Source organism: Oratosquilla oratoria, chromosome 12 (genome assembly GCF_046742065.1).
Source record: "Oratosquilla oratoria isolate Oo_2021 chromosome 12, ASM4674206v1, whole genome shotgun sequence".
Taxonomy (NCBI): Eukaryota; Metazoa; Arthropoda; class Malacostraca; order Stomatopoda; family Squillidae; genus Oratosquilla; species Oratosquilla oratoria.
The window spans coordinates 16,140,054-16,208,386 of record NC_134788.1 but is presented as its reverse complement, the minus strand read 5'-3'; the positions used below and the strand labels follow the sequence as shown (position 1 = coordinate 16,208,386).

The 68,333-nt window shown below is 38.8% G+C and overlaps 1 protein-coding gene across 1 annotated transcript; it reads left to right on the top strand.

The window, feature by feature from the left end:
• Positions 1 to 17,328: 17,328 nt before the first annotated feature.
• LOC143032034 (uncharacterized) lies at positions 17,329 to 43,230 on the top strand. The gene is made up of 3 exons (XM_076196503.1): positions 17,329 to 17,400; positions 41,237 to 42,261; positions 43,021 to 43,230. Exons 2-3 carry the CDS (start codon positions 41,341 to 41,343, stop codon positions 43,228 to 43,230), a joined length of 1,131 nt encoding a protein of 376 aa, XP_076052618.1. The 5' UTR covers positions 17,329 to 17,400; positions 41,237 to 41,340.
• The last annotated feature ends 25,103 nt before the right edge of the window (positions 43,231 to 68,333 follow it).

Below are 68,333 nucleotides of genomic sequence, written 5' to 3'. Positions count from 1 at the left end.
GCGCAGAGGGGAAATGAATATCCAGAGAATGGTACAGGACAGTCACAAAAGTTGGGGGACAGCATAATGGAAGGACAGTCGTAGTATAATAAAGTATCATCATTTCTCTACAAATAGAGATTTCCTCTACCAAACACAAAATGATGTGTGGATCTGGTCCTTAGGGGCGCCCCATGTAGACCCTAAAGTATAAGCCGCATGCTACTTACCAGCTTTTAACCCCACAATAACGTACAGTCACCACTTCATTCGCGAGCCGTACAAAATTATCAATTTAAAAGTCGACCTATTTTGTTTTGTTTGTTTGACAAACAGATTATTTTAAAAGTAGAATTTATGCGTTACTAATTTGATCAAATTATAATAATAGCATTTTATACACTTATGAATAAATCTTAGGACATAGATTTATTGAATTTCAAGTCGAGCCTTGTCATGGCGGGCTTCACCAAATCATCAAATGCTTACGCGTCAGACGACTCACCCCAAGTATTGGTAGCTTCTATGATTTCCAGCAAGAACGCAGTGGGGGTTTAAATGTCAACAGAATATTTTGTAAAAAATGGATGATTTATAGCGGAATTTAGTAGTGTCATCTATTATTTCCACTGTGATATCTGGCCAACAGAAATTCATTGAAGACTTGAAGTCTCGGTGAGCAATGCACGGTTGCATAAACACGAAAATATGTGAAGAAGATAAAGGTAAGACAAAGCCAATACAGTTTTATAATTTTATAGTTTGGTCTTTAGACAAATTGTTCAAGGATTTTTTGTAATGTGTGATTACAGTATTGCAAATATTCTTATATAACTATGTATACCGATGTACAATGCGCAATAAGACGACTCAAACCCATTTTGTCATCTTCAAAACTATTTGGGGTTTTTCCTGTGTAAGTTTTCTGTTTATTTGCAAATTTCATAAGTGTTTATTTTTAGACTTTTAAGAGTTCTATGGTAACATTCGAAAAAAGGAAATATTTGTGTAGATTGTGGCGTGGGCTGCCAAGGGACCAGAGTACTGTATACACAAAGGATTACAAAGGATTACAAAGGCAAAGCATGCCGACAGGAGACCTTTTGATCCATATCTAGGTCGGATGCAAAAAAAAAAAAAAATCATATTAATAATAAATTAAAACTATAATAATGTAAATAACAATTAAAATACATAAATAAATGCATTGGTATAGTTGAATAACAAACAAACAGGTAAATAGTAAATGATAATAAATTGACATATAACTAATAATAAATGAAAATCAGACAGACAAATTATAACAAAACAAAAACAAATAATATAACATAAATTATAAAATTACAGCATCTTACTTAGGTATTTATCAGGTACTACCACGTCCCAGCTATGCATACACCACCTTACGGCGGTACCACGCCAGGGCATGCTACTTGATTTTGCCATTTAATTTCAGTAGAAACGACTTCGGTTACAATATTCTAGACTTCCGTAAGAACATCTCAAAAATGTACATTCGTACAGGTTTAACTTCTCATAGTTTGTCATTCAGCTTCTCAAAAATTTGAAAAACACAAGATCGTAACCGAAGTCATTTGTACCCAAACAAAGTAGTAAAACCAACTTGCCTCATTACCACCTCCTAAATAAAATAAAATAAAGGTCTTTCCATTTTACGGCATAAAGATTTTTTCACCAAATTTTCGCCAGTGATACAGATTTTAGTGCTGAATACGAATATAACATTTATTTTGTGGAGAAATGAAAGGAAGTTGAAAAAAAATGAAAATTAATGCACTCTAGTTTACGCGGCGCAATGCACAAATGACAATATTCATTGGCGATTCATTGGAACTGGGATATGTCAAATAATATTTTTTTAAACAAATCCTCATTTCTATTTCGTTTCCACCACATAATTATATACACAGATACGAGTCTAGCATCTGACGGCGAGTACCGCCATGATTTTCATTTCTGTATTTGAAAGCGTGCCATGTACTCTCAATTTCTTTAGTGTGCGCTCAGCTGGTTGGGTCAGGTTAGGTTAGGTTAGATTTGGTTATGTTAGGTTTGGTTTGGTTAGGTTTAGTTAGGTTAGATTAGGTTATATTTGGTTAGGTTTGGTTTGATTAGATTTGATTAGGTTAGATTAGATTTGACTAGGTTAGGTTAGGTTAGATTTGGTTAGGGTAAGTTAGATTTGGTTAGGTTAGGTTAGGTTTGGTTAGGTTTGGTTTGGCTAGGTTAGGTTAAGTATTTAGATACAACCACTGCAAGTTATATTCGACATCGTCCTCTCCACGGTCTCTTCACATACTACCGCGTAACGCCGAACTTCGCAAGGGAGCCCAGCGCGTGATTGCGCTTCGCAAAATAGTGCGCATTAAATGTCCATTTTTTCATCTTCCTTTCATTTCTCCACAAAATAAGTGTTATATTCGTATTCAGCACTAAAATATCTATTACTGGCGAAAATTTTGTGAAAAAAAAATTGCATGCCGTAAAATGAAAAAGATCCTAAAATAAATCAAAATAAACATGAATAAAATAAATTAAAGTGAATTTAGCTGTGCCGTTGTCACAAACATTGCGTTCTGAATTTCGACCAAATGCCTGAACTTCTCAAACAAATGACGTCATAACGTCACACTCTTGTATTAACTTGAATAAAAGAGTTATCACTGGACTTCCTCGCCAGCCCCGACGGTTGAGAGTTACTGAGTAAAAACGGCTTTGGTTACAATATTTTATTTTTCAAATTTCCAAATATCAAATTATCTTTACGTCATTTATAGCTAAGCTGAATGGTGAATTATACGAATGTTATTCATACTGTTTAAATATCCTTAGTAAAGTCTGAAAACGAAGTCATATTCTAGTTTTTCCTAATGTGTAAGTTTTGTATTTATTCGCAAATTTCATAAGTGTTTATTTTTAGACTTTTAAGAGTTCTATGGTAACATTCGAAAAAAGGAAATACTTGTGTAGATTGTGGCGCGGGCCAGTAGCATGTAACCGTCACCACGCTAGTATGTTTGGTGTCATACACAAACTGTTAACAAACTCAAGATGATATATTTTCTCTTTATGAAAGAAAAGACTGAAAAACAAAATGAGAGAGAATATGCAAGACTAACATAACACCGCACAAGATAAGAGATACAAATAAGATCACTGTAACTGGGAATTAGATAAAGAGTGCGGGATTCGAACCCACAACTAAGCGAATGCAAGACCAACACGATTTTGATGACACCAACGTAAATTAAATTAGAATAAAATTCAATTGACGGAAGAAGATAGTCGGGAACTTGTGAGCATATTTCTTACTGTAGGCTATTACGTACAATAGGGTAAATGATGCGCGCGCGCGCACACACACACACACACACACACACACACACACACACTTCACCGAACGGACGGCGTAGAGGACGTTCTGAAGAAAAAGTGAAATTTTCGTGGATCCCAAAGCAAAGGAAGTACCTTTTGTATTTACAGGGTGGGGGGAAATTGCTCGTGGTGTAGTGGGAAAGTGAGGAAAAAAGGAGAAGGGGAGGGATTACTGAGGGAAATGGAAGGGAATGAGGAAGGAGAGGACTTGGCCCAGGCAGGCAGACGCCATGTAAACAAAAGAGGGCCCGACCAATTTAGTGACGACGAAATGTCTAACAAAAATGTAAAGATTAGAAACATAGATAAGAACAGTTCAATGGAAGGTGAGGATAATAATTTCCAAGGATTTAAAGAGGGGGAGGCGGATACCAACCTCCCCCGACTAGCAAAACTGGAGGAAAGGCTTGAACAAATGACTGAACATTGGGAGATTAGGTTCGGTAAAATGTCAAAACTTGCAGAAAAGGTTGAAAGCTTGGAAGAACTAGAGAAGGCGAACAAAAACTTAACTGATGAAATAGAAGAACTAAAAAGACAGTTAAGAGAAGTAAAAGAGGCGAATAAAGAATTAAAAAGGAACAATAAAGACAATAAAAAACAATAGCAAAAGAGGCACAGGGGTGGAGAAAGATACAGGAAAATAGTAAAGTTGCATTTACTGATATAATTAAACAGCAAATGAAAGAACAAACTGAAGACTCAGTTATCAAAGTGATGAGACAGAAGGAGAATATTGTAATAGACTTAGAAGACAAAAAGAAATGTATAATTATATTAGGAATGGAAGAGAAACATAACCCAGATAGAACCTCAAGAATCAAAAATGAAAATGAAAAAGTAAGCAGTTTACTACAATTAGTTCAGGAAGATGAGCCAGAAATAATTAAACAAATCTAAGAGAAGTTCAGACTCGAAAAGTATAGTACAGATAAGACCAGACCAATTAAGATAAAATTGAGGTCACAAACGACGGCAGAGAATATCTTATCAAAAACAGGGAAACTAGCAACAAGTGAACAATACAAAAAGGTATGGATAAAAAGGGAAATGAATAAAGAGGAAAGAGAGGAAGAAAAAAAGAAAAGACTTGGAGCTAAGGAAAAAACGAGACCAGAACAGAGTCAGAAAAAGAGAAATTCTATTGGAGAGTAGTGAATATGAAACTAAGGAAATGCGACATATTAGAGAAAAACAAAAGGAAAACAGAGAACACAATGGAAGCGGCAGAAAACTAAGTGTGTCTTACACAAATATAGATGGATTGATAACAGGATTGAATGAGCTGAATGATTATTTGAAGGAAAAAGAACCAGACATAATGGGAATTGTAGAAACAAAATTAATAGGTCCACTACCACCCAACAGTGTAGGACATCATGCATATAATTATTGGATTAGAAACAGAGAGACAAAGCAAGGGGGTGGAGTTATGTTCCTGACTAAGAAGGATATGAACGTGAGGTGTGTCACATATGGAAAGAATACAGTAGAGATGATTATAATCGAAGTGGAAGACAGAGATAAGAAGAACAGAAAGTTTGTGATAAATTATGTGCCTCCGAAAACAGCCTCGTGGGAAGAGAGTGAACATAAAAGTATGTTAGAAGACACAAAGATAACATTAAATAAGATAATGAAAGATGGAGGAAGAATAGTTATGATGGGCGACTTTAATTGCAAAGAAGTCTGCTGGGAAGAGATGACAGTAAAGGGTGGAGACGGCTCATGGGGAAACGCTCTACTTGAGATGATTACTGACAATACAATGACACAGTGGATACAGGATGCAGGAACTTGTTCTAACAAACTATCAATGGCTATGCTGAACAGTGTAGGACTCAGAACACTTCCTTGGGGAACCCCTTCCTCTTGAAGATATGCAGAAGAGAAAGAAGAGCCCACTCTGACTTTTAGATAACGGTCAGACAAGAAATCCTTTAAACAATTGAACATATTACCCCCGATACCCCACTCTGCAACTTGCTTCAGAATGCCTCCCCGCCAGGTAGTATCGTAGGCATTTTTCAAGTAAAAAAACACAGCGATGCTCGAGTTCTGAATTGCTAAGGCATTCTCAATCTCACGAGTGATAAAAAGTAAGGGGTCCAGGGTGCACTTATTTCTTCTAAATCCTAACCGTCGGTTAGATAGGAGATTTTTAGATTCCAAAAACCAAACTAAACGCATGTTAACCATTCTTTCATAGATCTTACAAATGCAGCTAGTGAGAGCAATAGGTCTGTAACTTTGTGGGTCATGAGAGTCTTTTCCTGCCTTTAAGATTCCTATGATAATTGAAGTCTTCCAAGATTTAGGAGAAGATCCAGAAGACCAAAATTTGTTCAGCACATTTAAAAGGAATTTCTTCGACGATATGGATAAGTGAGCAACCATGGAGTAAAGAATGCCATCCTCTCCAGGAGAGGTTGGGGAGGATAAAGATAAAGCATGATCCATTTCATCCAAGGTGAAAAGAAGATTATATGCCTCCGAGTTCGTATTGGTAGGAGGAATAATCGTGGCCTTGGCTCTAATTCTTCTGAAATCGTGTGAATAATGTAGTGGACTTGAAATATCAGCATATTGTCTTCCAAAAGCCTCTGCTACTTCTTTTGTATCTGATATAAAAGAGTCACTTATCTTCAGAATGGGTAAAGGAGATGGAGTAAACTTTCCTTGTAATTTTCGAATCCTATTCCATACTAAAGTATGGGAAGAGTCGTATTTCAATTCGCTAATATATTTAATGAAGGGTTCCCTCCTTGCTTTCTTGAAGATTTTCTTCTGCTTTGTTCGAGCTCTTCTGTACGTTATCTTATTGACTAAACAAGGACATCTCCGATATCTCTTATAGCAAGTTCTGGTAATCTTTCTGTTTAAAGCACATTCATCTTTCCATCAGGGGGGGACTACTGGGCGTTGAGGTTTACCAGCTGTCCTAGGAATGGAAGAGAAGGCACCAGAAAGTATGATGTCTACCAGATGATTATATGCATCAGAGTTACTACAAAAATCACTAGTCTTACAATTAATCTCTGTGGATCTCCTAAATAATTCACAATTAGCCTCTCCTGTCTTCCATCTAGGTAAGCAAGAGGAGGGAGTGTTCTTTAAATATTTGATATGGATAGGCCAGTGGTCACTACCATGTAGATCTTCATCTACTGACCAACTGTAGTCTAATCTTAAGGATGATGAACAAATAGTTAGGTCTATAGCAGAACTTGAGTTGTGAAAGACATCAAACCTAGTTTTGGAACAGTCCTTCATCAAAATGACATCGTTATTATCAATAAATTCTTCAATTATATTGCCCCAGGGGTCACACCTTGATTCACCCCATAAAGGATGCTTGGCGTTAAAGTCACCCATTATAATAAAAGGCTCAGGGAGCTGGTCCACCAAAGATTGTAAGTCATTTAACTCAAACTGACGGGGGTGGTTATATATGTCTGCGAGTCGATCTTCCAGTTCAGGTTCCAAATACAAAGAACATAAAGTCATCCATTTAGTGGTAAAGATTTGTACTGCACAAGCCTGCAACACTGAATGTATGCGGACACTTCTGTGGTTTACAGATTTCTTAACAATGATACCAGTACCTCCATGGGCACGGCCCCCAATCATAGGAGGAGATCTGTAAAATTTATAATTAAGTCCAACATTAGGGGATAAATTGCCAAGCATAGTTTCTTGGAGACAAATAGCAGACACATCATGTTCTTAGAGAATCCGAACCTGCCGTCGATGAGAATTAAAACCTTGAATATTCTATTGTATTATGGACATTATACTTTTTTTTTTTTTTTTTTTTTTTTTTTTTTTATCTACTGGTCTGGAAAGAGAAGTCTGGGAGAGAGAGGGTCTACAAGATGGGTTCTTTTCTAATTTCTTTGCTTTCGCGGGTGGCATTCTCCTCTCTGCCAATGGTCCGACAGACGATGTAGAGTCTGAGTTATTAGTTCCTTTCTTAGATTGCATATCACGATTTGGGGAAGAAGATGGAGATGAGGGTGGACTGTGGAGTCTTTTACTACGCACAGCTTCAGACTCCATAGCTTTGCTTCTGTGCGCCTCAACTGAGTGAGGCACATCAGTCCGTGATCCCTTTATTGGGGAGCCCCCCAAGTTTGGAAGGTTGACTGATTGAGAGGAGGCTTTATTAAAGGAACCCTGTGGGGTTTCAGCAATGGGAACTTTAGGTGCCCCTCTAGATGGGGCAGGAGACATTCCCTCAACTGGGGATGGGAGAACCTTTGCAGAAGAGGGTTGAGGAGTACTACAATTTCCAAGTTGTGGAGAAGAACGATTAGGTCTAGTAGTGACTCTTTCACGCTGAGGCTTGGGTTCAGCATTTCCTTGATCCTCATTGCTTCTGTGCACCTCTACTGAGTGAGGCACACTAGTCAGCAATCCCTCTACTGGGGAGTCCCCCAAGTCTGGAAGAGAGATTGCCTGAGAGGAGGCTTCATTAGAAGAAGCCTGTGAGGTTTCTACAATAGAAACCTTAGGTGCCCCTCCAGATGGGGCAGGGGACACCCCTTCAACAAGGGGTGAGGAAACCTCCACACAGGAGGGTTCAGAAGTATTAGAGATTCCTAGTTGAGAAGAAGAAAGACCATTAGGTTTCATAGTAACACTTTTACACTGAGGCTTGTGTTCAGTGTTAACAGAAGAACTCATATTGGCAATTTTATTTCTATTGCCTTCTACAGTTGGCTGATCCTCTTTACTATTTGTTTTAACAACATCACTGTATCTTTTGGAATTACTTAATAGTCTTTTAGCATGTCCTACACTTATATGTTCTGCATTAGCTTTTAGTAATATTTCCTGTTCCTTCTTATAAATTACACAGTTCTTATCTCTGGCATCATGCTCTTTACAATTCATACAAACTGTTTGGCGGAAACAACTCTCTCAGGGACCCTGAGAGAGCCAGCTGCAACTTCTGCAAGAGGGAGTTCGGAGCTCATCTGACCGCCTTAACAAAGCACAAGAAGGCGAAAATGCACATCAACAATGCGAAGAAATTTCAGGATCCTCTACCTGAGGAAGAACCTTCACCTTCTCTTGGATATTCTTCGGTGGGTTTATGGATTATTCCACATTTTATTATTTGTTAATTGTTGAATTTATGTATAATAAAGATTATACACACACACACACACACACACACACACATATATATATATATATATATATATATATATATATATATATTATATATATATATATATATATATATATATTATATATTGTTACGGGACGGGCTGGTTATGTGAAGAGACGTTACGTATAACGGATAAGTGCTTAAGAACCAGCTCACTTCTAGAAACCACTGTAGGACTGAATTACCCAGTCAGCGCCTGGATAATTCGTAAGACTAGAAGTAAAGTAACAAAGAAGATTCCAGGAAAGGAATATTAAACTAGTGGTAAAACTAGTAAACGAAATTATTAATAACATGAAAATATTTACAGGCAATAATAAACACAAAAGAGAATGGGCAGTTGGGTCAATGGGACCGTTACACGAATACAAGAATATGGAAAGTATCGTTCAAATACGAAGCACAAGATACGTATACAATATGGTACTAATTAACTACAAAGAGGTCAGGAACATATGTATCAAAATAAGTAATAAGTACAAATACAAATATGATGCAATGCGAACGTATATAAGACAATTAATGGAGGCAAATAGGGGTGATCACTTCACACTAATCGTCTCATGAGTCCAACCTGAGAGAGAGTCTTATCAAGAGAGCAAATTGCGAGAAATGACAAGGTGTGAGTGATTTCCACAGCTTATATACCATTGGACCGGAAGCGGGATATTTCCGGTGAAATGTGTGGGCGAGCGCAAAGGAGAGGGGGAGGGTAAGTTATCACATGTCAACATGGGTAGTTTTAAGACCCTCGACTCGCTTGAACAATCTACTTATTTAGTAACTGTCAAATCTGTGCGCTCCGAACTATTCAGGATTACTTCGTTTGTCTGTTTGTTCTTTAAGAGTGCGCACATTTTTCCGCACGTAGGCAAGATTACATATAGTGGACGGGCATTACTAATTACCTTGTTACAATACATACATAGACAAGAAATATGAACATAGTTATGTAATACAAAGGAACACAATTCTATAACATGATTACATACATGACGTAATATCTAATATTACGTTACACCTCCACCGTTTGGGAAAGATTTTCATTTTCTGTTGAAAAGCTATGTTCTAGAAAGGACGTCAGCTAAAACATTATGGACGCCTTTAATGTGATGAATTGTTAGATTAAAGGGTTGCAGAAATAAACTCCAACGTGTAAGTCTCGGATTCTTGTTTTTCATAGTCTGTAGGAACTTTAAGGGGTTGTGGTCCGAATATACTTGAATGGGAGTTGAGGACGAACTCAGGTAGACTTCCAAGTGGATAAGGGCCTGGACCAAAGCGAGCGTCTCCTTCTCAATTGTTGAGTAGTTCTTCTGTGCAGGGGACAGCTTCTTGCTGTAGTAGGCGATAGCGTGAAGAACTTCATTGTGTTCTTGCAAGAGGGCGGCACCGATACCGGTGTCGCTGGCATCGACTTGCAGAAGAAAGGGTCGTTGGAAATCGGGTGCCCTTAGAACGGGTGCGTTAGTGAGAAGGGACTTCAGATTTTGGCTGTCTCACAGGCAGGAGTCCACACGAAGTCGTGGTCTTTTCTCAACAGGTCAGTCAATGGTTCTGCTACATCTGAAAAATTAGGACAAAAACGGCGATAATAGCCACTCATTCCAAGGAAACGGCGTACCTCTCTACAATTAGTGGGTGTTAGTACATCATTGATGGCTTTTATCTTGGCGTCTATTGGAAACACTTGGGAATTTCCAACTTTTAATCCCAAATAGGGGACCTGTGTATGTCCGAAATTACACTTGGACAAATTGATGTTAAGGTTTGCTTGGTCTGCTCTATAAAAGAAATTGTTTAAGTTTTCAATGTGTTCTGCCCAAGACTGACTAAATATTATCACATCATCTAGATAAGTTTTTACTCCTGGCAATCCTGCAACAAGACTACTTATCATTCTTTGGTAAGTGGCAGGGGTATTTTTAAGCCCAAATGGCATTGCTCGGAATTGAAACAATCCCTCTTCCGTAATGAAGGCGGTAACTTCCCTTGAGCGAGGGTGTACCGGAATTTGATAGTATCCCCTTAACATATCCAGCTTGGATACATACTTGGCAGTTCCTAGACTGTCTATGATATCATCTATCCTAGGGATAGGAAAAGCATCGGCCTTGGTATGAGCATTGATTTTCCTGTAGTCAATGCACAGGCGATACGAATTGTCAGGTTTAGGGACAAGAATGCAAGGAGATGCTCAAGGACTACTGGAGGGTTCAATTATTCCCTGTTGAAGCAGAGTGTTTATTTCTGCTTTTATGAACTCCTTCTTTTTCGGATTGACTCTATAAGGGGCTTGTTTGATAGCTCTTGGTGAGTCTAGAATTATTTCATATTCTATCAAAGAAGTGAATCTTGGGGAATCTAGAAATAATTTTGGAAAACTTCTTAAGAGAGAAAGAATGTCTTTACCTTGTTTCTCAGATAAGTGTCCTACTTTTATCTGAAGATTTTGTAGTATCTGAGAGTTTTCCAAGGGAATCTCAGGAGGATTAGGCAGGTTATCAGGAGGCTCTTCCGATTCTATTGTGGTAGAGCTGCAAGCTGGAATTGGATCTCTGGAATAATGTTTTAAGGTATTTATGTGACAGAGACGGGAACTCTTTCTTCTGTCTGGAGTTTTGATTATGTAGTTGAGATCACTGGCTCTGGACAAGACTTCATAGGGTCCTTTGTATTTAGCCTACAATGGATCTCCTGGTATAGGAAGATAAATTAACACTTGATCAACTGGAGAGAAAGTTCTAAGTTTAGAATTTTTATCATACCGACCTTTCATTACTCGTTGAGCATTCGTTAAGTTCTCTCTTGCCAACTTCCAAGCTTCTAACAACTTCTCGGTGACCTGGGACACGTATTTCAAAGAAGGAACTGGTGATCCTTCTTTCATCCATTGTTCATGAAGTATCTTTAGGGGACCACGGACTTCATGACCGAAGACTAATTCTGACGGGCTGAATCCAAGGCTTTCTTGAATTGTTGTTCGGGTGGCGAACAGCAAAAAGGGGAGTCCGTCTTCCCAACTTCGAGTGTTCTCTGCACAGAAGATTCTCAACATTGTCTTGAGCGTTTGGTGAAAGCGCTCTAGAGCACCTTGTGATTGAGGATGATAGGCGGAGGAAGTTACAGGATTTATACCTAGTGTTACAAGGGGTTTCTCTAAACTTGTTGGAAAGAAAATTACTTCCTTGATCACTTTGAATGTTCTTTGGAAATCCTACCATAGTGAAATATTTCAACATTTCCCTAATTACGGTGTGAGCTTTGATATTTTTCAAAGGAATTGCTTCTGGGAAACAAGTGCTCATACACATGATTGTGAGAATGTACTGATTTCCTCTACTTGAAGGAGGTAAAGGTCCTACACAGTCAATTAGAATTTTGCTAAATGGCTCTTCCATTACAGGAATGGGATGGAGTGGAGCTTCTACAATTTTCTGGTTGGGCTTACCTACAAGTTGACATGTATGACATGTTCTACAATATTGGGCAACATCTTTGACAACCGTGGGCCAATGGAAATGTTGGGTTATGCTGAATAAGGTCTTTCTTACCCCTACGTGACCTGCTAAGGGAGTATCATGAGCCAATTTTAGAACATTATTCCTGAAAGTAAGAGGGAGGACTATTTGACTCCTTACTTGCCATGGCTGGTCAGCGGTTGCGGTGGATGCTCTCCATTTTTCATTAGGACCCCGTTTTCTATATAGAAACCTCGTGACTTATTTTCCACTTCTTCTGGAGACGAAACAAACTCGTACAAATTTTTAAGAGAAGGATCTGACTTCTGTTCTTTGATTAATTCTGCTCTAGATAGAGCAACTGGTGAAGAAGAAGAGGATGGGTCAGATTGGGAGAATAGGGATTCTAAATTATAGGTCTCCTCTTCAGATTTCTTGTACTGAGATCTGGTTACAGCACAAGCGGGAAAAAACTGTAAGTTATCTGAAGGGTCTACTGAGGTCTTAGGGTTGTTTGTTATGAAAGGAGAAATGACTTTGCTTCCAGCGATGTCATTGGCCAACAATAAGGATATTCCTACTATGGGAAGAGAGTCTACTACTGCTACTTTAACCATTCCGGTTGTTAAATCAGACCGCAAGAAAACATTATGTAATGGACATTTTACAATTCCTCCAACTCCTTCTATCAATATATCGTAACCTGTATATGACTCACCCAGATTCTGCAAGACAGAATTTAAAATCAGACTTTGCTTTGCTCCTGTGTCTCGGAGTATGGAAACAGGATATTGCTGTGAACTATTACTATGAGATATAGTTCCTGAAGATACAAATGGTTTGAAAAAATGATCATGATCTGATGAGGATGGTTCTACACTACTTATCAATACCGGCTTCTTTGGTTGTTTATCCTGAATAGAGGATTTTGAATCATCTGATTTTGTATTACTTACAAGAGTTGGTGTCCTATTGGAGAATGAGGGTGCCAGTCTCTTTCTGCAATTTGAAATGTGATGGCCAGCCTTTTTACAATATGAACAAGTTACAGGGGGATTAGTCTTAAACCTTTCCATTCTTTGCCAAGGTTGGGTTGGAGGATATGGATTGAAATCAGACCTGTAACTGGAATGTGATGGGCTAGACTGATTTTTAAAGGGTTTCTTTGGGGACCAAGGATCAGAGCATTTTGTTGAATCTGGAATATATGACTTGGACTTTTGGGATTCCATTTGTCTTGACTTAGGCTTATGATTTAGTGTGAACTCATCAGCCAATACAGCAGCTTTAGTTAAAGTTTCGGGAACATGATAATCTATAAAAATCCTAAGATCTGTCTCTAAGGTATTCTTAAACTGCTCCAACAAAATCAACCGTTTAAGTCTATCTAAGGTGTCTGTTTCACTAGCCAAACACCACCTATTGAATAACCTCTCTTGTTGGGCCGCATATTCTACGTATGTTAACTGAGGTGTCTTCCTATAATCACGGAATTTCTGTCTAAAGGCCTCTGGTATTAGTTCATAAGCTTTTAAAATACAAGCTTTCATATTATCATACTCGCTTTCTGCTTCTGAAAGAGAAGTATAAATTTGCTGAGCCTTACCCTTAAATTGTGTTTGAATGATTAATGGCCAATTTTCTTTAGGGATTTGTAATTGTCGTGCCAATTTTTCCCACTGAAGAAAGCATATTTCTGGTTTATCTGAAAACTGGGGCAAAAGTTTTACATACTTGGAAATATCTATATGACCTTCCTGAACTACGGGTTGTCTATCAACAATCCTAGCTTCTACTTCTGCCTTCTTTAATTCTAACTCTGCCAATTTGACTTTAGTTTCGTCCACTCTTACTATTTGTTTCACTTTAGCTTCCTCCTCTCTAGCTTTAAATTCTGCCTTCTTTAATTCTAACTCTGCCAATTTGACTTTAGTTTCGTCCTCTCTTGCTATTTGTTTCACTCTAGCTTCTTCCTCAATTTCTACTCTCCTGACATTTAATTCTAACTCCTTAATCTTAAGTTCGGCTAGTCGTGCCTCCATTTCTAACCTGTTTGAAGGAATTTGTATAGCTTTAATATTTTCTGTGTTGTTAAATACCTGATAAATCCTTGGCAAGGGTCGCCACTTTGTTACGGGACGGGTTAGTTATGTGAAGAGACGTTACGTATAACGGATAAGTGCTTGAACTAGCTCACTTCTAGAAGCCACTGTAGGACTGAATTACCCAGTCAGCGCCTGGATAATTCGTAAGACTAGAAGTAAAGTAACAAAGAAGATTCCAGGAAAGGAATATTAAACTAGTGGTAAAACTAGTAAACGAAATTATTAATAACATGAAAATATTTACAGGCAATAATAAACACAAAAGAGAATGGGCAGTTGGGTCAATGGGACCGTTACACGAATACAAGAATATGGAAAGTATCGTTCAAATACGAAGCACAAGATACGTATACAATATGGTACTAATTAACTACAAAGAGGTCAGGAACATATGTATCAAAATAAGTAATAAATACAAATACAAATATGATGCAATGCGAACGTATATAAGACAATTAATGGAGGCAAATAGAGGTGATCACTTCACACTAATCGTCTCATGAGTCCAACCTGAGAGAGAGTCTTATCAAGAGAGCAAATTGCGAGAAATGACAAGGTGTGAGTGATTTCCACATCTTATATACCATTGGACCGGAAGCGGGATATTTTCGGTGAAGGGTGCGGGCGAGCGCAAAGGAGGGGGGGAGGGTAAGTTATCACATGTCAACATGGGTAGTTTTAAGACCCTCGACTCGCTTGAACAATCTACTTATTTAGTAACTGTCAAATCTGTGCGCTCCGAACTATTCAGGATTACTTCGCTTGTCTGTTTGTTCTATAAGAGTGCGCACATTTTTCCGCACGTAGGCAAGATTACATATAGTGGACGGGCATTACTAATTACCTTGTTACAATACATACATAGACAAGAAATATGAACATAGTTATGTAATACAAAGGAACACAATTCTATAACATGATTACATACATGACGTAATATCTAATATTACGTCACAATATGTATATATATATATTATATATATATACATATATGTATATATATATATATATATATATATATATATATATATATATACCTTGGCTTCATCCCCCATCCATGGGAGGTAGCTAAAGACAGAGACACTTCCCATCCATCCTCCCTCCCCCATACACACACATCCACATCCGGACCTCTCCTCCTCTCATCTGAGCTCGTTGCGGACAAAGGGCCACACCCGTATCCCGCCCACCACACGGGTCCGATGTAGCGTGACGAGACACGGCACATCCACAGCAGGGCCGCTTCACAATATACATAATTATATATCCAAAATAACAAATCAAATTAATTTTAGGTTGGTACTGGTGCTGGTGTTGCGGTTGCTGTTGCTCTGCTGATGGCTTTCATCGCAGAGCATAACCTCCCCTTCTCTCTCGTGGATCAACAAGTGGACTTAATGAAAATAATGTTTCCGGATACTGCAATAGCCCAGGGAATCAACCTGCACAAGACCAAATGTACCGAGACCATGAAAGCGATGGCAAATGTGATGAATGAAGATCTACTAAAGAAGCTTCGCATGTACAAGTTCTCGGTCATAATCATAGACGAAACAACGGACCTCAGTTGTACTAAAACAATGGCTGTTCTTGTTAGATTCTTTGACTTGACCAACCGCAAAATAAACACATCCTTTTATACGTTATTTAACCTATATAGTAGCAGTTCTGTCGGATCAACTGGACAAAACTTGTATGAAATGTTAATGGAATCTCTCGACAATTGCAATATCCCAAGGTCCAATTTTATAGGGTTTGCAGCAGACGGGGCATCAAACATCACGGGAGAAAATAATTCCTTAACAAGCCGCCTCAGGGAAAATTTAAAAGGGATCACAATATTTCGGTGCATCTGCCACTCCATTCACCTTGCAGCATCAGAAGCTGCTAAAGTTCTGCCCCGTAAATGTGATGATCTCGTCAGAAATATATATTCCTTCTTCTCCCATAGTGCAAAAATAAGGTATGAACAAAAAGAGTTTCAAGAATTTTGCAATGTGAAGCCACATAAAATCCTACATCCATGCCAAACACGATGGTTGTCTCTATATCAAGCTGTGGCTAGAATCTTAGAGCAGTGGCAAGCCTTAAAACTATATTTTATAGAATAAGAAAGTGAACTAAGATTACATTCAGTACAAAGTATCTTAAAGCACATGAGAGATCCATCGGTAAAGTGCTATTTTACTTTTCTAAATTATATTCTGCCTAAATTTTTAAAAGTAAATTTGTTGTTCCAAAGTGCTGAACCTACTATTCACTTACTGCAAGAATCTATAACAGAACTGCTCAGTACAATTTTAAGATCTTACTTCAAAGCAGAATTTTTCCATAACATCAACTTAATTAACATTTGTCCAACAGATAATATTTCTACCAGTAAATCAAATTTACTTGGGCCCAGAAATGCACCAAATATTTCAAGATCCGTGTATAACCAAGCATCCATCATTAACAACAGACGTAAAATCAAGGTGTCGCGACTTCCTCATCACAATGGTAGTCAAAAAAGAAAAAAATCCAATTGACAATGAATTGTGGAGAATGGCTTCTTATCTATCACCAAAGAAAGTCCTGGAAAAGAAAACAAGAGACAAAATGAATATGCTTGTAGACTTCACAATAGCTATCCCTAGACTTTTTACAGGAAATGTAAATAATTTAGATGGAGAATGGCGTAAACTGGATTTTGCAAATCTTCCAGAAGAATGCAAGCACCTTAATACGGAAGAATTTTATTTGAGACTTCTGGATTATGAAGATCATACAGGCCAGAAGAAATTTTATAATTTGGCACTGTTTGCTTTACAGGTCCTAGCACTACCCACGTCGAATGCTGACGCCGAAAGGTTATTTTTGGTTGTAGGAAACCCTAAAACAAAAATCCGAAATTCCTTTCAGATACCTTTTCTCATTACCCTTATTAGGATGTCTGAAGCAGTAAAGGCAGAAGGGGGGGTGCATAAAATTCAAACACAAAGAAGCTCATTTGGCAGTTTACAGATAGTCCAATAAATAAATTGTCATTTTTATTTTGTATTATCATTACCCCTTTCAAGATTAATTAACCAAGTGTTATTTTCTATTTGAAAAGGAAATTGAATATAAATATATTATTTTTACCAAGGTTACCCGTTAAAGTCTCGTTTTCTCTAATTATTGTTAAATAGAAAACGTAGAATTGCTCAGTGTAAAATAGCCACAGCCCACCGCACTAATTTGAAGAGTTTGTTTTCGTGGCTGTGTTTTGTACATGCTAAACAAGTGTGCCTTTGTTGAATTCGTAAGTGAAATCATATAGTGGTAAAGTAGCTTAGTGAATGTCACGTGTTGTGTGTTTACTTTTGGCATTCACTTACCGTTTGGTAGTGTAATTGGCATTCTGAGCAAGGGGTAAATGTGCAGGCATTTATCAAGATTTTTGCCAGTCTGGCACCAGCAATTACCTATAGAGTTGGTTACCTCATATAATTCTGAGTGTTTTTAACCCCAGATATAAGTACTGCAAACTAAAAGTGGTGTCAATAGCTGTTTAAGAAAATTGAAATGAGTGGATACCTAGTTTATATTTAACAAGGCCAAGGGGATAGGTTAGGTCAGGCCAGGTCAGGTCTGGTCTCACTGCTGCAATTCGTAACTCTTTCTCTTATCATTAAGTATTCTAAAACCCATATATAAGTATTACAAAGTAATACTAATATTTGTAGCAATCTTTAGAAAATTGAGACTGGCAAATATTTTGGTATATCTAAAAGATATTCACTAGTCTCAAAGCTGCAAACTTTATCACTGGCTAGCTCTTATCATTGTGAGTATTGTGAGCTCAAGTTAATATTAACATTGGTAGTGATTAAAAAAAAGTTAGGACTGGTAAGCATCCTTATGCTTATTAATGTGTGTATCTTATTTGCTTATGTTGTTCTTATATTCTTATTAGGGGATGGGCCTCCATTCAGTCTTCCTTGGTAGGAAAATGAAAAATTCATAAAGTTCATTCAGACTTCAGTGTGCACTAATGATATTCTTGTGAGTAAATTTATTTTTTCTTGATATTCATTTCCCACATCCACGCGATATCAATCAGAAGTTATTGCATTATAATAGGAGCAATTATACCTCCCCTTATGCAGTCTTACATATATAATGGATGTAGGTCATGTGACCTATATGTCCAGATCACTTTCAGCTTGAGCAGGTCAGGCCTCTGATTTGTGTCCTCCGTGGCCTCCTCCAATTGATTTTGACCAGGTGTGTTCACCAGTATAAGACCCAAAATTGATCAAGTCTCCTTTTGCATTGTATGACAGTAGAAGCCCAATCTAAGGTCTTCTCTTTTTCCACATTAAGGGGATGGAGAGGGGGTGTCACCAAGTGAAGCAGCTTTGCCATGGATGTACTGTGTCTTGCTGCATTGCTTTTGACCCACAGCAGTGGGAGGGATACAAGGATGACCTATCATCCATAATGAGCTAAGAAGAGAGGGAGGAAAGAGTGGTAGATTAGAGTGAAATGGCTGGGAGTGGGTGTGAACCTTTTGACTTAGCTACTTCCTTTATAAGGGAGGAAAAAGCCCTTGGTGTGTGTACATATATATATATGTATATATATATATATTTATATATATATATATATATATATATATATATATATATATATATATATATACATATATGTATATATATATAGATATAGATATAGATATATAAGTGTTTACCTACTATTTACCTAGTTTACCTAGTTGTATTTTACGGGAAGGGGAGCTATGCTTGTGGTGTTCCGTCTTCATATCTCATTTTATCTAAACTATTTTTAAATTCATGTATTGTTTTTGCACACACCACTTTCTCATCTAACTTGTTCCAACTGTCTATTACTCTGTGAGGAAAGCTGTTCTTTTTCAGATCTCTTCTATAGCTGTCTTTCTTGATTTTCTTTCCGTGTCCTCTTGTATTTCTATCATCCCATTTTATCAGATTCTCTCTATCAATAAATTCTATGCCTTTCATGATTCTGTAAATAGCTATCAAATCTCCTCTCTTCTTTGCTTTAGTGTCTGTAGTTCAAGTTTTGCTAGTCTCTCTTCATATGATAGTTTTGAGAGTGTTGGTGCCAATTTTGTAATTGCTCTTTGTATTCTTTCAAGTTTTTTTTTATACATTTTTTTGTACTTGGTGACCATATCGTTGCTGCATATTCCAATCTTGGTCTTATCAGAGTGATTAGAATTTTCTTCATCCAGGTATGTAAATGCCACTTTGATTGTTCTTATTAAATTATAAGTTTCTCCAAAAATCTTATTTATATGTTTCTCAGGTGATATATTATTCATAACAATGACTCCCAGGTCCTTCTCTTTTTCTACTTTTTTTTATTCCTTCTTCTCCCAATTTATATGCTCCTGTTATTCTGTTTTTGCTTTTTCCAAATTCCATTATACTACACTTTTTAGTGTTGTATTTACCTAGTTGTATTTACCTAGTTGTATTTTACGGGAAGGGGAGCTATGCTCGTGGGGTCCCATCTTCATATCTCATTTTATCTAAACTATTTTTAAATTCATGTATTGTTTTTGCACACACCACTTTCTCATCTAACTTGTTCCAACTGTTTATTACTCTGTGAGGAAAGCTGTTCTTTTTCAAGTCTCTTCTATAGCTATCTTTTTTTATTTTCTTTCCATGTCCTCTTGTATTTCTGTTATCCCATTTTATCAGATTCTCTCTATCAGTAATTTCTATGCCTTTCATGATTCTGTAAATAGCTATCAAATCTCCTCTCTCTCTTCTTTGCTCTAGTGTCTGTAGTTCAAGTTTTTCTAGTCTCTCTTCATATGATAGTTTTGAGAGCGTTGGTGCCAGTTTTGTAATTGCTCTTTGTATTCTTTCAAGTTTTTTTATAAAAAAAATTGTACTTGGTGACCATATCGTTGCTGCATATTCCAATCTTGGTCTTATCAGGGTGATTAGGATTTTCTTCACCATTTCTTCATCCAGGTATGTAAATGCAACTTTGATTGTTCTTATTAAATTATAAGTTTCTCCAAAAATCTTATTTATATGTTTCTCAGGTGACATATTATTCATAACAATGACTCCCAGGTCCTTCTCATTTTCTACTTTTTTTATTCCTTCTTCTCCCAATTTATATGCTCCTGTTATTCTGTTTTTGCTTTTTCCAAATTCCATTATACTACACTTTTTTGTATTGAACTCCATCTCCCACTTCCTACTCCATTCCTGTACTATATTTAGATCTCTCTGTAGTGATTCACAATCTTCTTCAGTTTCCACTCTTTTCAGTAGTTTTGCATCATCTGCAAAGAAGCTCATATAGCTTTCTATTCCTTCATCCATATCATTAATATATATAGCAAACATTATTGGGGCCCGTACTGTTCCCTGCGGAACACCGCTTATTACTTCATCCCATTTTGAGTGCTGGTTTCTTATCACTACTCTCATTTTTCTTTCTTGCAAAAAGTCTTCCATCCAATTTAGCAGTTTTCCCTGTATTCCTCCTTGAGTTTCTAATTTCTTAAGCAACTTCTTATGTGGTACTTTGTCAAAAGCTTTCTTTAGGTCTAGAAATGCACAGTCCGCCCATCCATCTCTTTCTTGTATTATATCTATTAGCCTTGAATAGAAACATATTAAATTGGTGACGCATGATCGTCCTTGTCTGAATCCAAATTGCCTTGGATTTAACACTTTGTTTTTTTTTCTAAATATTTTACCCATCTACTTTTGATAATTCTTTCACAAATTTTTGCTATTGTACTTGTTAGAGAGACTGGTCTATAGTTTGTAGGTTCTTCTTTATTTCCTCCTTTATATATAGGTACTATATTTGCTTTTTTCCAATCTTCTGGAACTTTTCCTTCTTTCAAGGAACTGTTTAGTATGCTATGTATTTTGTCTGCCAGTTCATTCCTGCATTCTTTCAGAATCCAGTTTGCTATATCATCTGGTCCATGCGATTTTCTGACATCAAGATTACTCAAGTGTGTCAATATTTCATTCTTTGTTACTTCTATTTCTCTCTTGCCATTCAATCTCTTCAGGTTGTATGTTCTCCCTTGTAAACACTGATTTAAAATGTTTGTTCATAATTTCCGCCATTTCCATTTCCTCAGTGTATTCAACTCCCTCTTGTCTTAATTTCTCCAAGTCTTGTTTGTTTTTCAGTTTATTGTTTACAAATCTGTAGAATAGTTTTTGTTGATCTTTACACTTTTCTATGACATCCTTTTCATATTTTCTCTTTTCCTCTCTGCACGTTTGTACATATTCATTTCTATAACCGGTATATATTTTCCATTTTTCAGGTCTTCTGTCTTTTTTCCATCTGGTCCAGGCTTTGTCTCTTTTGTCTTTTAGCTCCCTACAACTTTTGTTGTACCAGCATTTTACATATTCTTTTTCTTGTTTTTGTCTTGGGACATACTTTTCCACTCCTTTTTTATAAATTTTTGTCAAAATATTCCATTTCTCTTCCACTGTTGTTTCTTCTATGTATATTTCTTCCCAGTTTTCTTGTTGAAAGAATTCTCTTATTTTATCAAAGTTTGTTTTTTCATACATCATTCTTCCTTTTCTATATTGCTCATTTCTTTTCCTATATTTTTCTTCATTAAGTTCCAGTTCAATCAATATGTGGTCACTTTTGCTTATTGGTGTTTTATATTCAATCTTGTCCACTATTCTAGGTTCAGATGTAATTATTAAGTCTAGTCTCAATGGTTCTTCTTCATTTCTATACCTGGTGTTCTGTATCCATTGTGTCATTGTATGGTCAGTAATCATCTCAAGTAGAGCGTTTCCCCATGAGCCGTCTCCACCCTTTACTGTCATTTCTTCCCAGCAGATTTCTTTGCAATTAAAGTTGCCCATTATAACTATTCTTCCTCCATCTTCCATTATTTTATTTAATGTTATCTTTGTGTCCTCTAACATACTTTTATGTTCACTCTCCTCCCATGAGGCTGTTTTCGGAGGCACATAATTTATCACAAATTTTCTGCTCTTCTTATCTCTGTCTTCCACTTCTATCATAATCATCTCTACTGTATTCTTTCCATATATGACACCCTTCACGTTTATATCCTTCTTAGTCAGGAACATAACTCCACCCCCTTGCTTTTTCTCTCTGTTTTTAATCCAATGATTATATGCATCATGTCCTACACTGTTGGGTGGTATTGGGCCTTTTAATTTTGTTTCTACAATTCCCATTATGTCCGGTTCTTTTTCTTTCAAATAATCATTCAGCTCATTCAATCCTGTTATTAATCCATCTATATTTGTGTAAGACACTCTTAGTTTTCTGTCACTTCCATTGTGTTCTCTGTTTCCCTTTTGTTTTTCTCTTGTATGTCGAACTGCCTTAGTTTCATATTCACTACTCTCCAATAGAATCTCTCTTTCTCTGACTCCGTTCTGTTCTCGTTTTTTGTCTTAGCTTCAAGTCTTTTCTGCTTTTCTTCCTCTCTTTCCTCTTTATTCATTTCCCTTTTTATCCATACTTTTTTATATTGTTCACTTGTTGCTAGTTTCCCTGTTTTTGATAAGATATTCTCTGCCGTCATTTGTGACCTGAATTTAGTCTTAATTGGTCTGGTCTTATCCTTACTATACTTTCCGAGCCTGAATTTTTCCTCAATTTCCTTCATAATTTCTGGTTCATCTTCCTGAACTAGTTTTAGTAAACTGCTTTTTCATTTTCCTCATTGGTTCTTGAGGTTCTATCTGGGTTATGTTTCTCTTCCATTCCTAATATAATTATACATTTCTTTTTGTCAGCTAAGTCTCTTACTATATTCTCCTTCTGTCTCATTACTTTAATAACTGAGTCTTCAGTTTGTTCTCTCATTTGCTGTTTAATTATATCAGTAAATGCAACTTTACTGTTTTCTTTTATCGACTTCCATCCCTCTCTGTTTTCTTTACTATTCGTCTTCAATTCCTCATTCTCCACCTTTACTTCTTTTAACTGTCTTTTCAGGTTTTCTATTTCATCAGTTAAGTTTTTGTTCGCCTTCTCTAGTTCTTCCAATTTTTCAACCCTTTGTAGAATGTTGTTAACATGACCGAACCTACGCTCCAAGTCCTCGATCATCTTATCGACCTTCTCTTCTAGTCTTGTCAGTCGGGGGGGGTTTGTGTCCCCCCCACCCTCTTTAAATCCCTGGAAAATATTCTCATCACTTTCTACCGTATTGCTCTTATCTATACTTCTAATCTTTACATTTTTATTAGACATTTCATCGTCGTCGGGGGGTCTTTTGTTTACCTTTCGCCTGTCTGTCTGGGCCAAGTCTATTCCTTCCTCATTTCCTTCCATTTCCCTCAGTAATACCTCCCCTTCTCCTCTTTCCCTACTTTCCTACTACCTCACGAGCAATTTCCCCCCCACCCTGTAAATACAGTAGGCACTTCTCTTTGCATTGGGACCCACAATACTTCAATTTTCTTCAGAACGTCTTCTAAGCCGTCCGTTCGTTGAAGTGTGTGTGTTTGTGTGTGTGTGTATTTACCTAGTTATATTTTATGGGAAGAGAGCTATGCTCATAGTGACCCACCTTTGTATCACTCAGCATCCAGTTTGATCTTAAATTCTTGTATAGTTTTTGCATTCACTGTTTCCTCATTCATTTTGTCCGAGATATCTACCACTCTGTGTGGGAAGCTATTCTTTTTCAGATTTCAATTATTTTCCATTGTGTCTTGTGTAGACCTTTGGCTAGAATGGTGGATCCCTTCCAGTTTGGTAGGTGTCCCATAGACACAGAGGGACACCTACCAAACTGGGAGGGATTCACTATTCTAGCCAAAGGTCTACACAAGAATCAACAGAAAAGAATTGAATCCCTTTACATTGCCAACTACAAAAACACAAACAAGAGAACTGGTGACTTGAAATGGACAAAATCTACCTTGACATTAGCTCTCCAAAAATGGCTTCCTAAACCCCCGACTCTAAGTAGATATCTTTTTCTCACCACTTTTGCCTACCCTTCCCAGCTTTCCTCCTTTTGACAATTCTTCTTACACCGTGCTACCATATTTTATTTCAGATGCTATCAAATCATGTATCCTCCATTATATACTTTGTTCCTTCACCACTTAATATTTTCATCATTATCATTATTAGCATAATTTTTCATTATTATAATACCATTATTGTTATTCTCTTCTTTTTATTATTATTATTATTGTTATCATTATTAATCTAATATTAATAATCATTATTTCTTTGTATTATTATTATTATTGTTATTATTATTATTATTATTATTATTGTTGTTGTTGTTGTTGCTGTGGATAGGAGGTAAGGGAACACGGGCTGAGGGAAATACTTTTATTCCTGACTAGTTTCGCCTGAGTGGCTTCTTCAGAAGCCACTCAGGCGAAACTAGTCAGGAATAAAAGTATTTCCCTCATCCCGTGTTCCCTTACCTCCTATCCACATTCGTCACAATGTATACACATTATTATTATTATCATTTTTATTATTGTTGTTGTTATTATTATAATTATTATCATTACTATTATTATTTCATTATTTTCATTGTTATTATTATTATTATTTTTGTTGTTATTATTGTTATCATTTTCATTGTACTTACCACTATTATCATTATTGCTAGCGTTATTATTATTACATTTACTCATTATTTGTTACAATGAATATATAATGTTCACACTTTGTCACCAATTCTGGTAACATGGAGAGGTAGTGATGTCCACCTCATGTATAAAATACCCACAGCTCGTTTGTACACCATTACATTGAAAAAGGATACCTGCAAAACTAGTCAGTAATAAACTCAGACTAAGACTCCTGTGTTGGGTATTGGCTGCATGTTAGTGTGGCAGAGTAGCATGCAGTTGATACTTTAGGGTCTATATGAGGCGCCCCTGAGGACCAGAGCCGCACATCATTTTGTCTGTGATAGAGGAAAATTCTGTACATAGAGAAATGATGACACTTTTATACTACAACTGTCCCTCCGTTATGCTGTCCCCCAACCCCTTGTTACTGTCCTGTACCATTTCTCTGAATATTCATTTCTTTTTTTCGCCTACCTACCCTATGGTGGGGGCAAAAGAATACTGCCACGAAGCATTTCCACCTGAGTCATAAAAGGCGACAAAAAAGGGACGGGAGATGGGATTAGGAGTCCTAATACCTGTAGCCCCAAAAGGGGATATTCCTAAAAAAGAAAGTAAAGGCATAAGAGGGTCTGGGAGCTTTCCAACCAGTACCCTAAGGTTTGGGTCTTTTAATGTGCATGGATGTGGTACAGATGAGAGTAAAAGGGAAGAGATAGGCAGTATATCTGTGAGAAGAAAGATGGATGTACTGGCTTTTGAGTGAAACTAAAATAAAAGGAAAGAACTGTGAGTTTAGGAGTGTAGCTGGGAGGTACTCAGGAGTGAAGAGGGGACAAGGGAGAGAAGGGGTGGCTATACTAGTAAGTGAAGAGATAAGTAAGCGGGTAGTGGAGTGGAAGGAGGTGTCATCAGAGTTGATGTGGATGAAGGTGAAGCTGGGAAAGGAGATGTGGGTTTTTGTAAGTGCGTATGGGCCTGGTAGTGAAAAGAGCGTAGAGGAAAGGGAGGCTTTTTGGATAGATATAAATGAGTGTATAGAGGGATTAGGGAGAAATGTCAATGTAGTTGTGTTGGGAGACCTAAATGCTAGGGTAGGAAATGAACCAATTGACAGAGTGATTGGGAAGTATGGAGTTCCAGGTAAAAATCGTAGTGGAGAATTGATGGAGATATGTCTTGAAAGAGAGTTGATGATAGCAAATACAGTGTTTAAGAAGAAAGTCAAGCATAAGTACACATGGGAGAGGGTGGTGGATGGAAGGGTGGCAGATAGAGAGTTAATGGACTCTATAGTGGTGACCAGGAGTATGGTAGGAAGAGTTAAGGATGTACATGTTCTAAGGGGAGAAAGTGAGGGAATATCAGATCATTTCCTGGTGGAAGGTAAATTGAGAGTGGAGAATAGGTGGAGAAAGAGGAAAAGGGCAGAAGGTAGGGGGGTACTTAGAGTGAACTGCTTAAATGAGTGGGAGAGAGTAAAGCATAGAGTAGAACTAGGAGTGGAGGAGGAATGGGGATGGTTCAAGGAGGGAGTCATAAGGTGTGCAAAGATGGTGTGTGGAACAAGGAGGGTGGGAGGAAATAGAAGGAAGGGTAGTGAGTGGTAGGATGAGGAAGCAAAGAAGGGTGTAAAAGAGAAGCAGGCATTCATAGAGTGGCCACAAATTAGGACAAGGGAATTGTATGAGAGATACAAAGTAAAGAGAAAGGAAGTTAAGCATAAGATAAAGGAAGCAAAGAGGAGAGCAGATGTGAGATGGGGAAAGTGTATGACAGAAAATTTTGAAAGTAATAAAAAGATGTTTTGGAAGGAAATTAAAAGAGGAAGAGGAGGTGAATCAAATAGAGAAGAAAAGGTAAAAGATGCAGATGGAGAGATGATAATGGAAGGCAGTGAGAGGAAGGTGGGCAGAGTATTTTAGGGAGTTGGTAAATGTGAAGGAGGATAGGGAAGGAAAGGTAGTTGCAGTGGGAATATGAGAGTGATGAGTGAGGAAAATGGAGGAGAAATAGGGAAGGATAAAGTGAAAGCAGCTGTTAAGATGATAAGAGCAGGTAAGGCACCTGGGTTGGATGGATGCCATGCAGAATGTCTGAAGAAAGGAGGTACAGTTATGGTGGACTGGCTGGTGAGGTTATTTAATGTTTGTTCAAGAGAGGGTAGAGTGCCAGAGGACTGGAGGAGTGCCTATATAGTTCCGCTTTACAAAGGAAAGGGGGACAAGTGTAAGTGTAGTATTTACAGAGGAATCAGCTTGTTGAGTGTAGTTGGGAAGGCTTATGGGAGGATCTTGATTGAGCAGATTAGTAGAGGAACAGAGGGAGTAATTGGTGAGGAACAGTGTGGTTTTAGGACAGGTAGGGGATGTGTAAATCAGATTTTTGTGGTAAGGCAGATATATGAGAAAGCTATAGGAAAAGGTAAGGATTTTTTTGGGCTTTTATGGATCTGGAAAAGGCTTACGACAGTGTAGACAGGAAGGCACTGTGGGAGGTACTGCAGATGTATGGGATAGGAGGAAAGCTTCTGGGAGCTGTCAAGAGTTTTTATGAGAGTAGTAGAGCTTGCGTTAGGATTAGAAATGGAGAGAGTGAATGGTTTGAGGTAAAAGTGGGACTTCGTCAGGGATGTGTTTTGTTGCCCTAGCTGTTCAATCTTTACATGGATGGGGTGGTGCAAGAGGTGAATACAAGGGTAGTGGGTCAGGTGTTGGAGATGATTAAAGAAAATGGAGAAAAGTGGGAGATGAGCCAATTATTTGCGATGAAGTTTGTCTGTCTGTTTTTATCTCATCTATGGTCAGAGACGTCATTCTATGTTCATTGGTTTCCTGTGGATGGTTGTAGGTAAATTACTACATACATACCATATGCTTCCAGTTCCCCTTTCTTCCCCCTCCATCAATGAAAATCATCGGAATGTTACAAATGTGAGTCGTACCAATCACACATGTCGTGGCAATCACAAGCCACGTAGGTAGACAGAAGGTTTCCGTGAACAGCAGGGAGGTGGTGGTGGTGGTGGTGGAGGGTAGATGGGGGGAGTTTATTGAAGTAAAGTAAATGTATATCTGATTTCCGGTGTATGTGGTAAGCATGCAGTAGCTGAAGTTATTGTTGGTGTTGTTGTTATTGTTCTTGTGGTTGTTGTCGTTGTTGTAGTTGTAGTTGTGATCGTTGTTGTTTTGTAGCTTCCCGTAGCAGAGATGACGAATCAGAAGATCGAAGGGGGTTACCGACTTCTTTGGTGAAGGTATGCAGCCACTCGCCTCTGAAGTTAAGAAAGGTTCTGAAGTCTATCATGACGGTCAAGTTGGGGGTCGAGTTTCAGGTTGTCCTAATCTTAAAGGGGTTAAAGGAGGTAGAGGGTAAGGGGTAAGCTCTTTCTGTTACATTATTTGTTTATTTGTTTGTTATTTGTTTATTATTTGCTTGATTTTTGTTTATTATTAGTTATCTGTCGATATATCATTATTTACTATTTACCTGTTTATTAATTATACCTATGCATTTATTGATTTTATTTATTATTTGTATTATTATCATTTTTATTTATTTTTCTTTTATTTGTTTATCATTATTATAATTTTTTCCGCATCCGACCCAGTTATGGACCAAAAGGTCTCCTGTCGGCATGCTCCTCCTTTGTAATCCTTTGTAATCCTTATTGTTTGCTGACGACACTGCACTTGTAGCAGGATCAGAGGAGAGATTGAGGAAGTTAGTGACAGAGTTTGAGAAGGTGTGTGAAAGAAGGAAGCTGAAGATTCATGTGGGCAAAAGTAAGGTGATGAGATGTACTAGGGGAGAGAGTGACAGTAGGCTGGAAGTCAGCATTAAGGGTGAGAAACTTGAGGAAGTGGATAGTTTTAGATACTTGGGTGCGAATGTGACAGGAAAGGGAGGAGTGGGGGTGGAGGTAGAATGTAGATTGAGAGAAGCGGGTAAATGCCTTGGTGGATTAAAAAGTGTAATGAGAAATAGACATTTGGGAATGGATGCTAAGAGGAGGTAATATGAAGGAGTGATTGTGCCAACAGTAATGTATGGGGCAGAAACATGGAACATGAGACAGGAAGAGAGAAGGAGTTTGAATGTGTTTGAGATGAAATGTCTGAGAAGTATGATAGGGGTTACTAGGCTAGATAGAGTGAGAAATGAGGAGGTGAGGAGGAGAACAAGGGTGGAAAGGGAACTGGGAGATAGGGTTGATGAAAGAGTATTAGGATGGTTTGGACACATGGAAAGAATGAGTGAAGAAAGATTAGTAAAAGAAGTGTGGAAGGCGGAGGTGGAAGGAGTGAATATGTGGGGGCGTCCTAGGATGAGGTGGATGGATGGGGTGAAAGGGGCTTTACAAAAGAGAGGAATGTCTGTGGAGGAAGGATGGGAGAGGACAGAAGATTGGGGTGAATGGAGAAGGGTTGTGTATAGATGAGGCTGTGATGCATGAGCGGGAGTGGGTGGGGGATGGGGGGTGAGGAAGTATGTATGAAAAAGAATTGACGCAGCTCGAAGGGGTTTTTCCCCGTCTTCTCCTTTTCTGCATGAGGGGACGGAGAGGGGTGGTCGCCGAATTTATGAAGCGGCCTTGCTGTGGATGTATTATGTCTTGTGACACTGCTTCTGACCCTGGGCAGTGGACAGGATGCAGGGATGACCTGTCACCCAGGAGGTGCCAAGATAGTAGGGAGGGAGGAGGGTGGAGGGGAGTGGAATATATAGGAAATGAAATGGGTGGGAGTGATTTCTATGCCTTTTTCTTTTTGGCTACTCCCCGTGTAAGGGGGAAGAAGCCTTTGGTATATGTATGTAAGACTCCTGTGTTTCATACTCCACTTAGTCATATATACAGTATGTGTGTGTGTATTTACCTAATTGTATTTTGCAGGAGGAAAGCTATGCTTGTAGTGACCTGCAGTTGTATCTTTCTGCATCCTGTTTTTTCTTAAAGTCATTTGTAGTTTTGGCACTCACTGTTTCCTCTTTCAGTTTGTTCCATATATCTATTACTCTGTGTGGAAAGCTGTTCTTTTTCAGATCTCTTCTGTAACTGTCTGTGTGTGTGTGTGCATGTGTGTGAAACAGTGAATGCCAAAACCATACGCAGGTTCAAAATTAAACTGGACGTGGAGAGATACAAGAAAAGGTCACAACGAGCATAGCTCCAGTCCCATAAAATACAACTAGGTAAATACTGTATACAGATAATAGAATGGAGATATATTGTAAAAAGTCTACTTACATAACACATAATGGACTCAGAAAGATATGTAACTTGATTAATGCTGTTGAAGGTTAATTATTTGTGCTGTACAATGAATCAGGTGATGATGTAATGTACTACACAGCAAAGCAAAGCAATTACAGCTCTTTTGAATGCACCTATTCAGCAGGTGCTTCTTCAGGAAACCTATCTTTGCTGAGAAGCTTATTTACATCATGATAGGCAATAGTTGTTCCTCAGACTGTCAAACCAAGTAGTCCCATCTCCCTGAGGAACGCAACAGCTGGAACAGGGTTTTCCCATAAATCCTTTATAGAGTGTATTTTGTGTTGTTGGTGTTCATGATTGTGTACAGTGTAGTCTTACATAATGTGTTGTCTAGTATGGGGTGAAGTGTTGCATCCTGGACGATTATTTGCAATGCTGTCGTCCAACCTCTTGTGTTAAATTAAAAGGGTTGGATGGTAGCAGCGCTGTAGTCTGGCGTGGTGGACTATGTCCTTTTGTAGGGAGAAATTATTTTGAGGGATGGATATCAGAGGATCTAAGAACAAATTCTGGTAACACATTGCTGCATACCAGATTTTGTAGTTGAAAATGTGTCTGTATTGATTCACTATTCTTAATATGGGTTCTTGATTAGAAATCTGTGTGAGCATGGACTTGTGTTTTGGGAGTCTGTGATGTTACTGAGGGTTTTGCTAATGATGTAGAAGAGGGTTTTGTTGAAGATGCAATGAGATGCATTGCTAAAGACGAGGTGGAGGGATCTGTTGATGATACATTGTAACTTTACAAAATAGATAACTTGCTCTGGACTGAACAGCGGAAGCAGGATTCTCATAGGAGTGGAGGACAGGGATGAAGTGGAAGGAGAAGGCATATGTCTTTGCTCTGCCATCCATCTGTCTAAAATGAAGTACTTGCTTGGCACTACCAAGACTAACCAGTTGAAGAATGTCTTGTTTAAGACAGTACTCTTTGCATTGTTGAAAATGTATTAAGTGAGCTTCTCTGCTATGGAAACAATGAAGTTCTGATTCACAATCAATAGTAGGAAATGAATCAAGGACAGAGCAATGACCACATCGAGGACCATTTGTACAATTCTTTCTTCCATGGTGAAACTCATAACACTGGTAACACTGTAAAAGACAATTGATGAAAGCTTTTATTGGGAGAGAAACAGGACCAATATTTACTCACTCAGGGAGATATGGACCATGAAATGTGAGCATGCTACTATTTTCTCTTGTTTTTGTCACTCTGTAAGCATTGTCAGGGCACAATTGATATTTCTGAGAATTTATGTAGGTCTTGATTGTGGAAATGTGCTTTGTAGTAATTGAATGTTCAGTGTTGTTTGATGGATTTGAAAATTCCATCTGAAGGACAGGGTAGATGGAGGAGCATCTTTACCATATTTGTTTAGGTTATTTGTAGGGAACACTCCAGTCTCTCTAGATACTTAGTAGCATGGATAAAGTTACCTCTGTTATCCTTATAGTATGTCACAAACCAGTAAGATGTAGGGGTATGTTCTTTGGTAGCATGTTCTTCAGCATCATTGAAGAGGTTGGGACAGGAATCATTCTTGCTGTCAACTACATTATTTGATCAAATGATCTCGGCAAATATGCTGTCATCTTCAAGGTGGGAAATGCTCAAATGGGACCAAAACTCATAAAATATCTAACTTTACATTGATTAATGTTAATAGGTAGGGACACATTCTAAACTGAGATAATACTAATATCAAATAAAAGTTCCACAAAGAGGACATTCCTAAAAAAAGTAAAGGCATAAGAGGGTCTGATAGTTTTCTGACCAGTAACCTAAGGTTTGGGTCTTTTAATGTGAATGGATGTGGTACAGATGAGAGTAAAAGGGAAGAGATAGGTAGTATGTTTATGAGAAGAAAGATGGATGTGTTGGTATTGAGTGAAACTGGGAAGGGACATGTGGGTTTTTGTAAGTGCATATGGGCCTGGTAGTGAGAAGACTGTAGAGGAGAGGGAGGCCTTTTGGATTGATTTAAATGAGTGCATAGAGGGTTTAGGGAGAAATGTCAATGTAGTGGTATTGGCAGACCTTAATGCTAGGGTAGGAAATGAACCAACAGATGGAGTGGTTGGAAAGTGTGGAGTTCCAGGAAAAATTGTAGTGCAGAATTGATGGTGGAGATGTGTCTTGAAAGAGAGTTGATAATACCAAAAACAGTGAGGAAGAAAGTCGAGCATGACAGCACATGGGAGAGGGTGGTAGATAGAGCATTAATGGTCTACTGTATACTGTATAGCGGTAACCAGGAGAATAGTAGGAATAGTTAAGATGTATATGTTCTAAGGGGAGAGAGTGGGGGAATATCAGATCATTTTTTGGTGGAAGGTAAGTTGAAAGTGGAGGATAGATGGAGAAAGAGGAAAAGGACAGAAGGTAGGGAGGTGCATAAAGTAAAGTGCATAAATGAGAAAGAAAATTAGGAGTACAAGAAGAAGCTGAGAGAGGAGTGGGAAGGAGTGAATGATAGAGTAGAATTAGGAGTGGAGAAGGAATGGGTATAATTCAAGGAGGGATGCACAAAATGTGCAAAGATGGTGTGTGGAACAAAGAGGACATGAGGAAATAGAAGGAAAAGTAGTGAGTGGTGGGATGAGGAAGCAAAGAAGGTTGTAGAAGAGAAGAAGCAAGCATTCACAGATTGGCTACAAAATAGGATGAGAGAATCATATGAGAGGTACAAAGAAAAGAGAAGACAAGTAAAGCATAAAAGAGGCAAAGAGGAGAGCAGATATGAAATGGGGTAAGAGTATGACAGAAAGTTTTGAAATTAAAAGATGTTTTAGAAAGAAATTAAGAGAGGAAGAGGAGGCAAATTAAGTAGAGAAGAAAAGGTAAAAGGTGCAGATGGAGAGACGATAATGGAAGAGACGGCAGTGAGAGGAAGATGGGCAGAGTATTTTAGGGAGTTGCTAAATGTGAAGGAGGATAGGGAGGGAAAGGTAATTGCAGTGGAAAATGCTAAGAAAATGATAGTAACTGAGGGAAATTGAAGAGAATTAAGGAAAAGATGAGGTGAAGGCAGTTGTTAAGATGATGAGAGCAGGGAAAAGACCTGGGTTAGATGGGTGTCATGTAGAATGTAAAAAAAAAAAAAAAAATGGTGCAGTGGCTGGTGAAGTTATTCAATGTTAACTTAAGAGAGGGTAGAGTGCCAGAGTACTGGAGGAATGCCTATATAGTTCCACTCTACAAGGGAAAAGGGGACAAGTGTGAGTTTAGTAGTTTCAGAGGGATCAGTTTGTTAAGTGTAGTTAGGAAGGCTTATGGGAGAAACTTGATTGAGCGGATTAAGAAAGGAACAGAGATAGTAATTGGTGAGGAATAGTGTTGATTTAGGACAGGTAGGAGTTGTGTGGATCAGATTTTTGTAGTAAGACAGATATGTGAGGAAGTTATAGGAAAAGGCAAAGATGCTTTTTGGGCCTTTATGGATTTGGAAAAGGCTTATGACAGGGTAGACAGGAGGGCACCATGGGAGGTATTGCAGATATATGGGATAAGAGCAGTCAAGAGTTTTTACGAGAGTAGTAGAGCTTGCGTTAAATTCAGAAATGGAGTGAGTAGTTTGAGGTAAAGGTGGGACTTCACCAAGGATGTGTTATGTCACCTTGGTTGTTCAATTTATATATGAATGGGGTGGTGTGAGAGGTAGATGCAAGGATAATGGGTCGGGGATTAGAGATGGTTAAAGAAAATGGAGAAAAGTGGGAGATAAGCCAGTTGTTGTTTGAAGATGAATGTGGGTAAAAGTAAGGTGATGAGATATACAAGAGGAGAAAGTGGCAACAGACTGGAACTGAGTATTAAGGGAGAGAGACTGGAGGAAGTGAATAGTTTTAGATACTTGGGTGCAAATGTGGCAGGAAAGGAAGGAGTGGTGGACGTAGGATGTAGATTGAGAGCAGTTAAATACCTAGGGGGATTAAAAAGCATACTGAGAAATAGGCATTTGGGAATGAATGCTACAAGAAGATTGTATGAAAGAGTGATTGTGCCAACAGCACTTTATGGGACAGAAACATGAAACATAGGAGAGGAGAAGATTGAATGTGTTTGAGATCATGGCTGCAGAGTCGGATGGTATAAGGTCCGACTCCGACTCCAACTCCAACTCCTTTGATTCCTCTGACTCCGACTCCGACTCTGACTCCTTTGATTCCTCCAACTCCGACTCCGACTCCCGACTCCTTAACTCCTTGACCCCTATGTGGAAATCTATTCTGCAGATCCATATACCAGCCTCCCACACCTATTCAGCAAGCATTTTATAAATATTTTTCATGTATATTATTTTTTACGTGAAACATTCACTTGTATGACAAATATACTCACATATACACTCAACCAGCTTTATATATATATCCACACAAGCACGTATATTCGTATAAACATATACATATTAAGTATATAATGGTATTATTTATGCTCATAATCATCTACCTGCTTATGAGCACTTTCAAATCTGTCATGGCAGAGTTGCCACTTCAAGCTATATATTTTCTTTTTCCTTTGTGCCCCCCCCCCACAAACAAAATCCTCTGTTATTTCATATGTCCAATCTCATAAACTTTCTATCACAATATTAGGAAAATATGTGACAAATCATGATGAGGAAAGGTTAATGGAGGGTGCCCTATCTAGTATTTACTGCAGAATTAATTTCACCATGTTATCATAAAAACCAGGAGTCAGTTCAGGAAAGAGACAACCTTCCCCTATGCACACTGTTCATAGCTGCTGTTGTTCCTCCCCTTTTCAGTCATCACCAAATGCTGTGACATATGCTCTAATGTCATTCCTATCTGGCCTCTGAGACTGGTCATAGTTTATCTCAGGGCATTATCCCAGCATGACATAGCTCCTACAAAACAGTAAACCACACAAAAACACTTCCATTGACTTTTACATACATGAAGACGTATGTGCATAGTGCATACGTAGTGGATATATACTATTGTCATCATGTACGTGTGTACATGATGGAGTTCTAGATGTTGACATAATTTTAATTAGACTGTCAACAAAGGTAAAGTAGCTAGTTTGAATTATTTAAAGATAAAAATAATCTCTGTCACTTGACAGTTGACAAATTATTCAGGAATTTGAATAAATAATTATATTTATTGAGTATTTATTAAAAATAGAAATACATTCCTCTGGCTATAACTCCCATAGTATAGAATGAATGAAACATTAATACAAACTACATTCTGGAAACTTCTATAAATGGTACATATCCTGTAACTAGCTATAAAACTATTCTATACTGGATAGTTATTAAATTTTCTCAACACAAAACATATCAAATTCTTTAGATTTTTTAAACTTGGAATAATGAGACCTGCTTTCTATTTGCACAATAGCAACAAATTATTTCACAGTGCACATCTATAGACAGTATTTTACAGCTATTGTTGGCTTGCCAATTACTATAATGGTAAAAATTCAGACAAAGCTTTCAAGAACATAACAAAATATATGTATTGTACCTTGAATACACCCATATTATTACGTTAATAACTAGGTTAAAAATTCAATCTATAAAAATTTCTTATAATGAAATATTTTATATGCTCCTTAAATCTACCAGTATTATGTTGTAACGAGGTTAAAGCTAAAATCTATACAAATTTCTTATTTGTAAACATTAAAAAGATAGGCTTTATTCATAATTATAGAACTTATAGACTACTTAATTGAAATTTGCAAATAAAAAAAATAGTAGTTTGTACTTTATATAAGTAGGGTAAACTGATATCTTAATGTGATGAAAATGGTTGGTTAGACTAGCCTATGAGAAATATAGGTTAGAGTCCTAGACTACCCAATGAATAGAGGCAGCCTATAGTCTAGGAAAAACAAACTCGACCCTACAATCTATGGTAAAAAGAAAGGTAAATGTGGATTATAAGGTTATTTTGGGATTATTATTATTATTATTATTATTATTATTATTATTATCATTTTTTTTAATAAAAAATGAAATAAAGTAAATAAAGATTAAACAATAAAAATAATCAAAAAATAAAAAACAATAAAAAAGAATCAATTTCTTTATTATAGCATTAGTTTTATTTTTCATTTTCTTTATTTCTTTTATTTTATTTCTTTAAAGAAACTGATAATCAACATGTACCAAAAGAAATAGGTTTTATCTGTATATATATATATATATATATATATATATATATATATATATGTATACATACATACATATACTGTATATGCACTCTCTTCATCAAAGTTTTAGAAATAATACAAACTGCCAATGATTTGCTAGGTTAGCCTATGGAGATTGCCTAGGCCAACAAACTGAGAGGTTAGTTTAGCCTATCTCATAATCGGCATTTATCATACAACAGGTAGGACCTTACAATTGGCCTAGACTACATCACTGGGAAAAGTAGAAAACTTTGGCAAAGTAATCTAAATTGTTCTTGCATCCAATGCTTATTGTTTACCAATTCCTACAAAAAAAAAAAAAAACATAGCCAAATCATGCAAACTGTATATCTTGTAGGTAATATTTGAGGTCCAGTAGTCACTCAATAGGCTACTATCAATGGTAGGGTTTTACAGACTATTCCGTATACCAGTATATCAATATTTGTCTTTACCAAGGTCACATTACACAATGTACAAGATTTGGTCTAAATATTTTCTTTTTACTATTATTGAAAGATTAAAGGAAGGGAAGTTGATTCAGGTAGGGAAGAAAAGGTAAAAGGCAAAGATAAAAAAATGATAATGGAAGAGGAAGCAATAAGGGGAAGATGGGCAGAATATTTTAGGGAACTGTTGAATGTAGAGGAGGATAGGGAGGGAATGGTGATAGCAGTGGGAGGGGCAAAGAAAATGACAGTGATGGGTGAGGAAAATGAGGGAAAAATAAGAAAAGATGAGGTGGAAGTAGCGATTAAATTGATGAGAGCAGGTAAGGCACCTGGGTTAGATGGGTGTCATACGGAGTGTCTGAAGAAGGGAGGTAAAGTAATAGTAGACTGGTTAGTGAAGCTGTTTAATGTGTGTCTAAGGGAGGGTAGAGTACCAGAGGACTGGAGGAGTGCATGTATAGTTCCGCTTTTCAAAGGAAAAGGGAACAAGTGTGAATGTAGTAGTTTCAGAGGGATCAGTTTGTTGAGTGTAGTTGGGAACGCGTATGGGTGGGTTATAATTGAGAGAATTAGGAGAGGAACAGAGGAAGTAATTGGTGAGGAGCTGAGGAGGAATGTGGGTTTAGGAGAGGTAGGGGCTGTGTGGATCAGATTTTTGTGATAAGATAGATTTGTGAGAAAGCTTTAGGAAAGGGTAAGGATGTCTTTTGGGCCTTTATGGGTTTGGAAAAGGCTTATGATAGGGTAGACAGGTATTGGGGGAAAGCTGTTAAGAGCAGTCAAGAGTTTTTATTAGAGTAGTAGAGCCTGTGTTAGAATCAGAAATGGAGAGAGTGAATGGTTTGAGGTAAAGGTGGGACTACGTCAGGGATGTGTCATGTCACCATGGCTGTTCAATGTGTATATGGATGGGATGGTACGGGAGGTAAATGCAAGAGGGACTAGAGTTGGTTGCGGAAAATGGAGAAAAGTGTGAGGTAAGTCAGTTGTTGTTTGCTGATGACACTACACTTGTGGCAGGGTCAGAGGAGGTATTGGGAGAGTTAGTGACTGAGTTTGAGAGGGTGTGTGATAGGAGAAAATTGAAGGTGAATGTGGGTAAAAGTAAGGTGATGAGGTGTACAAGAGGAGAGGATGCTGGAGAGTTGGAAGTAAGTCTTGAAGGGGAGAGGCTGGAGGAACTGGATAGTTTTAGGTACTTGGGGTCATATGTGGCTGCAAAGGGAGGAGTAGAGGTAGAGGCAAGCTGTAGATTGAGAGAAGCAAATAAATGCCTTGGGGGATTTAAAAAAGTAATGAAAAATAGACATTTGGGCAATAATGCAAAGAGGAGATTGTATGAGGGGTGATTGTGCCGACAGTGCTGTGTGGGGGAGACATGGAATCTGAGAGGGGCAGAGAGGAAGAGTTTAAATGTGTTTGAGATGAAATGTCTGAAAAGTATGGTGAGGGTTACAAGGCTGGATAGTGTGAGAAACGAGGAAGTGAGAAGGAGAGCTGGGGTGGAAAAGGAGTTGGCTGTGAGGGCTGATGAAAGACTATTAGGATAGTTTGGACACATAGAAAGAATGGATGAAGGAAGACTGGTGAAAGGGGTATGGAAGGCAGAGATGGAGGGAGTGAATTTGAGAGGACGACTGAGGATGAGATGGATGGATGGGGTGACAGGGGTGTTGAGCAAGAGGGGAATGTCTGTGGAGCAGGGAAGGGAGATGGCAGAAGATACGGATGAGTGGAGAAGGGCTGTGTATAGATGATACTGTGATGAAAAGAAAGGGAAGGGATGGGAGGATGGGGAGGGTTTGGGGAGTGGGAAAGTGTGAATGATACTTTAGCGCAGCCCGAAGGGACTTCTCCCTGTCCTCCATTTTCTATGTGAGGGGACGGAGAGGGGGGGGGGGGTTGCCAATTAAGTGAAGTGACCTTGCTGTGGATGTGCTGTGTTCTGCATTGCTTCTGACCCAGGGTGGTGGGCCGGATGCAGGGATGACCTGTTGTCCACAAGGAGCTAAGATGTGAGTGTGGAAGGGATAATGGGTGGGAGTGGGTTTATGCCTTTTGACTTGGCTATCTCCCTGATAAGGGGGAAAAAGCCTTTTGTATATAGATAGAATTATGGTAATGGGTTAAAGCATAAATATCTAGTACACTTAGGCCTAATTTGCAATTGTCTTTATAGCATAATCAGTTTTAAATTAGATTAAAATGGTTCATGATTTTCTTTACTCTGATTTCTATTTTTCATTGCTTCACTTGTAGGCCTATCGTATTCACTAGTAACCATGATCAGGAGCCTGTTTCTATTTTGTATATTTCAAACCACTAAATTTCTTTGATAAACATATGATTTTCATATTCTGAAGTAGCTTTATCATAATCTAGCATATTTCTATTAAAGGAAATTGTGATAAAACTACCGAAAATGAGGGAAAAGAAAATTCATTGGGAGATATTGCTTCAGGCAGAATCTGTTGTTTGTTTACATTAGTTAGTACTAGTAGCACACAATGCGTCACATGGTGGCAGCACGAATTGTTGTTTATTTATGTTGAAGTAGAAGCATTGCAGTATAGTACTAAATATTATATATATATATACAGTATATATATATATATATATATATATATGTAGTATCACTCTCCTTACAGGAAACAAATACAAATACATGACCACAAGCACTTTTACCCAGACTGACAATGATAGCTTGTCAGTATTGTGTATTTTTTTCTTTTCTTTTTTTTTTTTCTTTTTTTATCGATGGATTGTTTTTTGTTTCCATCTGGAGAGACCACTTAGTGTACATATACACCGCGCACACTCACTATTGCCTCCAAAAATAAAAGCAAAACCATACAAAAACTGTTGAATTGTGCAACTGGTAAAATCAAACAGGGAAACCATGTTAAAAAAATTATTTTACTGGACTTAAGGAGTCAGAGTCGGATAAAAAAATTCCGACTCCGACTCCAACTCCGACTCCTAGTACTCTTAGAAATCCAACTCCGACTCCAGCTGAAACCTCCGACTCCCTCCGACTCCGCCTCCGCAACCCTGTTTGAGATGAGGTGCCTGAGAAGTATGATAGGGGTTACTAGGCAGGATAGAGTGAGAAATGAGGAGGTGAGGAGGAGAACAGGGATGGAAAGGGATTTGGGAGATAGGGTTGATGAAAGAATATTGGGATGGTTTGGACACATGGAGAGAATGAGTGAAGAAAGATTATTAAAACACCTGTGGAAGGCAGAGGTAGGAGTTGACATGTGGGGATGATCAAGGATGAGATGGATGGATGGGGTAAAAGGGGCATTAGGAAAGAGGGGAATATCTGTTGAGGAAGGACAGGAGAAGACAGAAGATTTGGGTAAATGGAGAATGGTTGTGTATGGATGATGCTGTAATACATGAAAGGGAGTGGGTGGGGGATGGGGAGTGAGGGAGTGTGTGTGAAAAATAAATTTATATATCCTGACGGGATTTCTTAGCCATCTTTTCCATTTCTAAATGAGGGGATGAGGAGGGGGGATCACCATTTTAATGAGGAAGTGCTATGTCTTGCGACACTGCTTCTTACCAAGGGCAGTGGGCGAGATGCAGGGGTTACTGAGGAGCCAAGACAAGAGGGGAGGAGGGTGGTGGATGGGAGTGGAGTATGTGGGGATGGAATGGGTGGGAGTGGATTCTATGTCTTTGTTTTTTTGGCTACCTTCCTTGTAAAGGGGAAAAAGCCTTTGGTGTATGTATATATATATTATCACACAAGTGTCACAACTGGTAAGGGAGTCACAGGCTTCCTGGAAGATGACTGAGATTGTGTATGTAATGCCTGTGTTTAAAGGACCTGTAGGTTGAACATGTGAAAGCACTAATTCTGATATTGTACATTGTCCTCCTGCTGTTTCCACATTTACTGGGATTGAATCTTTAATACCAGTTCCTTCCTGATTACATCATGATTGTTGAGATTGTTTTAGTAGGTATAACCAAAATATATATTTTTTTTATTAGACAAACAGGTAGTTTACTTAATGTGACAAGAAAAAAAATGGAAATTTCCTCTACAATTTCATTTATTATGTTATTTAGAAATAATAACACAGGTATATCACTTACCAGTTTATCTGAAAGGATGTGACGACTTGCATCACTTATTTGGGTCAGATGAGATGAACTGAATAAGCCCTCCTAGGGTTTGTCATATATAGACTCTGGTCTTGTGAGCCCAAACATGGAATGTTGTGGAATTATGTTAAAATATGACTGCTTTGGCCATCTGGGCTATTTCTTACTTCCAAATCTCATGACATGATGAAAAAGCCAGAGCAAAATTTTAGTCATTCCAGTTGTGGTGGGGTGAGTATGCATGTAGCTATTGGATAGTTTACAACATATTTCTAAAGTAAAGGTAGAATGCAATATATAATAGGACTATATCTGTTAGTATTTATATTTCATGTTACATTATGGCAAGTACAAGGGGTCTGTTTAGGTGTAAAGGGACTTGAATATTAAATGGTTTGTGTACACAACAATCACAATCCTATAACACTATATTACACAATTTCAAAGAGTTAGATGACAATCTTATGATTACATATTTTCCAGGAGGAGGGTAACTATCACCATTCCTTTGGAAGAGCTATCCATAGAATCCATAGGTGTCATGTAATGAAGAGGATCTGGTGTGACATCTATAGCACAGCTATATCATGATTTGTTTTAGATATCACATGATGACCCACACAAGAGAGAAGTATTTCCAGTGTAATCTGTGTGATTCTGCTTTCTCACAAAAGAGTGATCTTACAAAGCATATGAGGACCCACACAGGAGAGAAGCCTTTCCAATGTGACCTGTGTGATTCTGCTCTCTCAAGAAAGGGTAATCTTACAAAGCATATAAGGACCCACACAGGAGAGAAGCCTTTCCAGTGTGACCTGTGTGATTCTGCTTTCTCAGAAAAGGGTAATCTGACAAATCATATGAGGACTCATACAGGAGAGAAACCTTTCCAATGCGACCTATGCAATTCTGCTTTCTCAGTAAAAGGTCATCTCACAAGTCATATGAGGACCCACACAGGAGAGAAGCCTTTCCAGTGTGACCTGTGTGATTCTGCTTTCTCACTAAAGAGTAATCTTACAAATCATATGAGGACCCACACAGGAGAGAAGTCTTTCCAATGTGACCTGTGTGATTCTCTTTTCTCATTAAAGAGTAATCTCATAAGGCATATGAGGACCCACACAGGAGAGAAGCCTTTCCAGTGTGATCTCTGTGATTCTGCTTTCTCACAAAAGAGTGATCTTACAAAGCATATGAGGACCCACACAGGAGAGAAGCCTTTCCAATGTGACCTGTGTGATTCTGCTTTCTCACAAAAGGGTCATCTTACAAAGCATATGAGGACCCACACAGGAGAGAAGCCTTTCCAGTGTGACCTGTGTGATTCTGCTTTCTTAGACAAAAGTAATCTCACAAACCATATGAGGACCCACACAGGAGAGAAGCCTTTCCAGTGTGACCTGTGCGAATCTGCCTTCTTTTCAAAGGGTGATCTCACAAATCATATGAGGACCCACACAGGAGAGAAGCCTTTCCAGTGTGATCTCTGTGATTCTGCTTTCTCAGTAAAGAGTAATCTTACAAATCATATGAGGACCCACACAGGAGAGAAGCCTTTCCAGTGTGACCTGTGTGATTCTGCTTTCTCACAAAAGGGTTCTCTTACAAGTCATATGAGGACCCACACAGGAGAGAAGCCTTTCCAGTGTGACCTGTGTGATTCTGCTTTCTCACTAAAGAGTTCTCTTACAAGTCATATGAGGACCCACACAGGAGAGAAGCCTTTCCAATGTGACCTGTGTGATTCTGCTTTCTCACTAAAGAGTCATCTCACAAGTCATATGAGGACCCACACAGGAGAGAAGCCTTTCCAGTGTGACCTGTGTGATTCTGCTTTCTCACAAAAGGGTAATCTGACAAATCATATGAGGACCCACACAGGAGAGAAACCTTTCCAATGCAACCTGTGCGATTCTGCTTACTCAAAAAAGCATTCTTTTACAACACATATGAGGACCCACACAGGAGAATAGCCTTTCCAGTGTGACCTGTGTAAACCTGCTTTTTCACAAAAGGGTTCTTTCACAAACCATATGAGGAACCACACAGGAGAGAAGCCTGTCCAGTGCCACCTGTGCAATTCTGCTTTTTCAAGAAAGGGTGATCTGACAAAGCATATGAAGACCCACGCAGGAGAGACGCCTTTCCAATGTGACCTGTGCAATTCAGCTTTCTCAAAAAAGGATTCTCTCACAGAGCATATGAAGAGCCACACAGGGGAGGTTTTCTAGTGTGACCTGTGTAACTTTGCTTTTTCACAAAAGGGTTATCCCACACAGCAGATGAAGACTCCCACAGGAGAAAAGCCTTTCCAGTGTGACCTCTTTGATTCTGGTTTTTCACATAAGACTTCTCTCACAAGGTATATGAGGATAGACATTGGAGAGAAGCCATTCCTGTATGATTTGTATGATGAAAAGATCACACTCTTCCAACGGCTTGGATCAAACCAGCAGAAAGGCATACACAAGTGATGCCTACCCACTTAGAGTCCAGCATGGCATTCCCTTTGTTTTACCTGTATAGAGGTATTAGGGAGAAATGTCAATATAGTTGTATTGGGAGACCCTAATGCTAGGGTAGGAAATTAACCATTAGAAGGAGTGATTGGGAAATATGATGTTTCAGTAAAAAATCGTAGTGGAGAGTTGATGGTGGAGATGTGTCTAGGGAGTTGATAGCAAATATAGTGTTTAGGAAGAAAGTCAAGCATAAGTGCACATGGGAGAGGGTGGTGGAAGTGTGGCAGATAGAGCATTAATGGACTTTATAGTGATAACCAAGAGTATAGTAGGATGTACATGTTCAAAGGGGAGAGAGTGGGGAAATATCAGATCACTTTTTGGTGGAAGGTAAGTTGAGAGTGGAGAATAGGTGGAGAAAGAGGAGAAGGGCAGAAGATTGGGAGGCACTTTGAGTGAACTGCTTAAATTAGAAATAAAAGGAGAAGGAGTACAAGAAGAAGCTGAGAGAGGAGTGGGAGGGAGTGAAGGATAGAGTAAAACCAGAAGTGGAGGAGGAATGGGAATGGTTCAAGGAGGGAGTCATAAGGTGTGCAAAGGTGGTGCGTGGAACAAGGAGGATGGGAGAAAATAGAAGGAAAATTAGTGAGTGGTGGGATGATGAAGCAAAGAAGTTTGTAGAAGAAAAGAAGCGAGCTTTCACAGATTGGTTACAAAATAGGATAAGAGAATAATTGGAGAGATACAAAGAAAAGAGAAGACAAGTAAAGCATAAGAGGAGAGCAGATGTGAAATAGGGTTAGAGTATGAGAGAAAAAAACGAAAGTAATAGAAAGATGTTTTGGAAAGAAATTAAAAGAGCAATAGGAGACGAATCAAGTAGAGAATAAAAGGTGATACAGATGGAGAGATGATAATGGAAGGGAAGGCAGTGAGGGAAAGGTGGTTAGAGTATTTTAGGGATTTGCTACATTTGAAGGAGGACAGGGAGGGAAAGGCAGTTGCAGTGGGAAGCGCTAAGAAAATGACCATGATGAGTGAGGAAAATGGAGGAGAAAAAAAAGAAAGATGAAGTGAAGGCAGCTGTTAAGATGATGAGAGCTGGTAAGGCACCTGGGTTGGATGGATACCATACAAAATGTCTGAGAAAAGGAGAGAACAGAAGGTAGGGGTGAATGGAGAATGGTTGTGTATGGATGATGCTGTGATGCATGAGGGGAAGTGGGTGGGGAATGGGGGATGAGGGAGTATGTATGAGAAAAAAATGGACTCAGCCTGAAGGGATTTCTCCCCCATCTTCTCCTTTTCTACATGAAGAGATGGAGAGGGAGGGTCAAATGAAGCAGCCTTGCTGTGGATGTGCTGTGTCTTTTGACACTGCCTCTAACCCAGGGCAGTGGACCCGTCATCCAGGAGGCTACCTTCCGTGTAAGGGTCAAAAGGCCTTTGGTATATGTATGTACTATTTGTTTTTGGTATATGGAAAAATTCACTTTGTTGGACAATTAAACCTGGACCTTCGTTTCAGGATGATGTCAGACTTCTCTTGTTTTTCATACTTGGAACAGACTGGTTCATATACTTTTACAGTGGACTGAAGTTTGGCACCTCTTGCAAATTTGTATGATGGATATTCAGAACATAACCTCAGTAATTCACCAAGTAGAATTTGTATGTATTCTGTAAATAAAGAATTGAGGTTTATATTTTGTGCATTTTATTTAGTTTGTCATATCAGGACAATACCAAATCTTTAGGTAAGTATTTTGAAGTTTTTCACATTGCTCCAGTAGGAAGTCCTTTGCGGTTTCAGTTTGGATGCAATATGTAGCACAGTAATGCTTTATACACTCACCATATTTTAGATCAACCTTCTCCTTCACCACTCCAACACCTGTTTTGACTTTGGGATAAGATAGCTCATTGCACCTCTATTTATTTTTCCTTTTTTTTTTTATTTTTTTTTTTACATGAAATTTCATTGAAAAGAAGTGCAGCAAATAGTAGTCTGAAAATGGAAAATTAATAATGATAATTTTCAATCACCATGTATACATTTTACCATTCTCAATATAGATTCAGCCCCCTTGTGCCTGAATTACCATACTGAAATTACATCGAGATGTTTGAAGTTAAATATGTACTTGTCTTTCTTTCATTACTTCTGTGGTAATTGTTACCTATTTGAATAGGCATCTTCCTTATTATTGGGAATCTTTATTAGTGCCTACCATTTCGTTTTGGAAACTTTCCCGCAAGGTGTTGTTGTCTACATCTTTCGAATCGGGAGCATTTCCTGAAGCTTTGAACCGCGCCTATTGTAACTTTTAAATAAGATATGATGTAACTCCCTCTTTTATTGCTTGTTAAATCTCTTTTTATATAATAAATATTAGTTTAATAAATCGAGGATTGAACTATTGAGAATTTACTTAAAAAGTCAATATTAACCCGTGGCCTTTTCGAGCTTTACGAACTCAGAAGAGACGTGCCAAATACACTGTCTGCACTAAGCCACTAACTGTCGCCACAGACTACCCAGAGCTCTAGTAACAAACGGACGTCAAGAGCAGAAACATCAAGGCAAAGGACCTACGTCTTCGAAAATTCAAGCACTCAAAGGTCTTAATCTTCTTATTTCAAATACCACTGTTTGAGAACCCAACCAGGTTGAACACTGTGACTGGTAACTTCTTGATTGTTAATCAATGAATATGTTAAACCATAATTTTTATACTTCATAAAAAAAAGTGCTAGGACTTGGGAACAAAGAAGCACACAACCTTGTGATAAGATTACAACACTGATGTTTGTTTTGTTGAATCACTGTTGCAACTTGCGGTGACACAGTAAGCAATTTTCGAACTAAATACTTTATAAAACCTTGCTAACACATGAAATATGACAGATCACTGATCAAATTGGCAGTATGGCACGACATTTTATAATGCATGCACATGGCAAGCATCAGGATGTAAACAGCAAGCTTGACATCACAGCCTTACAAGAAAAACCGAAAGTTGGCAAAGGAAAAGTTCATATGCTACTGATATTTTGATAGGCCTTTTTTTATTACAATGCATTGGATTTATTTTTGCATTATTTTATCAAAAAGTGACTAAGCCATATATCTGGCAAAAATTCACCAACTCTTTGAGAACCTACTCAGTAGACCTTTAAAACCGTTCACTTGTTAGTTAGTTAAGATTTATTCAACAAAATGAAATACAATTTATACATACGTATATACAAAATTGCTTCTTGAAAAAGGAGAGCGTGAAGCAAAGCTTATGTGGAATTGTTCTCCCTTTAAGGAAAGAATTATTTTTATTCTATTTTTGTTACATGTTAGTATGATACATACACATATATACACACACATACATATATATATATATGCAGAAGAAATCACTTGAACGCGTGATACTAGTATGCAGACAAACCACTGGGAAAATGAAAGAGATGAGACCGAGCGCTTTCGTCTATTCAGACATTTTCAAGGTATAGATACATAAAAGAGACAAGTATATATAGTCAGAAGGTTAAGGTGGATCTCTCCCAGTGCCATATTGGCTCAAGTGTCCGGACATTTGGTTTACAATTTTTGTTATGATAAATTCATCCAATTTGTATAATCCTTGACTTAAATTTAAATTATTAACAAATGTATTCTTGATCAGACTGGATTCTATGATGTTTCTATTCAAATAAGAATTACTTTTGACAATTACTTTAGCTTCATTCCAATTGATACAATGGTTAAAATCCCTAAGATGGACAAATAAAGCGTTGGACGTTTGACCACTTCTAACGCTATATTTGTGTTGCTTTATTCTAACATTTAATTCCTTTCCAGTCTGACCAATATAGCATTTGTTGCAATCTTTACATGGAATTTTATATACACAGCCTTCCTTATTTTCAGGGGAATTTTTAATCAAAAGACTTTTGACTGTGTTGGAGTTCCTAAAAATGGTTTGGATGTTGAAATTCTTAAGAATATGCGGCAATTTAATGAAGTTGTCATGATACGGAAGAACGAGAAGATTTTTAGAATTAAATTTTTCTTTAGTTTTGTCATCAAAATAAGACTTTCTAGCCATTTTTTCATATGTTCATATGTTCATTATTACTCTTCTCATCATTACAGGACCAAAGCATCTGTGTTATCTTCAATGTACCTTCGTGCTTATCGGATTTGTAGTCCGGAGTTTTTGGATGATGAATTCTCAAGAATAAATGACATAGCTTTAAAATTAAAGTATCCAAATCATCTAATTGAAATTTCTCAAAAAATGGCTAGAAAGTCTTATTTTGATGACAAAACTAAAGAAAAATTTAATTCTAAAAATCTTCTCGTTCTTCCGTATCATGACAACTTCATTAAATTGCCGCATATTCTTAAGAATTTCAACATCCAAACCATTTTTAGGAACTCCAACACAGTTGTATATCCACAAAACACCTCTACGGTCTGTTTGACGTTATTTCGAAGTTAAGTGATGTAGGAGAATAACCAGCGGTGGTTGGGTGGGAAAAAAATTACTGTAAGAATATAAGAACTTTGGCTACCAAACCGTATGGCATTAATCTAATACGTACTTAAAGGCGTAGTCTTGTTTTGAGGCAAATAATTCCATGGTTCGTAGCAAGGTAGCCGTAGCACTATTCACTCAGTTATAAATTTATTTAATGAACTACAACAACCCTTGACCATATTCTTTATGCAATGGTCCGAACAGAAGTACGAATGGGACAATGCAATAAAAGTTGCATGTGCAACTTGGAATTACGTTTTCTTTTTTTTTTTCTTTTTTTTCAAGAAAAAAGCAGAGGAGGGAAAGAAAACGGAAATAAACTCCAATACATTTTCACATCTGCCAAAACGTTTCGGTAGCAATCTTATTTACATATTCCTGGGGCTCTCAATGATATCTGGAACAGGATCATTTATGGGCTTCTGATAATTATAGTTAAGAATAGTATTCTACAGTTAAGATTCAGTTCGTACGTACATATACTAACAACTTTTCCCCTCTTACAAGGGAAGTAGCCAAAGTCAAAGGTATAAATCCACTCCCAGCTATTTCATCTCCACACACTCTACTCCTATTCACCACCTCTCCCACCCCCTTTTCTTGGCTCTTCCTGGATGACGGGTCATCTCTGCATCTCGCCCACTTCCCTGGGTCAGAAGCAATGCAGCAAGACATAATACATCCACAGCAACGCTCTTTCCATCTCCTCATGCAGAAAAAGAGAAGATAAGAAATCCCTTTGGGCTGTGTCAAAATATCACTCACATGCACTCCCTCGCCCCTCCATCCCCCACCCACTCTCTTCCATACATCACATCATCCATTCTAAACCATTCTCCACTCACTCCTATCTTCTGTCATCTTCCTTCCTCAACAGACATTCCCTTCTTTTTCAATGCTTCTTATAGCCCATCCATCCATTTCATCCTTGGTGACCCCCTCATGTTCACTCCTTCCACCTCTGCCTTCCACACCTCTTTTACTAATCTTTCTTCACTCATTCTTTCCATGTGTCTAAACAATCCTAATACTCTTTCATCAACCCTATCTCCCAACTCCCTTTCCACCCTATTCTCCTCCTCACCTCTTCATTTCTCACTCTATCCAGCCTAGTAACACCTCCCATACTTCTCAGTCATTTCATCTTAAACACATTTAAACTCTTCCTCTCTTATGTTCCATGTTTCTGCCTCATATAGTGCTGTAGGCACAATCATCCCTTCATACAAGGATATGGATACGTAGGTAGTAAATAAATAGAAATCTATGACCTGGAACAAATATTATTTTTCCAGACAGAAGAAAAGTGGAAACGCAGATCGAATGAAATCTATAACCTTGCAAAGTTCCCTGGTATCGGAATCAGTACACTACACAAACCTGATCCAGTTTAACACAGCATCCAAAGTTATCTTGACATGTGCGGATGAATGGAGGATCACAATGTCAAAATAGAAATATGTCACACTTGAGGACATCCAGGGAAGGTACCTGCTGGGTTAGAATTCCATGTCTGCATCAAGCCAGATACAATCTCCAAACCTGGGCCCAAGATGTCATTGGTACCACCTTAGGTGGGAGGTTTTAGTAATTTCCTTGGCTCAACTACACCCTAAAAACATTCAGACGAGATTTAAATGTTATGTATGTGTATATATATATATATATATATATATGTATATATATATATATATATATATATATATACATATATATTATATATACATACACATCAAGGGTTTCTTCCCCCATATAAGAGAGGTAGCTAAGTCCAAGCCACACACACACTCCCACCCATTCCACTCCCATGCATCACCCTTGTTACCCTCTCATCTTAGCTCCTTGTGGGTGAAGGGTGATCCTTGTCTCCTGCTCACTGCCCATGTCAGAAGCAAGACACAGCAAAGCCACTTTACTTAACTGGCAACCCTCTCTCTGTTTCCTACTGGAGAAAATAGAGAAGAAGGGAAGAAATCTCTTTAGGCTGTGTCAAAATAATCACTCATACACAGCCATTCTTCACTCGCCCCTATCTCCTGCCCCTTTTACCACACCCATCCATCTCATCCTTTGTCATCCCTTCAATCCATCCACCTTTGCTTTCCACATCTTTTTACTAATCTTTCATTACTCATTCTGTTCAGGTGTCCAAACCATTCTAACACTTGTTCATCAGACCTATATGCCATCTGCTTTTCCACCCCCCACTCTCTTCCTCACCTCATTTCTCACTCCATCCAACCTGTCATACTTCTCAGACACTTCATCTCAAACACATTTAAACTTCTCTCTGCCTCTCAAACTCCAAGTTTCCATCCCATGCAGTGTTGACAGCACAATCACCTCCTCATATAATTTCTTATCATATATTCCCAGATATATATATATATCATTTTCCTTCCTTCCACCTCTGCCTTCCACACCTCTTCTACTAATCTTTCTTCACTTATTCTTTCCATGTGTCCAAACCATCCTAATACTCTTTCATGAACCCCATCTCCCAATTCCCTCTCCACCCCTGTTCTACTCCTCACCTCTTCATTTCTCACTCTAGCCTAGTAACCCATATCATACTTCTCAGGCATTTCATCTCACATTCAACCTTCTTTTCTCTTTCTCTCTTATGTTCCATGTTTCTACCCAACACAGTGCTGTTGGCACAATCACTCCTTCATACAATCTCCACTTAGCATCCATTCCCAAATGTCAAGTTCTCATTGCACTTTTTAATCCCCTAGGCATTTACTCGCTTCTCTCAATCTACATTCTACCTCCACCCCCACACCTCCCTTTCCTGCTACATTCGCACCCAAGTATCTAAAACTTAAAAAAACAAGTGCTGCAACAGTTTAAAAAAAAAAATCTGCATAACAACCAAACCAAGATTTGAGATGTTTGGATAGATCATATATATATATATATATATATATATATATATATATATATATACATATATATATATAGATATATATATATACATATATATATGTATATATATATATATGTATATATATACATATATATATATTTATATATATACATATATATATATGTGTGTGTGTGTGTGTGTGTGTGTCTGTGTGTAATATATATGTATATATTTATATATATGAATATACACACACACATATCTGTCAATATATCTATCTCTATTTATATATATATATATATATATGTATATATATATTTATATATATATACATATATATGTATATGTATATATATATATATATATATATATATATATATATAATATGATTATTTCTAAAGCAGACAAAGGAGGCCAAGTTGTTATTATTGGCTGAAAGAAACCTGCACAGCGAAGCTATAGCGATAATCCCATACCACACTCCTGGTCATATGGCCATTTCCCGAAGGTTGAGTGTGGTTGAATTTTCCGCCAAAATCACCGGAAATTTAAAATTCCCGGCTCTGTGCAGGCATGCGCATTGTCGACCCTACCACCCCTCCCTATCCCCTCCCTTCTTAGCCGGCTAGCTCGAGCTGGGCGTCACTTAGATCGCGGAAACGGGACGGAGTGGTTGTCCCGCTGCTCACATGGGAGCCGGCGATCGATCCCGTTTCCTGCTGGTTAAGCGTCTGTTAGTTTCTATGCTTTCCGCTTGGCTGCTGGTTTGTCCCATTCTTCGACTACCCTATTAGTGATCCGAATGTTGCCTTCTTATATCTTGTGCTCCGGTTTGTGCCCGTTGCTGCGAGTCTGGTGGTGCGAAAGGGAGCTTCTGGTCTCGGCGGCCCTTTACCTAAGTTCTATGGTCCTCTGCGCCCCACAGCTTGGATTGTCAGGTCCTAGGCGTAGACTTTGATTTTATACGAGCACAATCCGTCCCCGTCTTCGAGCCGTCCCTGGTAAACAACCCGGGACCTCTCGGAGGACAGGGGACGTGTCTTATGGTATGGAGTGTGGCGCCCCCCCAGGGTCATCAGGCCTCTCGGCAGCGCCATACCTCCGACCATCATCGGTCCTCTATTGCCTCATGGTTTGTATCAGGACCTAGGCGTAGACTTTGACCATATACGATCGCAATACGTCCCCGTCTTCAGGCCGTCCGTGGTAAGAACCCGTGCCTCTTTGAAGACAGGGGGACGTGTCTTATGGTACGGAGGGTGGCGCCCCCCAGGGTCATTAGGCCTCCCGGCAGCCCCATACCTCCGGTCATCAATGGTCCTCTAACAGCCTCACAGCTTGCTTCGTCAGGCCCTAGGCGTAGAGTTTGACCTTATACGATCGTAAACCGTTCCCCATACGTCTTCGGGTCGTCCGTGGTAAGAACCCGGGCCTCTCTGAAGACAGGGGGACGTGTGCTATGGTAGGGAGGGGGGTGCCCCCGAGGGTCATCAGGCCTCTCGGCAGCCCCATACCTCCGACCAATAATGGTCCTCTAACGCCTTATGGCTTGCTTTGTCAGGCCCTAGGCGTAGACTTTGACCTTTTCCACTCGTAATCCGTTCCCCATACGTCTTCGAGTCGTCCGTGGTAAGAACCCGGACCTCTCGGAGGACAAGGGGACGTGTCTTATGATACGGAGGGTGGCGCCCCGAGGGTCATCAGGCCTCGGCAGCCCCATACCTCCGACCAATAATGGTCCTCTAACGCCCTATGGCTTGCTTTGTCAGGCCCTAGGCGTAGACTTTGACCTTTTCCACTCGTAATCCGTTCCCCATACGCCCTCAAGTCGTCCGTGGTAAGAACCCGGGCCTCTCGGAGGACAAGGGGACGTGTTTTATGATACGGAGAGTGGCTCCCCGAGGGTCATCAGGCCTCGGCAGCCCCATATCTCCGAGCTTCAATGATCTTCTAATGCCTCACGGCACCACCCTCCTTCTAGGTTTCTTAAGCCGAAAAAAAACACTGTGACTCAGGTCGAAATGGACATGACTTTTCCTACTCAACTTAAGCTAATCTACAGTCATGATGGTCGAGAATTTTACCATGTTAAAATTAATTTCGACGCTCACTGTGACTCAGGTCGAAATGGCCATAACTTTTCCTATTCAACTTAAGCTAATCTATAGTCATGACGGTCAAGAATTTTACCATGTTAAAATTAATTTCAACGCTCACTGTGACTCAGGTCGAAATGACCATGACTTTCCTATTCAACTTAAGCTAATCTACAGTCATGATGGTCGAAAATTTTACTATGTTAAAATTAATTTCGACGCTCACTGTGACTCAGGTTGAAAGGGACATGACTTTTCCTATTCAACATAGCTTATCTATAGTCATGGTGGTTAAGAACTTTACCATGTTAAAAATAATTTCAACGCCCACTGTGACTCAGGTCGACATAAACATGACTTTTCATATTCAACTTAAGCTATTCTACAGTCATGATGGTCGAGAATTTTACCATGTTTAATTAATTTCAAAGCTCACTGTGACTCTGGACGAAGTGAACATGACTTTTCCTATTCAACTTGAGCTAATCTATAGTCATGATGGTCGAGAATTTTACCATGTTAAAATCAATTTCAACGCTCACTGTGCCTCAGGTCGAAATGAACATGACTTTTCCTATTCAACTTAAGCTAATCTACAGTCATGATGGTCGAGAATTTTACCATGATAATATCAATTTTAACACTCACTGTGACTCAGGTCGAAATGGACATGACTTTTCCTATTCAACTTAAGCTAATCTATAGTCATGATGGTCAAGAATTTTACCATGTTAAACTAATTCAACGCCCACTGTGACTCAGGTCGACATGAACATGACTTTTCCTATTCAACTTAATCTAATCTACAGTCATGATGGTCGAGAATTTTACCATGTTAAAATTTATTTCGACGCTCACTGTGACTTAGGTCGAAATGAACATGACTTTTCCTATTCAACTTAATTTAATCTACAGTCATGATGGTCCAGAATTTTACCATGTCAAAATTTATTTCAACGCTCACTGTGACTCAGTGATGTCACGGTATGATAAGATGACGTCATTATGTGATAAATTGACGTCACCATGTAGTCCTATGACGTCAATTTGTGTCCCTGTGACGTCACGAGATGATCCTATGGCGCCATGATCAATCCGGTGACGTCACAGTATAATGACATGATGTCACTAGGTATTAAACATATAGAAGTCCGCTTGTGGGTCATGAGACGTCACAAACTACCATAGCACACTATTGGATGAGAACGCTCGCCACGGGCTTCGAGGACTTCCCGCGGGAGGACTTGGGGTGAGTTGGATACATACCGAGGGTCCAGGCCCGTCTTAGTGGGAGACACTCAAGGAACGTCTTCACCCAGGACGAAGCCTCTTGACTAATGCCCACGGACGAGGTCGCTCGGAAACGAACTCGGCCTCGCATACTCCCTTTCGGTCTCTCGCTTACCCCGAGGATCTTCACGAAACTAGTGAGAGTGGTAGGCGTACGCTGGACGGAAGCAAGCGTCTCCACACTCATGTTCCTAGACGGCTAGTTGATGCATTTGCCCACCGGGGAGGGTGCATCGGCCGACATCTCAGTGGCTCTGAGAGTGTTGGCGGACGTGGAGTTCGGGGTGGACTGGGACGGGTCTGCCCTTGCTCCCACACAGAGACTTTATTGGCTCGGGATTGAGTGGGACACAGTCAGCGCTCTTCGAGTGCTCCCCTGCGCCAAGAGAGCATGCTTCTCTCACACGTTCTCCCTCCTTCGGTGGTGGGGGGGGGGGTGCCTCAACTTCGCGACCCCGGCCCTTCCACTGAGCCGCTTGGGGCGCCGACGGCTGGTGCGGGAGGTCGACAGGAGCCTACTGCTTCTCCCGCGTGACCTGCCCGGGCCGATACCCTCAGCACTCCACAGCTTGTTGCGTCCCTGGCTTCGGTCGGGGGCCCTACGCCGGTCGCTCTATCCAGGTTTCAAGAGACCTACGTAGTGTAGCAACTACGCCCACAAGTGTTCGAGTCGCTCTCCCTCCGCTACGGCACCGCAGAGGTGGACCTGTTTGCCTCCCCAAACACGACCCAGCTCCCCCTCTACCTCACCTGCATCCAAAGGACACGCACAGGAGGACCAGACGCCTTCACGGAGGACTGGAACAGCTGGAAGTACGTATTCATTTTCCTCCTCCAGCGACGCTAGTCCTCCTGAAGGTGATGCAGACTCTCAGGTCCTTCAAGGGTCAAGTCCTCCTGATAGCTCCCTACTGGCCAACCCAGCCCATCTTATGGACTGGAAGAATGCAGAGCTGCTGATACGGGAACCAGACAAAATCCGCAGGAAGTGTTTAGAAGCAGCAATCATTCAAGGAACGAACACTATTGAACAAAACAGGGGCATGTTTAACATCTCGCCTCACATTATTCCCCTAATACCCATGGCCAGCAAAATATTAAATATCTAAACCACCCTTTGTGGACATTTCGCCTACGGACGTTTGGGCCAGCATTCTCATCCTTTCCCAGTGTCCAATCGCCCCCCCTCTTCTCCTCCTCCTCCTCCTCTTCCTCCCCCCCCCTTTTCTCTCCCCGTTCCCTCCATTCCCCTTATTTAATCTCAAGCATTTGTATCTCAACTTGTACTTGAAAAAGCTGTAATAAGCGAAACGTTGTACAAATAAAGGCTCCGTCCTCATATGGTGTTTATCTCGTCAATCTTCATTTTCTTCATACTGTTTAATGTCCAAGACTTGGATCTGCTTGGACAGTGCTTACTCACATTCAGTGGCACGTTACCCGTAAGCACACATGGTAATGCGGTTGGACCTTTAGGGTGCCCGATAGTCCACGCAGTTAGTATGGCGGTACCTCATATATCTATGAGGAGATTCCCTGTCCGCCTTCAGGGACGTGCCAGTTAGCAGTGGGTCCTAGACTATGTGTGCAAGCCGCTTTTTGTCTGATCTTTCTTACAAAACCTGTTCGATATGGGTGACCCTACAGAGATTTCCTCTATCGACATTGCTTTTGTAGTCATTAAGATTCTCAAGCCTATCCACCATCTCAAGGTGTCAACTCTCGGATAGGGGTATATATATATATATATATATATATATATATATATATATATATATATATATATATATATATATATATATATATATATATATATTGCTTATACATTTCGACCAACTCGGTCTTCTTCAGCTTACTGAAGTAGAAAGAATAGAAGTATTAGAACCACCATATATGTCTGGAGATATATCCATAACAGAGAGAGTATAAAAAATAGAAGTAATATAGAAAAACAAATGGAATATAAATAATGAAATATATGATAAAATAGAAATGATAAATTATAGGAAGGAAGTAGAAATCATAAAGAAAATGGAAAGATTTTGGATATTAGAAAGATTATGAAAGACAGAAATAGATTAAATAGAGTGTAAGTGGAAATTAACCTTAGATATGATTCTGTCAAGGTTATCGCAACACATATGTGTGTATGTGTGATTCACCATGTCTTGGGTCATATGACTCGCATTAGACAGCAATTGCCCTCCTGAATTAGAGCTTTCATGGGTAATGCTGTGACCTTACACACGCACACCAGACTCCCCGCCCACAAGAGTTTGAGTAACGACTCTCAGCGCAGCGACACTGAAATCATTTCGGCCCTGGGCGGGATTCGAACTCAGACTTTGCTTTGATCATGTACTCTGTAATGCAATATATGTGGGATTAGGAAAGTAGTGCGTTGTTCAAACCCACAGCCAAGCAAATGCGACACAAGCACGCGCGTCTGATAACGCCATCGTCGTGCATTTGATATAGAGACATAAAAAAAAAAAGTGGGAACATCATAATTGGAACGATGAAACCTTTTTGGCAAGTCGTCTTTAGAAGCTTTGTCTGGGGACTGAATACACACGGGTTCCAAACCGAGGGTGAGTAAATGGGGTGGAGTCATGAATGCATGGGACCAGGGGGGGGATTCCTCCTCCTTCCATACGAAGAGTCAAGGATGAAGTAGGCTGTGATTCGACCACCTCCGTTATAGGGGCGATTGAAATCTTGTTCACAGGGTGCGTGTATATTTTTTTTTTTCCAAGGAAAAGTATCATCTTCTTATCATTATAGCTGGATTATAACTAATAATCCTTGTGTTCATCAACCGCTTTTAGTTTTAGTCTCTTCCGCCGTGTTCTTGTTGTTGTTATGTTGTGTATTCGTGTTTGTTCGTATCAAGTTTAATATTTTCATATATTTTTTTCTTTTCATACAGTATCATAAAACTCCTACATTCTCATTACACATGCAAAGCTTCCTCTCGCCAAAGTCAGGCTTGAGTGTAACGACAGTAGTTTCTGCCCACCTGGCCAAGTGTTGGAAGGGGGTCTGCAGTCCAGCTAGCTAGCCAAAAACCAGCTAAGTCAACGATGTCCAAACACATGAAAAGGCTCATAGTAACAATAATATTATTAGAAATACTTAACTTTCCAAAACGACACGGATACAAGGAAGGCCAGTCCGCGTCGTCAATGCTAACAAACCTAACAAATGAAATGCTACAAATATTAATATATATATATATATATATATATATGTACATGTATATGTATGTATATGTATATGTACATATATATATATACATATATATACATATATATATACATATATATATATATATATATATATATGTGTGTGTGTGTGTGTGTGTGTGTGTGTGTGTGTGTGTGTGTGTGTGTGTATACATATATATATATATATATAATAATATACACACACATACACACACACACACACACATACACACACACACACACACACACACACACACGCACACACACACACACACACGCACACACACACATATATATATACCCTACGAACACATAAATATAATGCCATTGAACAGCAGTATAGGAATGTATTACATGTAAAATGGGTTGAAGAGGCAGTGTTTGACAACAAAATACCAGATGACTCTGTTTAGCTCTGGATAGGAGTAGGTAATCGCTATGATACACTAGGTAAAAATCTTTTATAGACCTAGCAACATGTGCATTGTCCTGTCTTGTCACACCAGTTAGCAATGCCGTTGTTGAACGCATATTTTCTCATGCTACAATAGTTAAAACAAAATTAAGAAACAGACTGAGTACAAGAACCCTAGATGCCATTATTCGCATCAGAACCCATCTGCACTTCAAAGGTTTGTGTTGCAGGAATTTTGTGGTCACACCTGATATGCACCGCTTATTTTCATCTGCAAATATGTATGGAGATGAATATGATGTATGTGATGATGTGATTGACTATGATTGAAGACTGGTTATGTTTCCTTGGTTACCCAAGTCTGGTGCTATAATGCGGAATATAATTTTGACTTATCTTTTGTTGCTCATGAGAAGGATTACACTTTTTATATTGTTTGTGGAAAAAATGACCATGAAACTTGCATGCTGCAAAAAAACTACAATTTTAATTTTATTTCTGTTTCTCATTAAAAAGGATTATGAAACAAATGATCATACTTTTGACTTACTTTTTATACTGTTTATGAAAAATAAAGAACCATTAATTCATTGTATGCATATGATCTTTTACTTGGCACCACTGAGCTATATGAACATCTAAATTCGTACGCAATATAATCATAGGGGGTCCAATATGGCGGCCACTGCATCACCCGTTGCCCAGGCTGAGGACTTACGAACTACGTAGCGCTTGTATACACAAATCGCCAATCCAGTAAACCACTATAGCTCAGTGCTCAGTACACATCGTATAGTATTTGGTGAATTGATAAGTGGAATAATTAAATGTTTGTCCTTTTTACTGCATATTTTTTGCCTTTTTCAGTAGTGCATTTGGCCTTTTTGGCTATTTTTTTTTTTTTTTTTTTTTTTTTTTTTTTTTTGCCTTTGGCCTTTTTCTGCTTCAGTAATCTGGCAACCCTAGTCGTTGGCCCTTATGAAAGAATGCCCAGTATTGGTGTTCCCTAAACGCCTGCTGGCGTTGTATATTTGAGACTTGGACAACCACTGCATGAGTGAAGGCAATTGCGCAATTTCCCAATCAAAAGGAAAATATTCTAATAAACATTAAAAAATAAAGAACACCCTCTCCCTTCCCCCCCCCCCTCCAAAAAAAAAATCAGGCCATAATCTTTTAAGGTTCTGAAATCTTAGACCCAGGGGCAGGGCGCGCATGCATATTCATTTGATTGACCTGGGATGGGGCAGCACACTTCATCACTATGGCATCCCGTGGATGTCGAGTTCCTAGAACATTTCTTGTAAACGTTGTTGTTGATGATGAACTTCAGGTAGCGGCTTGTGCAAGGATCTGTCAGTGATAGATGTGATTGGTTAATACAAAGGTTTACAGAAGAGGGAAAGGGAGTAGTGATGAATTATTTATGTGAATGATAGAGAACCTACGTACATTTGTGTATACACACACACATGGAGAGGAGCTCAGCAAACACAGGGACATACCACGGAAAGACATAATTCCTAAATATTTAACCCATTCAACTCCGATGACAAGATGTCTTGTCATTTGGTCAAATAAAACAAAAAATCATAAAACACCAAAATGTTTGATCAAACACCAGAAAAATATGACGTTAGTCCTCGCTTCGCTCGCAGCGAAGCGAGGACTGACGTCATATTTTTCTGGTGTTTGATCAAACATTTTGGTGTTTTATGATTTTTTGTTTTATTTGACCAAATGACAAGACATCTTGTCATCGGAGTTGAATGGGTTAAGCAAATTGTGATGTAAAATATATGCAATTATGTTCTCCAGAAAGGAACTTGTCGATTAGTTTCTCCTGAAAATCTGGAGAAGTCTGCAACACAGCTCTTACTCTCCGAGGGAGCAAGAAATAGTAAACAGAAAACGCGTTTTATAATGCTATATTACGTTGTTTAGATACTTCAAATTTATTCATGTGTTTATCTATTTATTCATCTACTTACCAACTTATTTGTTTATCTGCTCATCATTTATTTATCATTATTTTATTTATTCATTTATCTATTTATTTGTTATGGGACTCCCTGGAATGTTCTTTTGTTTGTTGAGCGCCAAACCCTCCCCTTCCCCCTCCCCCTCCCCCACTTGCTGAGCTTTGAAGATACTTACGTCATCCCACTGGTGATAACAACAATAATAATGATAGTGACAATGATAATATAAACAACAACAACAACAATAATAATAATAATAATAATAACAATAACAACAACAACAACAACAACAATAATAATAATGATAATAATAATAATGTATATAGCCCATTGTCAGGCTGTAAGCACACGCGTTGGAGGCAACAACCCCCCTCTATGTGTAGAATACACACCCAACCATATCGCAAAGAAAACTAACACAGCTGCATGCACAAACAACTACATAAAAATTTTCTTCTACTGAAATTATTTTCATTTCTAACTTTCCTACTACATCTTCTCATTTCAGTTTACCTACCACTAAAATTATTTTCAATTTCTCTATCTTTCCCTAACATTAAGCCTCCTACTCGTTTTCTAACTTTGTTGGATGAGGATAAGAAGAATAAACATTCCTACGTAACGTAACCTAACGGTTACACACATCAATCCCAGTCTCCACGACACCCGGTGGCAGAGGCCCTCTTTTATACACTACTATCTTTTCATTTTCTTACAGACATTCTTCCCCTCCCACAAAAACCGATTCCGCGCAAGCGCGTGGTCATACCTAGCTAGTCCCCTCCATTTGGTCTCAGTGCCATGGCAGGGTTCGAAACACTTGGATTGTAGTAACGTTTGTGACTTTTAGTCTGCTTCCTACACATAGTTTCTGAACTCCAGCTCCTTTGGAGTATGATTATGTATGTATGTATTCATGTATGCATGTATGTATGTATGTATGTATGTATGTATGTATGTATGTATGTATGTATCTATGTATGTTGTATGTATGTATGCAAGTATGTATGTTTATATGTATGCATGCATGTATGTATGTATGTATATATGTATGTATGTATATATGTATGTATATATGCGTATATATGTGTATGTGTACATGCATGTGTATATGTACAGTATATGTATGTGTATATGTACAAAATATGTATGTATATGTATATATTGATGTGTATGTATGTATGTACGTATGTATGTATATATTTATGTAGGTATGCATGCATGTACGTATGTTTGTCTACATGTACAGCATAGAATACAACTGCCTGTGTTTTGTATGTACAGTAAGAATAAAAAGCGACCTAAGGATGTATTTGTTCTTGATTTAATATCAAATATCATAATTTAATGGTCCCAACTGTTATATGATACCAAACACTAAAGATTACCGAAGACTGAGAACAGTTGGCTGATGTAGGGTTTGCGTATGCATGCGGTTGTGCTGTATTTCTGTTTCAGGCCTCAACGGGACAAATTCAATAAACACCTGTAAAAGGGGAAAATGGGAACAAATGGGATGTAAGTGTGTGTATGTGTGCAAGTGTGTCTACGTGTGTATGTTTATTTGTATATGTATTTTTGTATGCGTGTTTGTGCATGTGTAACAGAAAGCGTGCAATGTTTTCTTTAAACGTGTTAGCCCTATAGAGTTGGTTGGCGATATTAAGGTCTAATAACTATAATGAATTACCAAGATGGTATAACAACTCTAGACATTATCATTGATACCATGCTATTTATGGCAATTCCATGGAATTGTATTAGTGAAGGTCTTAGAGAAGAGTAGATGTTGATTGGGGTGATTGAACAACAGGACAGCAAAGACGCCCCACCAGCGAATCAAGCGAAGATGTCCATATCTGGTCATGCGCCACCAGAACTTGATTTATATTCTCATACGACCCTTATCAAGAGCAAGTTACGGAAAATAAATCGTGATCCCTACCCATCTATGAATATGTTTTCATATGCACTTATACACTTTTGTGTATGAGGTGGAGTATTGTGCGAAATTATACTCACGAACGGCTCTTTCACAGCAGTATAGATCTGTGCCGGGAGATCTGCACCAGTATTCACACCGATTTTTCTGGTGGCATCTCGAAGACGCTGACTGGAATAGGCAGCAGGCCAACACGAAGGCCACAACCAGAAGAACACATTTCTGAACCATACTTTCTCTATTAGAAAGAGATAACTCCTCCTAGTTATGAGTCAAATATATTGTGTCTGCTCGCAACCAAGGACGGGACAAGCGGAGGGCCCAAAAGACATCAGCTCAACAACAAAATTTATCTAAATGATCCAGATCTGACTTGGCTGAAGTATGGAAGGATATGTGGATGAAAAATTTGACCCCACAGTCACCTCTATTGGCACCAGCGACAAAAACCTTAGCATCACCACTCATCTTCACCGGAGCACTGTCGTCGTCGATCATCCTAAGCTAAGTAAGCTAAATTATCAACTGCCACATTAAAATCTCCGTCAGAAGCAGACTATCCAGAACATTTGAAATGGGGTGGGGAAAAAAATTAGTCAAAACATTTTTTTCTTTCTATTCGCGGAGTTGCTAGTCTGAGTTGCTATATAGTCTGAGTTCTTGTTACGGGATTGGTAAAAAAAATTGTGAATGTTCTGTTGTCTGAAGGGCTTTATCTCCTGAATTTGATAAAGCATTTGGTTCGCTTAACCCATTCAACTCCGATGACAAGATGTCTTGTCATTTGGTCAAATAAAACAAAAAATCATAAAACACCAAAATGTTTGATCAAACACCAGAAAAATATGACGTCCGTCCTCGCTTCGCTCGCAGCGAAGCGAGGACTGACGTCATATTTTTCTGGTGTTTGATCAAACATTTTGGTGTTTTATGATTTTTTGTTTTATTTGACCAAATGACAAGACATCTTGTCATCGGAGTTGAATGGGTTAAGTTAGGAAGAGTATTCCAAAATATTGACTTAGATTTTCAATCCGCTATACCAACGCTGTACTAATGGAGTGTTTTTTATCTATTAGATTTTTTTCACCATCTTGTGTGAAGATTAAACTTCGATACTTTTTTTAGGTTTTATTCAACTAACAAAACATAAGCCCTTTCTGAAATAAAGAACAGTAATCTTCAATTACAACTAAAGAAGCAAATGTATCTTTACAAAATCAGGTGAATATTGATTCTAAAGACTATATTAAGAATATACTCATCTAACGATTATATTAAGTTGTTTACGATTCACCATACACCATGAGGGAGATGTCATTGTATTAATCTACCAAAATTATTTTCTGAGCCACCAAAAGGCTACTGGTGACTACGACTTGCCCTAACTGTTCAAACAAATAGGTCAAAGGTAATGATTTATCAATACACACACACACACACACACACACACACACACACACACACACACACACACACACACACACATATATATATATATATATATATATATATATATATATATATATACACACAAATATATATATCTTGGGATCATTTTTCCCACTGGCTCTGACTGGGTCACTATATTAGCCAGAGTTCAAGTGTCACATGGGCTCCAGCGAATATCACTTGGAGACTACTCAAGACAGAGGTGCGGGCACTAGAGGCGGAAAGGAAAAAATCCATCCAGACCCTCAAATTTGGTTGGGTCCCACCCACACGGAGCTCTGTGCATTAGTCTCCCTCTGCGGTAATACTGGGGCAAATCGGCCAAGCTGGCGAATCGGCCAAGCTGACGATTTCGGCAAGAAAATCTTCTGCAGTAAGATTGGGGGCAAATCGGCCAAGCTGACGATTTCGGCAAAAAAATATCTGGGTGAGATTTTCAGGTAATTTTGGCCATCAGCTTCGATTAGGGCACTATTTCACCCAGACATTGAGGTCCAAAGGTGGGGATCCTAGACTCTATCGTTCTGAGGCAAGATTGGGTCAAATCGGCCCACCTGACGTTTTTGGTCAAAAATCCATGTGAGATTTTGGGGTCATTTTGGCCACTGGCTCTGATTGGGCCACTGACTCTGATTGGGCCACTATCTCATCCAGCGGATATCACTTCCCTCTCCTTCTGGGGCAAGGTCGGGCCAAATCGCCTGACCTGTCGATTGGTCAAAGATCCAAAGATTGTCCGGATTTTGGATTGCAAGTCCAGATTTTGGATCGCAAGTCCGTATTTTGGGTTCCAAGTCCGGATTTTGGATTGCAAGTCCGGATTTTGGATTGCAAGTCCGCATTTTGGATTGTAAGTCCGTATTTTGGGCTCCAAGTCCGGATTTTGGATTGCAAGTCCGCATTTTGGATTGCAAGTCCGGATTTTGGATAGCAAGTCCGGATTGTGGATTGCAAGTTCGTATTGTGGGTTCCAAGTCCGGATTTTGGATTGCAAGTCTGGATTTTGAATTGTAAGTTCAAGTTCAATAGAGGAGGATACTCAAAATAAAATGGCGCCTCTATTATCTAAGAACATAAAAATTAGGATTGTCCAGGTTTATCCAATCCAAGATTGTACAAAATTGGCCAAGCAGGCTGAGGGACATAAGAGTTTATATTCATAAAACTAATACATTTGTATATGAAAATTATCGATTTCAATCCAAGGCCGCAAATTAAATTTTAATGAAATTAGTATTGAAGTATAAATAACACTTAATCAAAATTACATTTTATTTAGAAAAATAACATATGATTTAATTCTGTGAGTGATCATTTCACCTGACGTCAAACCAAATGGACGCGGTGTTCTACGTATCTTAAAATCATCTAACATCCCTTAAACATCCTTTAAAAAAATTATCCTTAAGGGGATCGTCCATTAGAAAATTGAACTTTTTTAGTTTGGGATGAAAGTGGCTGAGATTTTTTTCCTAGTAACTGTCTTGTCTCAGAGAAGGTACCACCGAGTTTTCAAGTCATTTATGCTTATACTTTTTTTTTTTTTTCGAGGGGTAATTTTTGAAAATTTTGAAATTGATTCAGAGGATAGACCTTTGACTGGATATTGATTATTTTTTGTCTTTATAATGGGCTAGGATAGATGAAGAAACGGAGGCAGAATTATGATGTTCTGATCAGTCTGTTATGAGAAAAAAAAAAGTTGATGAAAAAAAAATGTATATATGAAAAAATCCGACTAATCCTTGACAGGACATAAATCTGCATCCAAATGTTCTCCCAATTATGCTGAATCCGAAAAGGATTTGCAGTTAAAAATCAGTGAAGGCGTTTTGGATATGAATCAAGTTAAATGTGCAAAAATCAAGTTTTTCAGGAATGAGCGTCAAAGTTTTTTTGTTCATGGTTACTGGTCCCCTTTCATCATTAAGGATGTTATGGTGTTGAAAGGGTATCATAGGCACAGCCTTACTCTTTGTTGCCAGCTTTTGATTAATTACCGGTTTATATGATGAATCCAGGGTTATATTGCACTTTTCCTTTTCTTGGCGCGATGCATCTTTGGCGACAGACGATCTTTATCTGCCATCCTAAGCTGTTTTATGGCATCACTGGTTGTTGTCCCTCTTGCTGATGGCATATATGCAAGTTTATAACCAAAGATGTGGTTCAGAACTGCAACTTGATGCAAACTTCCTCTTTGAACTCAAAGCCCAGATCTTTGCATGGAAGCTTTCATTTTGGTTTTGTGTCCTTCCCCTGAGGCATTTCTCTAAAAACTCTGTAGAGGTGAGGTCTTGATATATTGCCAGGATGGATTTCCGCTTCTCAGTGGGAATCTTCGCCAGGAACGGCTTCTTGACTCTGTGAGACTCGGGTTCCTCTTGCCTGGCTAGTGCTCTCTGGAAAAAAAAAACACCACGAGTCTTCTCCCTTAGGACAGTAAGAATGCAATGGCTTCTCATCTGTGCTGACAGAATGCAGGTAGGAGGCCATAATAGCTTTACGCATTGTCTGAACGTCAGTATTCACACAATCACGTATTGCCTTCCCATAATACTGTCACAGCATCTGTCACAGCATCTGTCAACATATTAGCTCGTATGCTATTATTTATCATACAAAAGCATAAATATTGTGCAAAATACACAGCTTCTTTTGTTAGCAAATATATGTAACAACAGAAAACGTAATATGCAGTACGCAGCACACACGACCCAGCCACGAGATAGCTTATGAGCAACACTTTTAGAGGAAATATTTTCAGAATTTTGTATTCTTTTTTATTTTTTCATGATTTTCTGATGGACCCCTTAAAGGTTAAAGGCATGTTTATCGTAGATATACATATATCTATTTCCAAAAATAATGTCTCGCTGCGTAAGTCAGAGAAAGTGTGAAGAGAACAGACTTGGACACAAACTCTCCTACTGGGATTCGAACCCTCGCCAGAGCGACTTGCTTCGAAGAAGACGAGGATCGTACCGTCACGCCACCACGACCCTTCAAAATTTAGAGTATTAGTTTACGGACTAATCATTCTGCCAAGGGCACTCGGGTGGAACGTGTTATGTATTGTATTTCATAAAATCCTTTATGCAAGCTAGTCTTCCGAAAGTGTTTGTGTCATTTTGGTTAGTATAACCACGTAGTAAGCATTGTAACTATCAATCGTTCGAAGAAGTTAGATAAACATATAGATGGGGATGATAGGTGGTAACGGACATGGAACTACCTAGTGTAGGCCTTATGGTCTCTTGAAGTCTCCTTCATTCTTATGTTCTTAACTGATAGAGTCTCTCCCTCTACTTGCAACCCAAAATCCGGACTTGAAACCCCAAATCCGGACTTGAAGCCCAAAATCCGGACTTGAAACCCCAAATCCGGACTTGAAGCCCAAAATCCGAACTTTCAATCCAAAATCCTGTCATGCAATCCAAATATCGGATTTAGAATCCTAATCCTAAGCTTGGAATTCAAAATCTGGAATTGTAATATAAAATCCAGGATTGGAATCTGAAATGATATCGAAAATCTTGCCTTTCAATCCAAAATTCATAGCCTAAGTTCACAAACCCATGTTAGGATATTTAATTCTAAAACTGGGATTCTTCTAAGGTCAGAATTAGAATCTTGAATTCAATTTTGGAATCCTAAGTAATTTACAAAGTTACATTGCTAGTAAACAATTAGAATTCTAGATACCAGGTTATGGTAAAAGCTTTTAGAAAATTTAATCTAGGTTTTGTCTCGTTCAGGACTGTAAATCGTACGTTGCCACCATGAATTCACATTAGACTCAAAAACACCAGTTTGATTCTAGATTTAGGTCCATATGCTTAGGCAGGAAGGCACGTGCACACACACACACACACACACGACTTGGTGGCGCGGCTGATAGAGTACTGGACTTCCAGTACGATGGTGCCGGCAGTACTTGGTTCGAATCCTGCCCAGGGCTGAAATTATTTCGATATCGCTGCGCTTCGGGTCGTTATTCCGACTCTCGTGGGCGGGGAGTTGGGTGTGTGTGTGTGTAAGGTCATAGCATTACCCATAGATCGGTCATACGAGCTCTGAGCTCTCTTCCGGGAGGGAAATAGCTGTCGATCACGAGTCCAACACGTGATCCAATGACCAAGGTGAATACATACACACACACACACACACACACATACACACTGCGTTAGCTGTTATGGACCTTGTGTGTAAAGAAAATTAGACTGATTTTCTTATGTGGTTTGCGGTTCTATATTCTTATTTGATTATACACTATCATGTGCTGAGCTGAACACTGAAGCGGGAATTATATCACTAGTCTAGAGCTAGAATACTGGAATACAATATGTGGAAATGTTTTAGGTCGACTTACCTACGAGTTTGGAATCTGGTGTTAGTGACGACACTTGGGTTATATATCCAGGGCGAAGGAAAGTTGCCAATTATGTTATTTCGATTTAATTCTTGGAAGTAATACTTTAATTACAGTGGATATGCTAGGGTGAATATTAATTCAGTCGTCAATGCACACACACACACACACACACACACACACAAATACATACATACAGACACACACGCGCGCACACGCACATACGCGCGCACACACCCGGTGGTGAATTGGTACACGCCCGGTGGCGGATTGGTAAGGCACTGGCCTCACAAGCCGGAGAACCGGGGTTCGATTCCCTGGCCGGGCGGAGACAAGTTGGGTTTGTCTCCTTCCACGTGTAGCCCCTGTTCACCTAGCAGCGAGTAGGTACGGGACGTTAGTCAAGGAGTTGTGACCTTGCATTCCCGGTGTGTGGGGTGTAATTGGTCTCAGACCTACCCAGAGATCTGCTAATAATGAGCTCTGAGCTCACTGCCGTAGGGTGGTGTCTGGCTGTCTCGAAAAGAGGCTGCAGCAGATCCGAGGTGAATACACACATTCACGCACACACTTAATGCAGCGTCAGTGGGAAATCCCCACACTTGAGGTAAAAAAAAAAGTCTATAAAAAGGAAGATGTACCTTTCAATGCTTGAGTGGCTTTTCCTCCTAAAAAATAAAATCTGAATATTTTCAAATGGAGTGAACTCTGCATATAAGGAAAAACAATACAGCAGGGAAATTAGCATGAAGCCTTATCTAAAAAATTGGTAGTTAGGAGATTTTGTTTTAGTTAACCCATTAAACTCCGATGACAAGATGTCTTGTCATTTGGTCAAATAAAACAAAAAATCATAAAACACCAAAATGTTTGATCAAACACCAGAAAAATATGACGTCAATCCTCGCTTCGCTGCGAGCGAAGCGAGGACT

Coding starts and splice junctions, on each gene's coding strand:
- LOC143032034 (XM_076196503.1), top strand. CDS start 41,341: ATGATTTGTTTTAGATATCACATGATGACCCACACAAGAGAGAAGTAT. Junction 42,262..43,020: donor TCTGTGATTCTGCTTTCTCA/GTAAAGAGTAAT, acceptor TTTTCACAAAAG/GGTTATCCCACACAGCAGAT.